Raw genomic sequence first — 72,089 nt, 5'->3', positions numbered from 1 at the left:
TATCAAGACAATAACATTTTTGTTGTTTCTGCTAGTTGTTCCTTTTTCCTGTATTAGTTGGAAAAATTGGATGTAAATCAGCATGTCATCCTCAATAACTATTAGAGCATATTGGCAGATTTGTCACATTATCAGTCGTTCTCCATCTCATATTTACGGAGCTAAGTATTTTTATCTAGAAGCAGTATATTTTGACATAATAATGCTCCCAGGTTTCCACCTTGCTCCTTACATGCCCCTTTAAATTTTAAAGACTATGTGTATTAGTGAATAATATTGAGCTGAATCTACTGTTGTTAGGCTGAGAAGAATTTGTTCCCACAGACATAAGTTTTCTAGAAATACAAATAAATGTGTATTTTGTGTTCACACGTGTTAACGTGGGTTGAACAGAGTACTTGAGCACATGGAAACCGTGTTTCTGAATCAGTACTAACATTTGTATATCATGATGCATGTCACAACTCGGTTTTCATACCATTCCACTAATAGGGATCAGAGCATTCCTTAGTCTTTCCAGTAACTATTAGCCTTTTTTAAGAGAACAACACAGCTATATGCCTCTGAAAATGAAGAGAAAAGAATGAAAAGAAAGCCTAAACTAGTAAGAAAACTTTTACTCTCTGCAGTTCTCTGAAGGTAGAATACGTTTTCTGTTTAACACGATTAATTTACAAAATATTGTTTTCAAATGGCTTTTTACAAAAATAGAGATAGTAAGGGTGGTCAAAATTGGCAGAAGGTAGTTTTAGTTTGGTAAATTATTCCTCCTGGATTTCATTGTACTGCACAAAGGATATTAGAATGTTTCAGATCTGAGTCTGATTTTACAGGAACTTTGAGAGACTGGTTATCTGAAAGGTAATAAACACACCAGGAAGATGTAATCCTTGAAAAAGAGCAAGCTATCTTCTTCAACTCTCATGTGGTTTTAGAAGTATGGTAAAATATGGGGAAATATATCAGTGAGTTCTAGAGAACTTCAGAGACTACAAATACACATACATACATACATACATACATACATATATATATATATATACACACACACACACACACATACATACATGCATACACACCCCTGTGGCCTACAGACTTTTAACAGAGAACAAGATACTGCTTGTTGTTCAGCTTTGATTGAATAAAGCAGTCCAAAAAAATACCAGAAAATAGTCTTGACAAGTTACTCTCTGTTTAACTGGAATGCAACCCAATGTGTTTCATCACGCATATTAATATATTTGAAGAATAGTTGGTAGGACTATTTCTCAGTTCACTTCATTACTATCAATGCTATCAAGATCTGTTTCAATAAAATCAGCAGTATTATACAGATATAAAAAGGTGAAACCAGGCCCACTGTGTTCACAGTTGCTTACAGATGGTGCCATTAAGTAGTGGTTCTCTATTACATCTTTCCTTGCAGTCATTTATAAAGTGAGAAGTAGCAATTATATATTTCATACTTCAAGTCTTTATAACTTTACTTGTTTTTTGCACACTTTCCATGGCCAAAAATGACTGCATAAGCTAGAGTTCTCCATTTTAAAGGACACTGATTGAGTAAGAACTGTATGTCGCAGCTGGCTGTCCATCAAAACATTTCTGAAAATTGAAAATGAAGTTAAATTGTTTTGGAAGCATCTTCCTTTTTTACTGTTCAAAGCATTTCCTGTATGAAACACTATTATGGGCAATGGCATACAATGTGATCATGCTTATAAAGTAGGTGTGAACAACAGTGCTCTTGGCTGGCTCAGCCAAAATTGTTTGACAGGCATTAAGCCAGCCAACTGCACTAAAGTAAGGACAAAAATAGCTAATATTTCCTCAGGTGGAATGTGTTACTGATATTTCAAATGTAATTTACCCTTTTCCAGGAGTCATTTTAAAAATAAAGATAAAAAATCTTCTTTGACTATAAACAGAGTTAAATGAAGTATTATAATAAACCTTTTAAACAGTATATTATTTCCTAAGATTAGTTAGGTCTTGCAAAGCTTTAATGTTTGTGCCATCAGCCATTTCTGGCTTCAACTTGTAGAGAAGATACTGTGACACTTGGAGAATAATGTTTTGATTATTAGTATCACTGGAACTAAAAGAGATGCTATCTTGAGTATCAAAATTGTCCCTTGAGACTGAGTTGAAAAACAACTGTACTTAAAGATGGATGAAAAATGTACAAATAGATAAGCATTGAAATATTATTGGGTAGTAATGAGACAAATAGTAAAATCAGATTTAGACAAATATACTTTATCTTTCAAATATCTGACCGGAAGCAAATATTAGACTTAAAGAGACTGATAGGTTTCCTGCAGTAAATATAGGCTTTACCACTCAATTAAATATTTTAAAGGTTTTGTATACATAGGTTGATCACTGAATCTCTCATAAAACAGAAAAAATGAATTTGAAAAGGTACTATTGATAAGGAGAGAGCTGCTCTAAATGATCAAAGGTTACTGTTACTATACCTTTAAACATCAAGTGAAATAGTGAAAAAAGCTACACAAAACACTTCATTTGTGAGCTCATTTATACATATTAATACCTATTTAAGTTATATATACATTATATATATATATATATATATATTATTTATTTATTACTGGCAGCAAGTTGAAGTCACATTTTGTCTTGGAAGAGGAAAAGCCCAGAGAATTTGATGGTCGCATTAGATCTATCAGGAAAAAGCACCCTTATAAATGACATATACAAGGCAAAACTCCACAAAGAATCACCCTACTTTGTTTGTAGAAATGCTGTAATTTCATATGCTGCCTGAATGACTGTCATCATGTTCCTGTACAAAATAACCAGGCTTCGAAAACAGTGAAATGCTTTGATTATTATTCATATGAATTTTAATTTTTGCCAGAGTTGATGTATTACTGACAAGAGAAGACATCCTGTCTCCTCAGTATGTTTCACCAAGTGCTCTGTTTTTTTTTCTACCTGTTGCTCCAGAAGAGCTGACACTGTATATTGTACGTGGAGTTTTAGTTGTCATAGAACTAATAAAACCATGAGGTCACAGAGCAGGTAAGATGCTTTAAATATTGCTGTCTGCACCTCTGTTGGGTTGCCAGAAGCCATATGTGAAAACCGTGTACTTCTTTAGTGAAAACACAAAGATTGTGCCTACCCTGGGGAATGAAGTGGAAGGAGCGTTAGTAGATATTCTGCTTACATTATCAGTTGCAACAAAATGATATTAACAGCAAAGACCTTTAATTTGCTTGATTACCTAGAAATACTTCCAGAAGAAATGATTCTTGTTCAGTAATAAAAGCAGCAGTTTTATGATAGTCGTGTGATTACCAGTGCAAGAGTCAAAAAATAAATTTTCAGACAAACCAAAGATATTTCTTATTTCAATTCACTTAGAACAGTACATTGTTATTATCTGAAGGTTATATCACATAAGGAAAGAAAACATTGTATGAACTTAATATCCTTCATCTCAGGCATGCTTAATCTGTTTTTAATACCACATAGGTGTAATGTGAGCCTCCTGTGAATGGTAAGAAGCCTGCATCTTGAGCACAGCCTGCAAATCATCTAACCTGTTTAAAAAACTGATCTTAACATTAAGCAAAGAAAAAAAAATGTAAAGAACAGCTGTGAAGTGTAATCTAATTAACCACAGCAAATTATGAGCAATCACATTTCTTTAAAGTGAATCTTATTTCAAATCTTAGGGGCAGACAGACAAACCAGCTGTGACAAAGACAGTTTAACCAGTTCTATTTTATTTGGAATGAAAAGTAAAATTTACATTGAAATATTAAAGCATAATCTTCTTTTGCTGTGTTTTCTCAATCCTGCTGTGCATTCCAATGTTTGATAGTTCTATAATTGCAATAATCCAATACTAAAATAAATGACAAGCCATTCAAAAAAGATAGCACTAGAAATGTCTGCCACACCTTTTTGCTGGTCATTGCCTCCACATAGCCAGGCCACACAAGTGAATGGGAACCAGTTCCTCAACCCCTGCCATTCAGAGCCCAGCATATTAACTTAAACCAAAATCGCTGTTGATTTAAGCTAATGCACCCAGCTGTGAATTATGGTAGCTGAATGCTGGTCTAATTTTGCTGACTCTATGGGAAATCTGAGGGGGAAGAAATTCTTACGTGGTCTGTTGTTTTGTTCCTGTGTTTTGATTAGAGAAGTTTCTCACCTTTTCCTATTATTTATTTTATTTTTATTTTTTGCTGACAGCCATCCTCATTCTTAGGCCAGTAAAGAACTGTGAGCTGTGTTTTGTTCAGAGTTCATGTCAGAGAGTGTGATCTTTCTAAAGCACAACTTCACAGGCTGGAGGTTTAGCAGAGCAGGGCAAAGGAGGAAGAAAGAAAAAAAGTTGTGATTCACGAGCATGCAAGTGAAAAATTAATCGCAGACCTACACCTTTTAAAAACCATAGCTGACAAACAGGGAAGCTCACTGTACTCACAGAAGTTTAAGGGGAAATAAGGCTAATTAGACTAACTAGCTACACTAGCTCTATGCTATATAATGACGTATTACTCAGGCCTCTGATTCTGTTGCCACCAATGCAGTTAACAAAATTTTAGAGTGCTTGAATATATCAGTCCCAAAATAAAAAGCTAACTGAAGTGGATTTTAACACTCTAAAAGCTTACCAGAAGTATTTTGCATAGGTTTAAAAAAGAATTGATATACTGAGCTTAGCATGAAAGACAGCATGTAGCCAGACACAAACTGCATTCTCCTACTTTTCAAGACTCCTAAAAAATTCATATTTTATAATAATAAACAAATAAACATTTGTTTTCTCAGTTTTCAGGGGAAACCACAGTTCTGTAAACATTGATGGTGAAAAATACTATATGAAGTTCTGACAAAAGCTTCACTCAGGTGTGAGATTCAGCAGACTTTCTTGGAGAACCAGCTGTGAGTTTGATCATAAAAAATATATGCCCAGAGAATGAGAGAATAAAAGTATCAGGCTGCAGGAGCTGTAAAACTGCATAGGTTCAATCTTTCTAACCTAGTGATGTGGATTCTCCCACACTTTTATCTTCTGCCCAATAAAACAGGTGAATAAAACAATTAGACTGTACTTCACTAAACATCATGGCCTAAATCAGTTCAGATCTGAGCTCAAGCTTGAGGTCTTGGACATTCAGCCAGGTGCAGAAGAGAAGTCACCAATTTCTCACCTGCAGCATGTAGGGCCTCTGTAATTAGCCTTGGGGTAAAAAGGAGCCAGTTCAGCCTTCAGGCAGAGGGAAGTTCTTTCAGTAGGAGTGCTTCAGGTTCAGGAGGCTGCAATAAGAACAATTCACAACTTTTTGTGTTTTGAAAATAGAGAAAGACTTGAAAACAGGGAAATTCAGAACCTCTCTACTTCCATGGGATCAGAAGATCAGTTTCATCCTTAGAAATGTGCTTTCTTTTTTTGAAATACAAATAGATAAAACAATTGAGTTCCCTTAAAAATAATCTAGTAAATAAAATTGAAACTTAACAAGTTAAAGGAGCGTTATCTTGTGATCCCTTTTCAGACGTCTAGTCCAGGCCTAAAATGGAATTTCCTAGAGCTGACATCAGAGAATAAAACAAGTTTTGTTTCTGATATGGCTTCATAGAAGCTGGAGTAAAGATATACATATAGACATATTAATGTTTTTTATATGTATTTTATGTGCGTGTATATGTATAAATATGAGTATATGACTCTAATTATGCTTGTAAGAAAAAATAGATTGCTATTTTTATCAAATGCTTTATAATATGGTCATTATAAAATGCTCCAGAAATGCAGCTGAAAAGCTGTTTCTAGTTACTTATAAAGCATTTGTTTTGCTAAAACTTCTGAATAATATAGAAGGGTAGTGATTTTTTTTATCCTAAATTATTCTAACTCTTATGTATTTTAGCTTTAAAATAATAAAATAATTATTTGATTTCAAAAATGTGTCAGAATGTAAAAAGTCTTGTTCTTTGAATATGCCAATATTCAAAGCAAAATGAGATAAAAATGTCCTCTTGAATTTCTCTTTAGGTATGAAAGAAAGCCTGATTCCTTCAACACCCTAAAAAAAATGGAAGAATTATAGTTCATAGATATTTGGCTACTGATTTAAGCACTAATGACATGGTAACTTCTTATTGATATCAACTGCATCAGTTCAATAAATCTGAACATTCATGTGAGGAGTATGACTGAAGCAGATTCAACAGCCCACAGTGACATACAGATATATACATTGACATTACTGAAGATCTATAGATGGTAACATTTTAGCACTAGGGATGATATATCCACAGAAATGGGCCTATTTTGTTAGCTCAATGCTCGGTGGTCTGGTTCTATGGGCAAGGAGACCTGGTTTCTAATAATTTTGTACGATGTGCAGAACAATTTCTCTAATTGTTCTAGAGTTTTAGTAGATAGTTAATATGTAATTCTTCTTATTTTAAAATAGCAGAAGTAATTATTGCTACACAGAACGGAAGAAGCAAAGTCTTTTATTCTTGATCATTTTCTTAACAACATGGGCATATCCAAAATGTATTTGTGGAACCTAATGATGCAAGAGGTTTACTGCTACATTAAATATGAGAATAGACACAAGTTTGAAGAAACTAGATTTGATTTTCTCTAAATTCCATAACCACAACTTTATTCAGTTAAGGTATTACACTGGTGTAAACAAGAATCAAGCTAATAATCTTCAAAATGACAAATACATAACCAATTAATTCTACGTTATTATAATTCTTCTTGTATGTATAAGAGAGACAGAGAAGTTTAGGCATTTGCCCAAGGCCACAAATTGAGCTGGAAATGCCTCAAGAATTAAAACACAGGAGAAACTGATTGTCACTCAGTTCACATTTCCTATGAACTGTTGGGTGAAGACCACATGTGGCCATATTAGATACATGAGACTACTTGACCCTTTCACTTATTTAGTAAGACCTATCTAAAAAGATATAATGTACAAAAATCAAATCACTCTACAAATGTTGTAAATAGTGAATTAACTTTTACTACTTTTTACAGTCTTTGATAAAAGTGTACCTGCTAAATAGGTCAAGTAAAGAATTTGCATTGTCAGCACACTGATTATTGTACATATTGTTCTTATAACTGATGCTATCAAGAAAGAATGTGTCACTGAGTTTCATCTTTCAGATGGAACATGGAGAAATTAACAGACCAAAGAACTGATTAAACCACACTAAAATGAACAATGGGGAAACATTACAATTTCAACATAATTAAATGGTTAATTTAAACGTATATTGTTAACAAATATATATTTTATATATATATAGTATATATATATGCATACACACATATGTTTGCAGCAGTATGTATGCAATAGTAATGATTTTATCACCTGCAACATCAGGATAATTAATGAAGTCTATAACGCAGTTCTAGCTGTATAAAGACAGATCAAAGATTCAAACCAGGTGTGGCTCTGGGAGTTTCATTGCTCAAGGCTAATTATTCACAAAAAGTCCCCACCTTAGAAAGTCGTCTAACAGGTTTACCTTTTGACTGTAGACATTTTGCAGAAGACACTACCTAAGCTCAGCTATTTTGCATGACACACAGAATCACAGAATGGTTGAGATTGGAAGGCACGTTTGGAAAATATCTGGTCCAACCCTTCTGCTCAAGTAGGGTCACCGAGAGCACATTGCACAGGATCGCATCCAGGTGGATTTTGAATATCTCCAGAGAAGGAGACTTCACAGCCTCGCTGGGCAATCTGCTTGAGTGCTCTGTCACTCTCACAGTAATGAAGTTTCTCCTGATATTCAGATGGAGCTTTCTGTGTTTCGTTTTGTGCCCATTGCCTCGTGTCCTGTTGCTAGGCACCACTCAAAAGAGTTTAGCCCCATCCCCTTGACACCCTCCCTTCAGATACTTGTACACATTGATAAGATCCCCCCTCAGTCTTCTCTTCCCCAGGCTGAAGAGGCCCAGCTCTCGCAGCCGTTCCTCACAGTGCAGGTGTTCCAGCCCTCGGATCATCTTTGTAACCCTGTGCTGGACTCTCTCCAATAGCTCCATGTCTCTGTTGTACTGGGGAGTCCGGAACTGGACCCAGTACTTGAGACGAGGCCTCCCCAGGGCTGAGGAGAGGGGCAGGATCACCTCCCTCGACCTGCTGGCAACGCTCTTCCTAATGCACCCCAGGAGACCATTGGCCTTCCTGGCAACAAGGGCACATTGCTGGCTCATGGTCAACTTGTCATCCACTACAGCATCTGAAATAATTTCACAGTATTTATGAGATATTTGAACCGATTACATATGAACATAATTTTCTTTCCCAGAAGTGGATAGAAGTTTCCATGAATGTTAACCCACATTGAGCTCTTATTAAAACTAATTTCTGCGAATAGACAAGAAACACAATAGTATAGAGCCTACTGAAACTCCTGCTTTTTAGCAGACTTACTAAATGACATATGCCTAAACATCACCAAGATATGTGAAACATTACGCTACATACAACAGTAACAGAAGTCCTTTCAGAATGCATCAACTGTCATTATAGTTTAAAAGATATATCTCTTAGAGGCCTTTTTTAAAGAGAGGCTATATCTTTATTTGCTTATGACTCATCAACTGTGATCAAGGCTGCTCCAGTGTCTCATTAAAAAAAAAAAAAAAGAAAGAGAGAGAGAGAGAGAGAGAAGATTTATTGCAATCATCTATCTTTGTCATACCTAAAAGGAGGATTAGCAAGGAAAACAATGGTACTTTTATAGAGACAAAAACTCTGTGTCATAGGCAGTAAATTAAGGCTAAAGTAGAAAAGACAGCCCTGCATCCTGGTGAAGTGTTCTGGATCTGTTCAATATTTTGTTCCAGATTTTTTTTTAATTGGACCATTCAGGAGCCATGCTCAATTATTTGAGCAATAATTCTATATAAAACACTAACCTTATTTTTCAGTAGTATCAGCTAATTTATTAAAATAGTTTCCAGTAGTTTATTTAAGTAGATTTTTTTTTTCTAGCAGTAGAGATTGTGGGAATACTGGTTCTGCCTGACTCTTCTCATTTGAAGCACTGATTTTTTCCTCCTCACTGCACAGGTCCTTCTATGTTTAGCTCTTAGAAAAGGCTTGGTAGTGTTGAAAAGTACTAGCATCTGTCATATACAGAGTTTTCAAGAGATAATTGAACTAAACAGTCAAATTGCATGGATATTTGAATTTAACAGTAAAGGACGTTCTTCTTACTCAGTAAGAATTGTCCGGGAAGATAATACAGTTTCCACTTGACTCAGAAATGAGTAGCAATTTTACACATCTGAAGAACTTTTCATCTTTAAATAATATTACAAACAGCAGCTAATTAATAAAACACTCTTGTGATGAAGGTATTATTGTGCTTATTTCAGGGTGCAGATACTTTATTACAGGAAAGAGAAATATATACGAGCGATTATGACCAGGAAGGCTGGGTTTTTAATACTGTATTCAGTCCACTGACTACACCTGCCATAAAATAACACACCCACTTCTTAAGGGCTATCCCTGCACATAGACAGACTGACTGGGTCACTGGACACTCTGCTATGGCCACAGGCCACCAAAGCCTGGCTTCCTCTTTAAGACAGGCAGGCAAGTATTTCTTTCCCTCTGCAAAAACTTTATTTTAGCCACTTAACTTTAGTAGGTGGTTATAACACCCATGAAGAGGAAAACAGAAACCATTTCTGTGTCATGTGGCTTTACAGAATTCAGCCCTTTGAGATGACAGAAACTGTGTTGAAATATCAATGCATCACTGAGAAAGCTTTGTATTTTTTTAATAGATTAACAATAATGCTGTAATAAATAAAGTTACACTTTTTAAGGTCATTCTGAATTAGGATTTGATTTGTATTTGTGTTGTATCAGATTAGAAGACCAGAAAGATCCCTTTCTACCTACTGATGAATTTATTTCTTCCCAGATTTCCAAAGTTAGAGATCTATTCATTGTACAGTTTGAAAGATATAATATAACTAAACTTTGGATGGCATTTTCTGAGAAAACCAATGTATCTTTATTTTTTTTTTAATTTAATCCTATTATATAGAAGAATTCAAATAATAATAACAGATGTAACTCAATCTCCCTCCCATTTTTACATGTTTATGTACACACTCCTTCACCATGCTAGAGTATTATTTTGTTGAAGCTCTCTGAAAAAACTGTTCAAAAGGATTCCTCATGATTTTGTCAAAACTTTTATTATTATTATTATTATTATTATTTTCTTAAGTGACAATGGCTTGGACAATGAAGTTACATGGGATTTTAAGAAAAGGTGCATGAGACTGGCTTGGTTCATCAGATCAGATTCATCACTGGTTACACAAATAATATTGCTTAAAAAAACCCAAGAATTTTGAGTACATGATTGTGATATCAGCAACTTGTTTTTAACTATTTGGGTCTTGTTAGTGATGTGAGACTTATCAGTGGTGGATGCTTAGGATAGATTTAATCACTGCTGTCAGGAAGTCTCATAGCAATATTGTAGGTTGTTACTATGGATTTTGATGACCACCTGCAATCCTCAATTCTTGTAAAGAATTCATATGGATGGTGATCTGAAATTTGATTACAGACTATTAGTTATTTTACATTAATTAATAGTATTTTTTTATTCAATAAAACTTTCTCACTTAAAAATGTCATAGAAGGAGTTTCTGTCGCTTGATATATTGTCAGTGAAGGCTTTTATTGCCATTATCTAGTAGCATAAGGCTTGACTGATTTGTAGTGCATGCTAAGTAAGTAAGGAAGTTAGATATGAACTACCTGACCTTGGGCTCACATGCATGTGGAATACTGCAAATTGCATCCTGGTAACTCCACTGAGATGAGCGTGGATTAAGTAAACACTAAATAAATAGTGCTTATAATAGTGCTGTATATTATACATTATTTAGTGTAAATAACTCTAAATAAACAACATATAAAACAACATAACAGTATGACACAATTTGCTATTGGTGTTGTCCACAGCACATATGTCACTTCTTCCTCTAGGATAAGGGAAAGGAGAGAGGAGAAGAGGCAGCAGAGAGCTCTCTCTAGGACACAATGCCTCCTGAGAGTACCTTCAGGTGAGCTGTAGCTCACTGACCATCCTTTGCTCAGAGATCTGACCTGAAATGTTTGTCAAACTAGTATGGAAATTCTAACAAGGAGCCACTGGTGTGATGCATAAGCACGTGAGCATGTATAGCTCACTTGTGCATACATGACATTAGGGACAGAAAATCAAACTGTGAGGATTTTTTAGCACTGAAGTCTTCAAATGTGACTAAAGATTTCTAATTTCTTTTAAAATTATGTATTTTGCAGAGAACTAATGCAGAAAGAAAAACTGTGGGCTGTATGAATACAAACAGGGTTTTCAGGAACTTTGCAAATATTTCAGAAGTTAAAGCTGGTAAATAAGAACAAGAATGTTAATTTTTCATGAGCTTCTGCAGATGACACACCTTATTTTACCTGATTATTATACAAATCATGAACCATGAAGATAATTGCTTTCCTGGCCAAATGACAAAGGAATTCTTATTTCCAGTATTTGTCTTGATGACTGCCAAAGGCATTGTACATGCTAAGGCTAATGCTTTATTGTATAATAGACATCTACTGATTAGTAGTTCTCAGGCTTAATTTGGTTATGGTATGATAAATTAGGGAGTGTCTTTCTTAGTAAAACTGACATAATCCCCCCCCCCACACACACACACTGGAACTAAAATAAATCTGAATTTCCAATACACAATCTCCAGAAAATGTAATTAGATTGAAATTAAATCACTTCTTGCATTCCATATACCTGACAATTTTTTAAACGGTTCTGATGTTCTCATGTTTCAATGCTGCTGCCATCTGACTGTATTCCAAAGTTACATTAAGCAACATGGCTATCAGGCTCATGTGTGGCTCCTTTGTCTACACTTTTCCTGAGGCTAAAGCATACGTTTTTCTTTACATTCCGCTAATGTTTTTATTTGCCCTTAATTATTTGGCTTCTGTATGGGATACATTTCTATAGTTTGAACCTTAGCAAGGGGGAGAAAACTAAACAATGCATTTGCTTGAGGGAGGTTTGAGAAGGCTGAGGTAGGAGCGGAGCATTGAGGGTGGAAGGTGGTTATATTCATGGTGTCTCACTGGCAACTGAGGATGAGAGGGAGTGCAATGTTTGCTACTAGAGTGAGACAGGACTCTGTGTTTCCAGAGAAAGATCATAACAGAGGGAGGAAAGAGCTTTACATCACCTCGGACCTCAGTCCAGCAGCTGCCCAGCAATTAATGGAGAGAGGCACTTGCAGGTGGCTGTTGTTTCATCTGGGTATGTCTGTCATTCTTATGCTTGATAAAATAAAGATAGATGAGTTTTTAATCCTATGCCTGTCTAAGGTACCTGTTTTCTCCAAATCAAGTCTTCCCTTTGAAAGGACAACAATTCAGCCTTAAAGCCTTTATGATTAAAGCTCTGAGAACAAGCAAGTATTTGGGAACTGGGTCAGCTTAATCTGGCTGGGCTAGGAAGTCCCATATCCATAAATCTGTACCAGTCAGGAGTCTGTGATGAAGAGGAGATTGCAAAAAGGTCCTGAGGTCTGCTCAGCCAAGTGGATGCTGAGGAACCTGGTGCACCCCCATGACTACACACAGTGACTTAGCATGAATAGTTTTGAGATTAGTGGTTTGATACGTAACTGCATCTATCAGTTACCCCTGAACAGGTGTAACCGACCACTAACCCCTGTAATAAAAGAAGGCTCAGACGAGGTGGACATGGGCAAGATGTCTTTGAAGCTCAGGAAGATGCAACTATTGAACAGAGAACTGTCTTTATCTTAGCCCAAAGGGAGCCAGAGAGTGACCCTTGTTTTAGATAAGTAACCATAAATTTGGTGAAAATGTTTCTCTCTGAGTTGAACAAGGAATGCGAATGTCTTCCTGAGATTAGCCAGACCAGCATGGGGGAATTGTATAGGTGGCTCAGCCCAATACAAAGTATAAAACTTGAGCAACTAACAAAGGAATTTTTGAAGAGAGCAATGGGCTGGGGCTGGTTTTAACCCACATATTCTTTCTCGGCAACTGGGGACTCCCAGTGTTGTGATGGTGAGCATATTATAGAGATCTGCAATAACAATTACACTTGTGTTGTGATTTCAGTATCACTCTGCTAAATCAAAAATCCCATGTAACATCAAATATCTTTAAATTAAACTTTTATAACCATACTCTCCATAGGCGTGGAATATTTAAAAGAACCTGGTCAAAGAGTAGTGGACTCTGACAACAGGGCTAAATAATTTCAAATGTAATATTCTACGTAGAGGACACTGGACAACTTTCTTAATTAATAAGTGAGATGGCACACTCAGTTGTTACCTGACAGCTCTGTTTTGGTGGATCAAGCCCCAAAGGACCCTATGACTCCATGGCTAGAATTCTGATCTCCTGCCTTGTTTTTGGGTCAGTACAGTAAAGAAAAAACAATATCAGTTTTCACTTGCTGTCATGCTGCTATTTCTCAACCTTGCCCATTCTTCGCTGCCCACTCACCCAGTGGTACATCATATAGAGTCTGCAGTCCCTGTTGTAAAAAGTATAAGGAGCAAAAACCTATTTGTTTCCTTTTCCTTGTGCTAGTGTGTTGGATAGGACACTATCTGAATATCCTTGCTAAAACACAGTTAATGAAGTACAGTCAAATTGCTACAGAAAATATACAAAATATGTGGCAGAAAAATACCTGCAACATGCAAAAAATATTTGTGCAGGCAAATAAGGGGCTTTATAGGCATCAAAGCACTAGGATGGAGAAACTTTACAACACTGACATGTTTGCGCTGTGGTGTCTGTGTGGGATTAGCTATCAAAGATCAAAGGTCACGTTTCAAAAGAGGAAATGGATAGTATATTCACGCACAGCCTTATTATTCCCACTTAGCTAAAAGATAAACATAACTTATTTATATATTTTATGGATTGTGTCTTTATATTTGTGAGCCTCTCACTCAAAACCCACAGGCATTACAAGACAGTCTCCACCTTAAATTTAACAACTTGTGAGGAAAATAAAGTTCTTATAATGGAGAGAAGGTGTTTATTAGGTGTTCCTAACATTGCTGGCATAATATTATAAGCATATTGAAATCTAATTGAGTCAATACTTAAAGTGGTGATATTCCTGTAAAGGAGGTTGTAAATCATATCATAAAGTGTACACATGTGTATATATATCTCAGGCTAGCTTCTACAAAAGACAAACATTGGATCAGAGAAGATATTAAAGAGTTATTTTTTTTTTAAATTATTAGTATATGAATTATTAAAAGTGTGAGTGATTAAGAAGAGAGAAGGAAAGAGACAAGTTTCTAATGCCCAAATGATAAATATATGAAAAGCAGAGTTCTTCTCTAGTCTTATGCTAGTTACTTAATTTTATCAAGGAAACATGTCTTCCCTCTATATTGCATCTATTCAAGCTTTGACTTAATTTCCTGTAAGATTAGAAACTATAGTTGGATATTAGGAAGAATACATCATCTACCCACTCCAAGTACAAACAAAATACCTTCTGTCATTCTTTCAAAATAAACACTTTAAATCCTAAAAGTGCTCAGAGAATTATCCAGATTTACCCATTAAGCAGGAAGTCACAGATTTTACAATTGGATTTATAAAATTGTCACATGGCTGAAAGCCTTGGGACATGTGTAATGAAACCTGAATAGCCAAGAGGCAGAAGTTAGAAGTGTCACTAATAAGTAGGATGTGATGACCATGAGCCACAGCTGTCCACAGTCCCATTTTGGGGGCAGAGCTAGTGTGGGTGTGCAGCTGAGCTGAGAGATCACCAAGAGGCCCCTGCTGACTTGCTTCCACCTAAATCGTCATGCTGAAGCAAGCCTGTTCCTCCTTCACTTTGGAGCCAAAATGTAATGGAAACTATTAAAGGAAGGCAGTCATTTATTAGAGGTTGAAGAAAGAATGGGTAGATCAGGAAAGGCTGCAATGAGGAAGGGCAGGAACAATTTGCTATTTCTAACAGAGAGCTTGCATAGAAAAACAAATCAAAAGAAAACAAAACAACCACAACAAACTTTGCATGTCTATAACAACTGGACACCAAAGGTCTCCAAGTATAAAATAATTATTTATTAACTGAGAAAGACTTGTAATATAATCTGAGTTTGTTAGATTCATCTTTCTTGACAAATACAGAAAGGAAACAGAATCCAAAACCTGGGTGCATTCAATATTTAGACAAACGTGTCAACAAGTGTCTACTATCTTATCAGTATTGCTTTCTTCATAAGTCACAAATAACTGTACAGTTCTTCTACAAGAGCTAATTCTCACTTCTCAGCATTCTCCTTAAGTGGTGAAGATAGCGTCTAAAATGCCCATCACCTGCTCCCAGAAGCAATTACTGATACTATTTGTTTAAAATGCATCTAAGATGCAGAATAATGAATCAATCCTGATAGCAGTGACTATCTGATACTTTGTTTTATGTACCAGAATGTTGCACCAAGTCTATTCAGCACAAAGATACTGCATTGTTTTGTTTAAAAATGTAGAAAATCTCCCAGATAGTACAGATGTGTGACGCAATACAGCACATGTAGTGACACCTGAGCTAGTACATGTGTTCATGTGCACATGACAGCACCGTGAAGAAACGCTAGATAAAGTTTTGAAACCGCATAACTGCTTTTCAGATAATTGGTCTGAATGCAATGTCTCGCTGATACAGTTATCAGGGCTGGCTGAGTCATTACTAGTCCAGATTTCCGCTCTCTTGCACTGCATAGAACTCCCTTAAATGTTGTGCAGCTACAAATAGGTACAAATTTTTCAGTTCTGTATACAGTCTCAATAATATCAAGCAGATTTACTTTGAATAAATGTGAAAATAATCTTTGTGTAAAGAATGTGTGTAGAATAGATAAACAAATTATAGACTTTCTGCTTAGTCTATTTGCAGACACCAAGTTTTCAGATTAAGGTCATAATCCCAGGGCCAAATCAAGAGAAATTTTTGTATCCCTTCTTTGCCCCTTCATTGAATGGAAGATGGAAAGAAACTTCAAGAAGACAGAAATTAAGTTTCTCATTACCTTCCTTCCTTTGACTGTGGTCAGGTTCTGCATGTTCTCTAGAACCAGGACCCTTAGTGTAAGACATTTCCTATCCACTTGGTACTGTTGTTAGAGTTCACTCCAGGGCACTCTCTGTGGTGCTTTTCCTACTCTTCAGGAGGAAAAAAAATAAATAAAAATAATGTTTATTGATGACTGAGACTACATTCAAAGTATTTGACTTTAATTTATCCCTATCCAATATTTTAAAAAAAGATGAGGATTGATGGCTGGACTACGATCCAACTGACCTGACTCTTTTCCTAGATTCTTCCAGCATGTTCTGCCTTGTTGGAGAAGTCCCTTCACAGCTCTGTACTTTGGTTTCCCTCCCTGCAGACCTGGCTACAGATATTTCTACCCTTTATGAGATGATTCAAGGAAGTTTCAGGAGAAGGTTCCTATAAAACAAACAAAGAGACACAAGACAGTAAGTAATTTTGTATTAAGGTTATTAATAGATGTCCATCAAATAATAGTCACAGTTATCAGTGCGATTATATGAAGAAGATCCAGCAGTGTTTGTGACTTTATGACTGATTTCACTCATATTTTATGAAGAATGCATTAACCTGCCATTTTTAACAATTCTTTCTCATTCAAAACAGTTGACCTCTTCATTTTGTCTGTTTGGGTGCAAAAATGAGACAAACAAATAAAAATGATCTAGCAATTATTCATCTGGGGTTTTGGAACAACAGCAGGGAGAAAACAAGTAGTATTTCTTGATGTTTATCACCACTAGGCCCTCTACTTCTTTTCCAGCAAAACAAGTTGTGGTATGTATGTATGTATCTCACTGTATCTGCTCCCTTCTTCATTTGCTTACACTATTCTTATCCATATCTTCCCCTCTTGCGTATACATTATTATATAAACAGCTACGAGTTAGCAACCTTTCTGTGATCTACCCATGTGCTTTAATAGAAAGCTATTAAAGTTCAAAAGTAACTAGCTGATATTAGAAACAACAACAAAATTCTCCCCAAATCACAAGTATTTAGATAGTGGTCTCTGGAAGCAACCTTAAGCACGAACTGTTTTTAGTGTTTACATTCCTTCAGAAAAAGAACACATGCTTCAAAGCCATGAAATCTCTTACAAGGTTACTGGCAAAAATTAGCAAATTTACACAGTTTAATAATTGCAACTGCAAAGAGTTACATGAGAATAGACATTTTAGAGGGAATGATGTAGTACTATCTGTAGTTATTGCCCAGAAAGACATGAGCAAAACAATCAGTAAGTGTATTCTCTGTAAAGAAACAGATGAAGTAAATTTGCACCACTGAACACGATAACCTTCCATGATAATCTTGCAAAGAATGTACTAGTAGTAAATGGAACAGAAAATGTGTAAAAAACAGCTACATGGATTTTTTCAGGATTTAACTCATGGCAATGGAATGAGATTAATTATTTTTGCTCTTTTTAAATGTGATATTGAGAAAGACATATAGTTTTCTCATAAATACATTCACAGGCATATGTAGTTTTGATTATGAAGTAGACCGACCCAAAGGAAACTAATTGCAAGTTGGACTATTATCTGCAATTCAGTCGTACAATTTCTTTAACATTTTTATCTCAACTATTCATTTAAGTCTAATTTATTATAATAATTTATTTGTTTTTTTTCTATTTGAAAAATATATATTTTAAACATCTAGTGAGACCTCATGTTAGATTTTTTTATAGTATTTCTTTAATCTATCCTACTATAAAAGAAACTGCCATCTTTCTGCATAGGAGACAAATGCAAGGTCATTCTTTAATAAAAAAAGAATATTTATTAAACATATTTCCTGATATTAATATCCAAATTATACTTGCTTTTCCCACTTTTTTGCTTGCAGTGTGAATATCTTGAAGGACATCATTCTAATCTTTTCCACAGCTCTGTACAAAGAGAAGTCTTCTAGGAGATTTCATTTACTACTGGGGAAATGCTAAAAAAATCAGTTAATTTTGTAGTATATGTTCTTCTAAATATTTTATATGAAAAGAACATACGTTCAGAAATACATATATTCCAAAGAAAAGGAAATATAAAAAGACAAATGTTCTTTTCTTTAAATTGCTCAGTAATGACAAAATAATGATTTTTGCTAAAAGAAGGGTAGTATTAGGCAAAACTAATTTTTGAAAATGAGCACACTGTTGCTTATTCTATAACAATATATTTTTATTTGTTTAGGGCAATTTTGGGGAGTAAAATTTGTTTAGTGCATGGTAAAAAAAATGATAGGACAAATATATTTAATATCAACTAATTGGAATTTGTAAAAACTTATTTTCTTTTTCAATATATATAGAACACACTAGGTAGAAAATGAACAACATATATAAAATAAGGTATATTATTTGATAATAAGATTGTGGAGGCTGACTTTCTGCTTTCAAGATTTGTGAGAAATTAAAAACAAAGATAGTTTTGGCAGTATATTAACTTCTTTGCTCTACAAACATGAGACATTGGTTGCTTTCCAGCTTACCTCCCCACAAGCCTCCTTCTGTGAAGAACACGTATTATTCAACAATAATCAAAAGCCCTTAGATCTCAGTACTACTTCTGTCGTCTCTCCACGTGACAATGCAATTCAAATGCATAGAAATCATTTCCAGCTGGTCTGTCTTTTGTCATCTCAATCTCATGCTCAGGGTACTATTAGTTGTCCCTTAGATATGAATTAGTATTTCTATCTGCTCCAACTTCTCTACCAACTTATGGTGAAGTTGCCAGGCTCTTGGCCTCCTGTTTGTCTAATAATACAAAAAATGATTCTAAACAATTGGAATCCACACAATGAAAGAACTTTCCTAAAGTTTTCACGTGCATGTTCTTCATCCTGTGAGTTACTTCTAGACTTTCTTCTGCAGTTCGTATTACCATTCTTTTAAAGATCCTTTGCTCATTACTCATATCCTTCATAAATATCACTATTTTCTGACTGATTAATTGCTACCTGACAAGATTTTTCAATGTTTCTGATATACCAGTGACTAGTGTATTTTGGTAGGGTCTTCATGGTGGCTTTATCTCTGTCTTATCAACAGAAAATCTGGGAAAGGATCTTGGAATGCAGAGATGGAAACTCTGTGGCTGCTGAGGAGGAAACAGACAATTGCTCTCTTTCTGAACCAGCCTTCAGTCAGAATAGCAACACAAGGTGCTCCAAGCAAAAAGCAGAGATCAGCTGCTCGAGCTACTGGAAAAGTCAATCTGCTTACTCTCAAGTCCAAGCAAAGTAGTTGCTGGCAGTAGTGTGCCTCCCAGTAGTATGATTACTTAGCAGTCTACTGACCTAGACATTTCCTGTTTTGCCTAAGCCTGAAGCCATCTCTGAATCCAAATTACCAGTTTGGCAGATGATGGGAGGAATAGGTATGACAAAGGCTCAGAGGTATCATAGATAGGCCTAGAGTCAGCCTTTTGGGTGCCTATGAGTCTTTACTAGAAGCAATGTAATGACAGAGGAATGTAGCTACTGACAATATATGCAGCGAGGGAGAGTTTGAGCATTCTGTGTTTATATACACAGCATCAATTATGTCCTACATCCTACTGGGCCACATTAAGCTGTGATAGCTAACAAAACAACAACAGGAACATATTTCTATTGTTATCATTCTTCCCCTTCTCTTCTTTTGGTTATTTAATTTAATTGGGACCGAATGAGCTAACTCTAACAGCAGGAGCAGCATTGCTGTGCTATTGCTTGATTTTACCCTAACTATTTAGCTGTATCATGCTCCAGATTACACTGTACGTGATCCTACTGAGGGTTTGTATTTATTCAGGAGTTTGCGCAGCAGCAGTCCAAGAGCCTTGATATGCACTAGGGACTTGAATTTACTTAGTAAAATAGATCATCATGCATAGGGTTTTAAAGTATTCAGTCTACAGTGTTTCAAATCTAACAATATCTGTGATGAAAAATTATTAGCAGCTCCATCATTGTGATTAGGGATTGATGAAAGATAGTCTGAATGTGGAAAGACATATTTTTAGGACAAGATCCAGCTCTGAGAAAACTGAGTCAGGTCCATGAGGTCCTATCTGAGGTCTCTGTAAGGTATTTCTTGGCACACGAAACATAGATTTGGAAGAGGAATGGGTAGTCTCAATTTAACAGTAAACTTTTAAAGATTTTGTGATGTATTCTTTGAAATGAAAATTCAAAGTTCAGTCTCTCAACTCCCAGTCTAGTGGGTAAAACAACAGTCTCTTGGAAACTCATTCTTAAACTCTCTCTATAGACAGTTAATAATAACACTGAACACTCTCATGAGAAGTGCAGAACTGTGCCAGAAGATGGATTTAAATGCATATTACGCTTGATTAGAGCAAATACTACAGCAGATAGATGGCTGGATTAGACTCTACCTTCACAAGGACTGGTCCTTTCATCAAGTACCAAACTTTAACAGGAGATTCAAATAGCAAATTGATGGCTTCTTAATCTGCTTTAGAACCATGGGTTAATCTGTAAACTTCCCTCCTAAATATTGTTGAGTAGTCAATTTAGGCAGCTCCCTGGATCTAGTGCTGGTGCTTCATGATCCCCACATAAGCTCTAATGCTTTGTCCATACATGTTACAGGAAGCTTAGGCATTAAATTTGAGGATTACATGTTCTATCGCTGATAAATGGCTAAAAAAGAAGACCGCCATGAATGCAAATTCATGCAATTTATGTTACATGAGTACATTTCTTACATTTCTGATAGTTAGGACTTTGCTAAAGTCTGTGACCAAACTGACATTGACTTCAGTGGTGCAAGGTCAAGTCCCAGAGCCACATTTTCTTGAGTTCTCCAGTGAAGCATGTCCTGGGATGCAAAAACTTTCATGGACATTGTGAATAAACGAGCACAACAAACTACTCAGTGTCTACAGAGTCTATGGGGCTTAGTCTACACTTTTACAAAGTAAAGAAAGAGTAAATGAAACTCAATCATCTGGTGCTCCTTTGGAATGAGATGGCTAGTCAAATCTCATTTGACTAAAAGCTTTATTATAGATTGTGTACTATCTGTGTCAACCAGAAGGCCATAAAGCTCTTCTATTTAGTTCGCTGTGATTTTTTACTATAGGAATCTTTGCTGTTACCTACAATGATCCCTTCCTGAGGAAGAAATAGTAGAGTAGGACTGGTAATCAAAGTTAGCTATAGTGTAATAATTAGAGAAAAACAAATAATAACATGATAAAATTAAACGTTTTATGGAGCCATACTCTAATTTTGTAATTAAAATTATCATTTAATAATTTTATCATTTAATCATTAACTCTTGATAAAAAATCAGTTTCCCACAGACCAGCTTCATGGGGTAGAACAGTTCAAAGTCCTGAACACATCTGGTTTAAAAATCCAGCAGTCATAGTACTGCTGTCACCCAAGCTGTGACACAGAACACAGACTGGTAAAACCTGGGTGATCTGCTGCAAACTACACCCTTCTGAAGAAGCTTTTATTTTCCCACATTAGTGTATCTCTTGTTTTTTATGTCATCTTGCTTGCACCACTCACATTCCTACTACTGAGTGACCATAACCGTACTGCAAGAAACACAACTATGGTATTGGGCCATAAGTATAATATCAGTTGTCATATTACTGCTGTGAATCTATAGTATGGATTTAATTGTAGATATTCTTATGTACAGTCATACCATACAGAGCTGTAATTTCAAGACATGATGTCTAGTTATTCACTAGGTAAAACTACAGTGGGGTTAGCACTTTCTTGAGCTGATTATAAGAAAAAAAAATGTGTGATTTCAGTGTGATATCTATAGTTCATTCCTTAACAAGGAAGTTGCAGTTTCAGAGGATTTCACCTACAGCCTGTCCAGACCTGTCATGCCACATGTACTGAGTAAAAGACACACTCACCCTTTTGGCCCCCACCGTGGCCTGTCCTCGTGCGGAGACCGCCTCTGGTTTTGGAGCGCACCCCCTGCATCACGTGTGGCTGACAACTGTTACCAGCTCTTCCCGCGGGGGGCAGCCCGCTGTGCAGGTCCTGCCTTATCAGAAGCTTCTCCAGCACGATTCCAGTATCTTGCAAAATCCCATTGCAACATATTCAACAGCTCCTCTTGTTGCAGTGTTATTTATCTTCCTCCAGATAGACATAACTTGCACAGGAGTTGGGAAGTAAATGCAATCTGCCTCCATTTAGTCAACTTTATGTCTGTCTTGGAAGGCCACTCAGGCTTGAGAGGAGTTTAATGTGATTGTTAAACTCTGTAAAACATCAACCTCATCCTCAAAGCATATGGGGAAATTCAGTAGTTTTTTGCTGATTCAAAGCAGAATGCTTTGCTTTTTTAATTGGTCTCTCTGTGATTCTCTACCCGCAAGCACACTTCACTTAAATGACATATCCTTACTTATTCATTCCTATCTGTATTTTCAACAATTTTTTTTCATTGCTAATCTTTCATATATGCATGGGTGGAGTACTCAAGGCAGCTCAAACCTGTTTAACAAGAAAGACTCTACTGCAAAAAAAGAAGTATATATCTCTATTATCATATTTAAAAGCTATAAATGATAACCTACTCTGGAATTTTAATGAATTTCGATAGGTTTTCAATAAGGCTTTATTAAGCATTTTTATTTAGATAAAATTTGTTCATTGACATCGGATATTTCTGAAGAAGTGTGTCAATTTTCAAAAATTTTGTCAGGCACAGGATATAGTCTCTTATACTGAGATTGCCATGTCAAATTAATTTGCTGATGCAAAATAAAGAAATTCAACCTTTTCTTGTATTGTTTAATTAATTTCTTTCCTGCTAAACATGCAGGTTAGAGGAAATACTGCAGTTGTCACAGTAATGTGATAAAAGAGATAGACAGTCCAAACAGAAATCCATATGATAGAAAATGTAATCTTTAAGATTCTTTACTTTGTGTTGTTCAGATTTTCAGTTATAATGTTAAACTGATAACATTTTTCTCATTGTTTTCCTTTCCTATATAATGTATAGAAATAAATGAAAACTCCTTGAAACATATATTCCTTGTGGACTCCCTGAGTGAATTTTTAAGCTTACTATAGACTACAGCTAAGGAAAAATAGCAAAAGCTACATAGCATAGCTTTAATATTATGGAACAATCCAAAAACACCCCAATAAAAACATACTCGTAAAATATACACAGTATTTGGGTTTATTCAGACAGAATGTGCTTATCTTTGTTGAAAATTCTCTTTATAATTGAGAAGGTCATGCAATATTATGATCTAGAATGAATTGACTAAATTAGCTAAAGCAATCATGGTTAAGACAAGCATATGAAATATTTAATTTAAAAAGAATAGTGTAATTTTCAGGACAAATCTCCTTCAATAAAATCTGAAATAGAATTATGTTAGAATTACAGGACAAAAATAGGATAAACTCTCTCTGCTCATTATAATTAAAATAAAATTATAGAAAACTTAATAAAAAATATAGTGAAATTCTCCTTTCATTCTCTCCACTTGAAGAGCCAGTTTAAGCTAGTTTCTCCCCTATTTCCAATCACAAATGGCCTACCAGATATCTAGGCTGAAACTCCGCTAATAACTTTCTGATTAACTGCCCCAAAATATGGCAAAGGGGCATGGTCAGTGGCCTTTTTCTGAGGGTGTTCTCTCTTTGCATGCCTTGCTCTCCTGCAGCCCAGGCAGCAAGCAAGCTCACCTGAGCCATCACTAGAGCATGGTCTGCTTTAGCATGACACAACTCACTCACTCTGCTTCTTGCAGTTGAACTGCTCTAGTCTGTTAAGATCTATGACTCACTTGTGTCTATTCCCCTGTTTAATATACTTTATAATAAATTGTTTGGTGAGATGGAGCTGAACTGTTCTAGACAGCTTATATTAGCATGACTCACTATTATCTAAACATTCAAAGGTAGAACTGCATCTATGTTGTCTGGTTTCAGTACAGTCAAACTCAACTTGCAAACGTACATTTGTCTGGAGGTGTGTATCTCTTAAAAACAAACCCGAATTTGCTATACCAAAAGTAGTATTTTCTGGTCAATCTTGAATTTCAAATCCTATCTTATAATAATAGGAAATAGAAAATAATTAAATGTTCTATTAAATTTAAACTTTAAATTTATTTGAAAAATATTTGTTCTCATTATCAGAGCTCTGCTTTGTCCCTGCATAATTAATACTGCATGCATTCCTGCTCCTCCCACACCTTGAAAGGGATGTAGTAGAGCTGTAACAGATCCAGAGAAGAGCAATAAAGATGATCAAAGGTATAGAGCAGCTTCCAGGGGAGGAACAATTACATGGGCTAGGAATCTTCAGCTTGGAAAACACACAATTGAGGGGATATATGATAAAGTCCTAAAAAATGGGGAGTGGCATGGGAAGGGTAAATAGCATCAGTCGTGCATCCTTTCATTCAATACAAGATGTAGTGACATCAGAGGAATTTGCAGGTGGTTGGTTCAAAACAAACAAAATGAGGTGCTTCTTCATGCAACATATATTAAAGTTAAGCACCATTTGCCAAAGATTTTTGTGAAAGCTAAAGTTTTACACAGGTTGAAGGACAAACTGGAGAAGTTCATGGAAGAAAAATCCACAGAGTCCCAGAATAAACAGAGCTCATGAAGTGCCTGAAGTGCAAATAATCAGTCTTATAATACTTGGGAGAAGTGTCACTACCTGCTTGCTCTGTTTTTATATTTTTTCACTAGATATCTACTTTTGTTCACTGCCTGGATTTGGTCCAGCACAGCTCTTATGTTCTTTGTTCACTAAGTGACCATAATTAACATATATATAGTACACTTGTACTTTTTGGGTACACTCTCAAAAACTATAAACTCATCTCTCAAGATTTGTTCCAAATAACATTGCAGAAAATTTGATAGATTATAAATAAAATATGGATGAATACAGTATGATCTACATTTAAAACAAAATGGAATGCAAAATATTAGTCAAAAATATTTATAGCTTAAATGTACTCCAATATTTTTAGCGTGTCTTCCATTATAATAAAAAGCATTAAGAGATTTTAATATTGCCATGGAAATACATTATAGGAGTAATGTATGGAGTCATCTTCAATGACATTACATGCTAAAACATTTTAAAAAATTATTATCCGCTATAGCCATGAACGTACCTATTTAAAGCAAAAAGAAAATACACAAGGTGCACAATAAGGAATGAGATGGCAGACAATTATAGACTGAAGAATCTGACCTGTAACAAAGGTAGTATTGTTAATTTCTGTATGGATCTCAATAAGAAACTCTGAGAGGAAATACTTACTTGGTTCCAGTGGATCTACTTAGACTGCAACAGATAGCGCTTTTTAACTCATGGTTAGTTTCAGCTCTGCGGTCAGATGATTTCATATTTTCTTGGGAGATTTAGGATGAAAAGGAGACAGAATATATGGACATTTTCTGAGTAATATAAATGGATTATATGTGTAGACTCACTGTCACGCTAAGCAAGACTCTGCGAACGCGTGTGAATCCAGCCAGTAAAACATGCAGATGTCAAAGGAAAGATTTTGAGGGGTTTACTTTCATAAACGAAAGTAAAGAGCTCATGCCTCTTTTGCACCTTGCTTTCTTTGAAGAAGTAGGAAATATTTATCTCAATAACTGACTAAAATTCAACAGTAGCAAACAGATACAGATAGATTTATGCAAATAAATGTATTCAATACAAATGGAATACTTGAAACAGGATGTTGGCTGTGCTTTTTCTGTACTTTGCTATACAGTCAACGGCAGTTTCTTTTCTGTCACATATTATACCATTAAGCCACATAGCTTTGGACTCCAAATGACACTCTCTGAAGTTTGACTGTACTAATTGGAAAGTCCTGATCACTCTAATAAGAGGGAAAGGAAGGGACAGCGTAGCAACCATTCTGGGAGAAGCTAGAGAAGAACAGCTGTCCACCTCCCAGAGTAACTGCACTGCAGTCCGGAGTCAATTCCCTAACATGGCCTTTCTTTTCTAATATTTTGCTTATAACATGCAACTATAAAGGAAGCATTAGTTGAGATGCAGCTTACTTATTACAGAATAAAATAAATTAACATGAAAAGGAATCAAAAAGTCATAGTTAACTTCTGAGTAGATCTATCTGAAGATACTGCAATACAGGTTGTAACTTACTTCAACTTGTATATAGACTTGTACACTAGTAACTGTCATGATAATACAAAATAGGAAAACATAGCAATGAATTTCTGAGGTACAGGTGGTTTGCTTTGTTTTTATACATATATTAGGAAACATCTTCATGTTACTTCCTGATTTGAGTCCTGGAATGAGTGTCTTGTTCGGCTTAGAAAATAGCCTTTCTTTTAGCCTCATTGATAATATTTTAAAAATGAGGCAGTGTGATGGATTAATGCACAGTTCTAACTGAGGAGGATATTCCCTGCTTGGTGAAAAAAAAAAGAGTTTTTAAAAGTAAATATCTACTTAACAATAAAATTATTTTTACTATATCACTTCACCATTTTCTGTGGGCTTTCATTACATCAAAGTTGAAGGAAATGAAACAATTGACCAGCTGTAATACAGCACACTGCCTCAAACTGGCCAACAGAATGTACTACTGTCATCAAATAGCACATCAACAAAAGGAAGGCATCCTCTATTTTAAATACATTGTTCATCAAAAACAAAGCAAAGCAAAACAAAACAAACAAACAAAAAAAACCTCCATAAACTTTATGACATTAAAACTTTTTTTTTTCATACAAGAAGGATGTTTCGTTATTCTAAGAAACTCATTAGATAGAATAGAAGGGGGAAAAAGAAGGTGAAAGAGAAGTCCAAAGGCCACCTTCTCTTCCAGGAGAAGTTTGGTGAAATAGACATGAGAGTTTTCCAAGAAGAGGCAGCAAGAGAAGATGAAGTGATCAATTAGGAGAGAAGTAATTAGGGGAAGGGAAGTATGAGTGTGGAATGAGTGTGTATGCGTAGAAGGGGGGGATGACACGAAGCGTTCGAATGGATGGTAAGTTACGTGAGCACTGGAGGAAGTTGGAGTTTAATACAATATGGAAATGGGAGCTATAGGAAAGTTTCAAGAGAAGGGAAAATATCAAGAAAGATTTAGGAAGAGGACTTCAAACAGTTGGGAAATAGGTGATCAAACCTGGCTAAAACTTTGAAACAAGGAATAAACATGACTGAATACATATAACATGTAAGATAATACTGGAAGGGTATTCCTTGCTCCCTTCAAATTGAGCTAGAATTGAATAAGGAGAAAAGGAGGGTAAAATACAAAACAAAGTGATATATACTGGGAGACAAGCTAGATCACTGAATTTCTATTTTAGAAGGGCTCCTGCAAGAGCATCAAATCATGGAAGCCAGAAGTGAGAATTTTTTTGCTTTTGTCTCCTTCTGGTCACTTGAGGCACCCCACAGCTGTTATATTTTATGCCCTAACCATCACATAGTAGAAGTCTGCAAGTCTCCTACTCCAGGCAGACTCCTTGGGACATAATACACTTATCTGGGCTGTGTAATTGAAATCAGAACCAACAATTCTTTCCCTTACACTCAGAAAGTACATTTTTAGAGGAAAACAAATGGTCAAAAAAAATGCTTATGTATCCTAAATTTTACTTTTCCCTGATGTGGACCCTAGAGGACTAAAGTTCTTCAAGGATTGCAGTGTATATGTGTGTGGCAGAGATCCTATGAGCAACAACTTCCTCCCACCTGCAAAGGCAGTTCCCCTTTAAATCTGACTACTTTATATCTGGGGTGCAGGGGCATGTTGCTAGATTTTTCTTAAAACAACCCACCATAATTTATGAAAAAGAAAAAAGAAGAAGAACAAAAAGTCATTCTTTTGTCTTCTTGTTTGTATTTCTTTACAAAGGTCTATTACAGTAAGCTGATATGCTATTCCAGTAAATGTTCTAACTGTGGATCATATACTGTACCCACAAATTATAACATAAACCCTACAGCCTATTAACACATATTTTAACTACATCTTCCTAAAGTATGTACAATAATGAAAGGAGAGGGACCTGTGCAGGTCCACCCAAATGTGCACTACTTTTGAATGAATTAAAGCAATGCAAACAAAGAAAGGATCAGTTTTTTACAGTGTCACTGTGGTTATAATTAAAGGACAGTGAGCAACACATCTAATTATCAGAAGATGTAAACCTGATGACTTTGTGGAAGGATATTTTTGACATTTTTGCTTACAACAGTAAGGAGCTGGACTCAGTGACCTTGCCAAGGTCTTTTGTAGCCTTATATTATGAAAGTCAATCCTGAACTGATCATTTTATTGACGATTAGTCAGACTAGAGAGAATGAGGACAATGATTTGCTTGAATGTATAAGCCTCTTGAATGTCAAATAGATACTGAGTGCTTATTAAGTTCCTGGCACTCTTTTGCTCTTTCAAAAAGATTTCTATAGTTTTACTGGGTTATTTAATAATCATTAGTAAAAAAAATACATAGCTGCTACCCTGGATTACTTTAACTTCATTGTAATCTGTTTTTTCCACATTATTGTTCACTTCTAGGTCTACTAATACCATTTCAAAACAAAAATTAGTAGTAAAAATTGTGTAGTCTTAAAACCATGTTTAATGTACATGGAAGCAATACAAAAAATACTCCTTCCTAGTGAGTCAATGGTCTGTAGCTTGTGTAGGGTAGTTTGCAAGACTGAGATTCCCATTTTAAATGTTTTAAATCTGAAAACTTTGAAGCATGATGCAATGTATGTTTCATTCCTAATCTGGATATGTTCCTGAGATAGCATTAACTACATGGTCTTGCAAATTCACAAAATGTTCAAGCCAGTACAGCTGTGGACATCACTCTGTACACAAATCAAGCATACTTGGTTGACACTGGTTAGCAAACATGCTTTTCATGGAGTGAGGCTGACTTTGGGAAGACAGCTTCCCAAACAAAGGCTGACAAAAGGAGTAAAGTGCTGTATGAAGCAATGTTTAACGTAGGCTTCTAAAATCAATTTTGAAAGTCTGTGGAGCTGAAGCATGCTGGTAAAGTGTATATATTTAATGATATATTGACTACATCACCACGTACCTCAGAGACTTATGCCAATAGATGCTGACTGAAGAACTAACATTTGACAAGTGGCATTTGCCTTCTGTAGTTCACTGATGAACAGAATCAATGTAATGAATGGACAGATTTCAGATTCACAGTTTCAGATTTTCATCTTCAATGTGGATAAAACTGCAGGAACACTTTTTTGTTTAATTATCATATATAATTAGGAACTGAGAATTTAAGTATCAAAGGCAACCCTTCTCACTCCAGTAGGTTTTACATATAGTTTTTCACAGAATGGTTGAGGTTGGAAGGGTCCTCTGGAGATCATCTCGTCCAACCTCCCCACTCAGCAGGGTCACCTAGAGCACGTTAGACAGGTTTTTGAATATCTCCAGAGAAGGAGACTCCACAACCTCTCTGGGCAACCTGGTCCAGTGCTCCATCACTCTCACAGGGAAGAAATTCCCCCTCACGTTCAGGTGGAACTTCCTGTGCTTCAATTTCTGCCCATTGCCTCTTGTCCTGTCACACGGGACAACTGAAAAGAGTTTGTCCCTGTCCCCTTGACACCCTCCCTTCAGGTACTTGTACACATTGATAAGATCCCCCCTCAGTCTTCTCTTCCCCAGGCTGAAGAGGCCCAGCTCTCGCAGCCGTTCCTCATAGGGCAGGTGCTCCAGCCCTCTGATCATCTTCACAGCCCTATGCTGGACTCTCTCCAGAAGCTCCATGTCTCTCTTGTGCTGGGGAGCCCAGAACCAGACACAGTACTCGAGATGAGGCCTCCCCAGGTCTGAGTAGAGGGGCAGGATCACCTCCCTCGACCTGCTGGCAACACTCTTCCTAATGCACCCCAGGAGACCATTGGCCTTCTTGGCCACAAGGGCACATTGCTGGCTCATAGTCAACATGTCATCCACCAGCACTCCCAGGTCCTTCTCTGCAGAGCTGCTCTCCAGCAGGTCAGCCCCCAGCCTGTACTGGTGCCTAGGGTTATTTTTCCCCTAGGTGCAGGACTCTGCCCTTGCCCTTGTTGAACCTCAGGAGGTTCCTCTCTGCCCAACTTTACAGCCTGTCCAGGTCTCTCTGAATGACAGCACAGCCTTCAGGTGTATCAGCCACCATTTTTGGTTGTCTAAACCAGACAATCTCTGGTCATTGGCACTGAATTTTATTTGCTGCTATTACCTCTCTGAATTAATTCCTTTATGTTCAAATGGCAAGTTCAGTAAAACTTCTAATTGGGATTTAAACATAAGAGCAATCATTTCCCTCTGGAACAAAAGGATTTTAAGGCTTTGTTGAATGGACCATTTGCCTTTCCCACAGCTTGATTCATCAAAATAAGATATAACCTTTGGAGGAAAAAAAATCCTATGAGAATAATAAAATTACTGTTTGGAATACCAGTTGGAGTATGTCTGCTGATATTTGATTCCCATTAACATTATTGTTTATTTGTATTACCAGAGAGCCAGTAATGATGCATGAGATGCTATAAAAACAAAAATACAGTCCCTCTGCTGAAAAGCTCTGGAGTGTGGTGCTAAACAAAGTAGTAAGGTAGTCAGAGTCAGAAACCAATCTTTGGAGAATTCCTTCGGAGCATGTCTTACATTATTTATAAAATATGTTTTTTATGTTCAAGATGAAGTAAAAGGATGTGAATGATAGTGACAGAAAACATATGAAAAATGTAGGTCTCAGAGGACTTCTGGTTTTTACAACTTGTTGCTTTGAAAAACGAACATGTAAATGCATCAAGTTTCATCTTGTACAGAAGATAAGGCCCTAAAAGCTATCATGAGGAGTAGGAGGTGTTGACGAGTGATATCTACATTGGTGCCACTAGGAGAACTTGTATCCTTATTTGATTTGGACACTGATAGGGAAAAGTAATTTTCCTCATTATTATCCAAACTAATTTGGAATATTAGTATAGACCAAAAGTAATTGCTGCAATTGTTTTAAATAATCAAGCTATGTTTTCTGATTATCCAAAAGAAGTTTTTGTGTTTATTATTATGTGGGGAAGTCAAGAAGGAGGTAACTCAGTATGTCACAATGTAAATGCAAATGCAATACAAATGTACAATGCAAACACACAAGTCAAATTTCAGACTCAATATGTGTAAACGGCAAACATCTAATCTGTATTCACAGTTATCACAATTATTTGCACAAATTGAATAGTGGCACATGCATATGTATAATTAAATATATTCAATAACCAATTTGTTCCCCCATTGAAGCTCATATTTTCCACATAGAAATTCACACCTCAACTATTATTTTCCAAATATTTTTGTGTTTTTGATCTCCAAGATAAGCATTTACCTCTGCACAAAACTCTAAGATGTACATTTTCAAATAGCTGCTGTCTGTACATCACCTAGAAGAAAGTCATCTTTGCAGTGCCTTCTATCTTCTCTCTTAATATAAATTTTTAATTAACATACTTAAAACATGCTAAATCTTCTTTCTTGTGCTCTGCAGTCATCAAATGTGTTTCCTCTTACAGTGGAAACAACATATAATTAGTCTATGCCCAAAGTAATTATTTTAAAATATTTAAACTGATGATGGAAATTAATTTCTTCTGAAACCATCCCATGCAGTGAGGTATGCCAAAGTAAGGCAGTACTACAGAGGACATGAGAGAAACCACAGCAAACAAAGACGAGGCACTAGGTGAAGTTGCAAGCATTCACTGGATGGAAATCCCACTCCTATCTCACAGCAGTACTTTGGCCTTGGCCTGTGATCCTAGGAGAAGGGCAGAACTGAGTGAGCACTTCACAGAGGCCATGCCAGCTCCTAGCGAGTCACCGCGTCTTTCTCAAAGCAGGTGTGACACCTCCTGCAAAATCAGTTTGCCACGCCTTGCCTGAAAGCAACTCTCTGCCCAAGCTAGGAGTATCTTAGTTAACTTCTAAACTCAGAACCAAGCCCATTTTTAATTGGCAAGTTAATCGTGTGAAAATGCTGACTGCACATCATTCATAAGTACTAGCCTTTTAGTTAAGCACATTTGTAGGTGGGGCATATACATAAGCATAAAAACCCCTTAGGACAAGATGAAAATGAAGCTCTGGCAGTCACATTGTCACTAGATTATAGTTTATAGAAGATGTTCACCAAACCTATGTCAAGTGTGCCAGGCTCTGTATAAGGCAGTAAATTCCACGAAATCAAGATTTTACAGCAATAGAGAAATGTGGTTTTCCCTCTGTATTTGCATGTTGCATCTACTTGCTTTGTTTTTTTTTTTCTTTTAATCAGACTTTGTACATCTTTATAGAACTTTAATTAGGTTCCATTAAAATATAAATTGGAAGCAGGAAAAAGAAGCTAAGTTCTGAGTAATTTAAAGTTAAAATATCATGAAGCTAACAAACCAAGTTTGCCTTATCGTCACAATTAGGTTGTAGATAGGTCTTTGAAGTCAACAGAGTTACAGTGCTCTGGAAGAGTGTTATTGGCCCAATTCTATTTTAAAATCCAGTTTCATGACATTCCATTCATTTCAGTAAAGTTTATTCCCCACTTGCAAAATAAGTGAGATGATTAGAATCAAATCAAATGAGGTTTGCTCCAAAAAGTCAGATAAGACTGAAAGAGTATCTCTAGGCTTTTGTCTATGGAAACAAATCTTCAAAAACATGTTGACTCTTGCAAAAATATCAGGAATGATTACTAAACAACAGTTGTATTGCCTTAATTTTACTTGTTTGATCTGCATTTTATAGGATGAACTGAAGTCATCCACAGATACCTAAGGCTGTAAAAGCAACTGCACCAAATCAGACCACAGGTCCAGCTAGCCCAGTTCCCTGACTGATAGTGGCCAATAATGGATTCTAGGGAAGCATACAGGACCAAGGCAGATACACAGTGACACTTCCCCAGTGAACTCATACAGCCTACAGCAATCTCTGGAGCAGGAACTTCCTGAGCAAAAACGTGACATGCTTCTTTCTTAGAACAGAGTACAGGTCAAAAGTAATAGCAGTGAAATTTGTTGCATTATATGAGTACAAAACTAATAGCAGTAGGTGCATATATATATATATATATATAAAAATACATAAATTTTATATATGTGTATAATATATGCATATATAAAATATAGGCTCAAACAAAAGTAATTGATTTTAATATCTTCCATTCCTTCAGAGGTTTAAAATACAGTTTAAAAATACGACTTATTTTTATGGTAATATCTCTTTACTTCTGGGCAGTAGTAATATAACTAAAAAATAAATACTTCTGAAAGAGAAATTTTTACTTGCAATTCTTAAATTTGAATTCCATTTTTTGCTGAAAATAGAAATAACATTTAAATACTTTTAATATCGGTAATATTTATAAGAATAACCCTGAGTCTCAAAAAGCTTTTTTTTCAAAAGAATACACTGAAAAATAATTTTAGACAAATCCAATATTTCACTAAGAAGATTCATGATCATTTACTATTCATACAGTGCCCCAGGTGCAGAGTGTGTGAATGGTGCTTTACAAATACAAATTTAGACAAGGTTCCCGCCCTGAGAAATTTGTAACATATTTTGAACAACCACAACACTAACAATTTAAGGATTAGAATGAATAGGTGCAAAGAGACAGAAGAGGTCAGAAAGGCTAACTGGAAGAAGTGGTATTTAGTAGCAAATTTTTAGATCACTTGCTTCACAAGTAGAGCATTATTCCAAATAGAATAGTATCATCTAAAGTTTCTTCAAAATCTTCCTCTGAAAGAACCTTGAATTCTGAGCATTTGGGAGGATTAGACAGGCCACACCATGACCTTCACAAAATAAGGGAGAGGAGAGTCAGAGGAGTGATATGTATAAGCGTGATTTGTATCTAAATGATGTTTCCTGTGCCCTAAATTTCTTTTTGTGTTTTTGTTCGCAATTGGGCAGGCAATTTATTTCCTGAGTTTGCAGCTTTTCCCACAGTAAAAAATTGATAAGGATTGCATGATCAGGGTTCTAGTTTGTTCCAAACTAAGTATTTTGATTTACAACCTGCAGGTCAAATTGAGGTGATTGCGGAGAAACCACACTTTAACATCCCTTTCTCTCAAAACCAAAAGTCAAAAATCTCAGCACATTTCCAAACCAGCACCTTCATCAACAAACACGCAATGGGACAGCTATGGTCCGTAGGCCCTGTGCGAGACCTCTTTGCTAGGTCAGTTCATTCTTTGTCCTTTCACAGAAGAGGGAAAATCTGTGTGGAGACCTTGTCTTGTGGGTAGCATCATGCAGTAGTGAGCACACAGAACTCACCCTCTTCCCAAGGGCCATGGGATGTTTCAAGCGTCATCAGTTTTTGTTACAGAGGATCTACTGAGCAGCTCTGACGTGGTATTTGGGCAGGCGTTGCAAACTTGCTTGTACTCCCATGGCCACCCAGATACAGGTATGATGGGCACAGCTATGAGTTGTCTGCAGCACCAGCTAGAGTTTCTTCCTAAACATTTAGAGAACTGTTAGCTAATACAGCAACTGTAAACCACCTTTTTGCCTCAAGATATAATGCTAACCACATTTCCTATTTTTCTCTATATGTCACAACACTTACTACTTCAGAGTATTCTTTTAGATCTTTGCTTTATAGCCCACTATAATAAATCCATAAATCTGTCCCTGTGATTTTTTTTCGTGTTATAATTTCCTAAGAATTCAGGACTCGTAATTAGTTTCAACTTTTTTGTTTGTTTGTTTGTTTGTTTGTTTAGATCACCTGCAAGCTATTTGCAGTGGCAGTATCTAGCATGTCAAGTGAGAGAGTGCCAAAAAAGTTTGTGTAACATCAGACCGAAAATATGTAGTTTGCTAGTTTGACAGTATAATTTCACTTCTTAACTTTGTATGACCAAACACTAATTTACATGATGAATCTAGTCATTTAGGTTGATATTAAGGGTATAGACATATGTTGAGAAAGGAAACCCCCTACTTAAGGGACACTGAGCTGTGATAATCAATCTCTTGAAATTTATTTGGTTGGAAACTTATGAGAGATGAAACAAATGAGCTAAGAAGCACATATCTATTATGAGTTATGTCTTCAATTTAAGTGAAGGGTATGCAGTGCTGTACAGTATACTAGATTATAGGACTCACTTGCAATGTTTCCTTTTGATTTTCAGTATTTGATTACTTTCATTAGATACTTTGAATAAAATATATTGTGAAATAACATAACTGTAAATCAGAACTGGCCATTAGTTTAATCCATACAAAGAATGGTCATGACTGACAGGAAAGCAAGCAGAAACCTGTTAAATTATACATTTTAATGCAGTTTCAAAAAGGCACAGATGAAAAGGAAACAAAAATAGTCTGCGAAAATAGAAGAAGAGGAAAAAAAAGAATAAAGTACAAAGAAGCTTTATATACTGTGCTTCTCTGATGCCAGTCAGCCCATAGTTGGGAAGCTGATATTTCAGCTAATAATTAGAGAAGCTTATTCTTTGTTATAGGGAAGAAGTGTGCTGAAGTGAAGAGGTGAAGAAGAATGCTGAAAAAAATACAGGATTCAACTAATGGATCTGGAAATGAGGAAGGCAAGCAATACCCATACTGCTAAATGACAAGCACAGTCTCTTCCTCTAAGCAAAACACAACAAGCCAAGACAGCCTCAGAGCATAATCCTGCAGAGCTACAGACCTGGCAGAGATGATGTTTAAAGGTGGTACTAAGGAGGAGCAAGCACAGCTGCAGCATACACCCCAGTTTTGGCAAGGCGTTTCAGACATCGTTACTGCTCGCTGACTGAGCAGTATCTGGGTCTGCCCCTCAAGAACCAAAGTTGTTTCTGCAAGTCTGTAAGAAAAGAAAGCAACCGCAAACAGACTAATAAATCACTGTCATTGACAAAGTAAACACAAAAGCAGATTCTCAAGCATCACCTATATCTAGTTCAGCCACACAAACTGCATTTAAAATAGAGTTAAATAGTCTCAAACCTATTGCCTGTTTATACAATTAATAAGATCAATAAGAATAAAAGCTAATCATAGAATTGGCAGTGGATGCTCTGAGCTGAGCTCCCACACCAAGTAGTGTAACACTCACCTGCACATTCAATTTATCCCGGAAACATCCTAACCTAGTCTGAAGGGTCCTTCAGAAGGGGGTCCTTCATGGAAATGTGAAAAGATGAACGTGAATAGCTATAATGTGGGGAGAAAGGGGAGGGAGACAGTGACAGTGGCCTATATTCGGTGTTACATGAAAAAAAAAAAAAAAGATTTTTGGTTTGTTTATTTGTTTGTTTATTTGTTTCTCTGTGGAACTCTGGAATGACCTGGAAAAGCTGATTTTAGGTCTGGGGTTTGCATATGCGTGTGTGTGTGAATGTAAAATTGGAGAAGCTACCTATGCCTGCAATATTATGACAATAACACAACATATAATGGAGGATCTTTTTAAGAAGAGTTGTCTTAGTATGTCTCTTAGAGGTATACATGGAATACATTTAATCTGTATCCATATCCAAAGCTAACTTTGATGTTTCCTCACAAAGCAAAGAAATGAAGCCATACTTCAGTGCCAAATACATGTACAACTGGGATTGTAACTGCTAATGTTGAGAATAGTAGGAGACTGGGAGAAAAAAGCCACCAAAACATCTTAAAAAAATAACTACTTTAACATTATAGAGAATACAAAATGTTTAGAAGATATTCCTTCTCCTTCATCATATTTTGAAAATGGTTGGCCATCTGATGTAGAGGAAAACACACCTCTCTCTTACTTTCCAATTATCGCACTTCAAATGTGCATGACTTCAAGATGCTTTAAGGGTCTTGAGCAAGAAAATGTATAATCAAAATACATAACAAAGATTTCTGTATTAAAGAACCAGCATTATGAGAAGGCATCCATGTATTCTGCCTCTGTGGTTGTTTACACAGACTATTTACCAGGTTGTTTATTTCTACTGGTTGGTTGCTAGTGACTTCACAGTTAGCAATTGGGAAATAAGATTACTTTTAAATGGGGATACCATGGTAACTTTTCTAAAGCATAGATGGTCTCCCTTGATCTCATGTATACATTGTAAAAGGTCTGTAGTTGGTCCACGGGGGCATATTAAACAGGAAAATATACCCAATTTGTAGTTTTATGCATGTAGGTCTAGGAAGACCTTACTGATCTGTGACAAAATTGGGTCTATGAGAGTTCATGAAAATAATATAGGAGTCTGCCCTGTCGGTTGTTCCTTTCAGTAGATCTATCTAAGAGTTTGCTGATTTAGTATTTGAAATCATAGAGGAGCTTACTAATTCTTTTGCTGAACCTTGATATGAAACGAGAAGAAAGATCAAAAATTTTAAAGTATTAAATACAATTAGAAAACACCACAACATATGAAATTTCCTCATGAATCTGAAATATCTGATAAAAATATTTCTGGCATATATGTACTACTATTACCATTTCAAAATCTGGTCTTGCAGAAGCGAGAGGCAAAGCAAGCTTCTGTATGGTGACTACACCTATGATGAGTAATCCAGTTGCAAGAACATGTGAGTCATGTTAAGGTTTCATTTGCCTAACTGTTCCCTGGCGTTAGGAGATACCCTGCTAACAGGGAAAAGTGTGGTTGCTGCCTTCATATTTCACAAAATAAAACAGTTATATGATTTGATATAATTCATGTGCCCCATTAGAATTCAGACCTCTGGAACAAATTGCTTTTGGGGAAAACTACTGAATTTTGTTCTGAAGAATTGCTAAAGCACTCATGAATAGCTTTTTGGATCTATAATTATATATGGGAAGATTACTTTGAGCTGATGCACAGCCATGGTTCTGAACTACAGAATATAATTGAGGATAGAAAATCCGCAGAAGTGGTGTTTGAATTTTCTAGGGAAAGAAAAAAAAATCACATCTACTATCATGTGAAAGGAACACATGGATACTCCAAGTGGCCAGACTCTTGTGACTTTGAAGACAATGCCAGCTCCCTTCAGCCAAGACTTGACTGGCTCCCTGCCAGCCTCTGAGAGCCCCGTGCCAGTCTCCTGGGGAAAGAGCAAGCAAACTGATAGACTCTGCAACATGAAGAGTGATCATTTCCTACAGTTCAGAGGCAAAAAGCATTCGCCAAAATATTTCAACCTCAAAATTGCTTTATTGTTCCAGCTACTTTCCATTAACATTTGATTTAATTTATTAAAAAGGAAAATGATTATGAATCTACAACTTACAGACTTGTACCTCAAAGGGGATAGAGCTCAGAGCATGCCAGCCCAGATGTCATGAAATAAGAAAGAGGGAAATTAAGAATGAGAAAAAAGTGGGGGAAGGAAGACACGTACTTCGAAAAATCCTAGATCCAGAGAGTAGATTTGTACACTTATCTACAGCTAACTGTATGACTATAGAAATATATTTGGAAACCTTTTGCTAACAAAAAGGCCAAGAAGCATGGCAAATCCTGAATTTTTAATTTATCTCATAGGCAAAGCTCTTACTGAATATCCATCAGACTTATCTCATAGAACACAAATGAACAATGTCTGTATCTATTATTCTTAAGAATCAAATTTCAAAGGATTATTTCTCTGGTGATCTGAAGTAATTATTATTAAAAAAAAAAAAAAAGAAAAGCATTGTGTATGTCTCATAAGGATTCATATTTCATTAAACTGGTATATACATGCAGATATTCTAATATTTTACAAAAAATGAATATTTAAAAATCCTTGTAGGATGTGTCACAGACTGCATCTGTGTTTTGAAAAGTCCTAGTATACATGTTGATGTATAGCATCTTTAAACCATTCTATTGTATATCTGTGAGTAAGTTTCTGTGTATGTGGTATGCTGATGTGCATATACGTGTGTTGTCAGTGGACTAGTACAAACTACTGTTACAGGCTTGGGTTTTTTTTTACTTCTTAAGATAAATAATTTTAGCGGGAATATTAAAAAATATATATTTTTTTATCAGCATCACAGGTAGAGCTTTCCATCGTCTTGAAGGATCAATGTCATTCTCAAATATAACCTCTATAACTAATGAGATGGACAATTCATCTGACCCTGAACTATAGCTACACAATATGATGACATCTGTTATAAACATTTGATAGGTAACACTGTTTAATAAGAAATGAGAAATAACTTTTTCAACCTTGCTCCATAGAGAAAATGTATATGCAATTGTCCCAGGGGACAGGGTAGATACTCCTGAATGAATAGCTTTATCTCGTGCCCGAGAGTTATATCCCCAAAGCTTTTAGCACATTATGTATAGTCCCCTGATTTTAGTATAGGCATATTTCCTTCCTCCTTTTGAATATCCCAAAAGCCATTTTTAGTTCCTATTATGTGGCAATCGAGGAGCATATGAGACAACTCCTGTGTAAGAATATATGTCCATTTTGAAAAAGAGTTCAAATTTAAATATACTAAAACTGTTTACTGATTTATAACAAGGTATGTAAACAGATACACATTTTAAAGCAAAAGAATAGAATAAACATTAGTCTAACTTAAGTTTCTGGATGCCAGTGCTTCAAGAAAACACCATACCAGTATGGGTTGGCAGCTTAGAAAGAGCTATATTTCCCGTTGCAAACTAATAGAAAATAGAGAAGCTGCTACTCTAGTTAATAGTGTGGATACAGTAGAATACTCAGATGATTTGTCATTCTTTGTTTTTCTAACAAGGAAGCACTGTAAGAAAATTCTTGCTCGTCTGATAACACAACTAGATTATTAATTAAATAGTCCTCTCATTATTACATTGAAAGTGTAACTACTGGCTTTTTTAAAAAAATAAAAGACTATTAACACTTACCACTTCTTGCCTATACTCTAATTTACAGGTGACATGGCAGATATCCATATACTTCTCCACATATTCATAGTCCTGTAACATTGAAAAAAGAAATTCAAAGAGGGAAACACAGTCTAGAGCTGTGTATTTGATTTTAAGGCATCAGCACTTTATAATATTGCTCATTCCTGAACTTTTGTTATCCCCATTCATTCACATATGAAATACAATTATTTTTAAAATTCCTCAGTCCCTCTATGCTCTCCAGGAACTCTGGTTCTGTGTTCAAAAATCATATTTTTTTTCATCACTACTCATGTTTTTATTCAGGATATTATGAGAAAGGGTTCTGTAGGACAGATATTTCTGCATGAATTCTCTCTGTCACTAGGTACAGAAGCTATACAAATATCTTATGCATTTATATATGTTATGCAATTTATGAATCTTTTCTAAACATATGTAAAGAATCTTCTTGAATTTCCTAACCAAAAAACTGTCCTAATCTTGAAAATATTTAATGTATACATAACTTAACTACCAGTAATCTCATTGACTTAGAGTTCAGCATGTGAAGAAATGTTTTCAAGGCTGCAGGAGGAGAATGTGCTTGAATTTAAATTACATGGTCTATAATATATAAAAAGTATAAATTATACAATGGACTATGAATGATCTTGAATGTGTGCAGGCTTGAAGCCTGTTGGAAATACCAATAGCAAACTTATTTCCATACAGCTGAGTAGGTTCTTTGCAACAAAATAACTTCTATCTGCTGATTATTTTAACTATACATCTGGCAATGAAATGAACTTTCATAACAAGCATGTACAGAAAATAATTACAGAATATAGCTCCTTCTTAGCTAATAAAACTCATCATTTTTCATGTTAAGTTTTTTATTTAAAAACTCACTCCTTCATTCTCCCTGATCTATTAGCATACAGAACTAACCCCTGGTGAAATCTCAGTTCTCCAAAATTTTAATAAATTTCTTTTATTCTTTACCAGAAAAATAACTGATTATAAGATTTTCTTACTCTATGGAGTCTTTAAAGACATAAATATTAACTAAAACTGTCTTGCAATGATAAATGAACTAAACTCAGTCACTATGCACATTTCTTCCAAGAAAAGGAATATATTAGAAATAAGGTTTTTTTTTTGACTACAGGTAAAATTTTCTAAAATGCCTTTTCAGTGTCAGTATATTTATAATGTAGTTTTAAAACCCAAATAAGTAAGAAAAAAACAACAGTCTGATCTAAGATCTACTTCAGTCAATTACAGTTTCAACAACATGGTCTGTTAGATTAATATATGAATCGTTACACTACATTTTCACCTCTCATAAAAAAAAAAAGAGATTCTGGGATTTGAGAATATAAGTCTTACTCAAAGCTATCAAAATATTATAGGTTTTAAGGTCAGAAGGGACCATGATCTAACACAGGTCAAGCTTCAATCAGCATGAAGCCTGTAACTACTGTTTGAAATGCAGTAGTATTAAATAATCCTTAAATTAAAAGCACGGAAGGTCTTAGCTATGAGGCCTAGCACGTAGAGCAACCCCAGAATGAACGCTTTAACCGCTAAGCTCCTTCTTGATTCCTGTCCTCTGCCATGCCCAAGCAGGGGGCCCAGCCTCAATAGGAAAAGTGGCTCCACCTCCATTAACCTGGTATTTAGGGCAGTTGCAGAGGAAGTGAAAAAATGTGAGTTCCTGTCTCCGGAGGTGGAGGCAGGCATTGATCTGGAGTCCCTGACCTCAGTTCTAGGTAGTCACATGCCTGTGAGGTGGCATGTGTTCCTTGGTCTGCCGGCATGGTGTGTGGGCAGCCCTGCTCACCTCCTCCAGGGAGCATGGAATGAGTCTGCTCTCAAGTTCAGGTTGGCTTAGTGGGCTTGGGCACACCGACCGGAAAAGAGCAAGCCCAGTGCTCCTCTATCCAATCTACAATGATCTAATTCAGACTTGTAAGGGATGGTAAAAATTGATATTTTCAAAGCCCGTTGCCTTCAGATAGATTGTAGGTCAGCATTAATGGTTCAAAAATGTTTGATGAAGTGATGGCAGTTGAAGAGGCAGTGGTTGTGGTAGATCTGATGTGAATTCGCATAGTCAGTATATTTTCTATTCAGTGTCAGATTTTAATTTTTCCCTTCTAAATTTATGCTAAACTGGATTTGTAATTTGCCGTTTCACTGAGAGAACACCAAACTGTCCAAAGAATGAATATTGTAATGATTCCTAATGGAACATATATACATAACAAACATAGAAAATGTCTTCCAAAAATCTATACTGGAAAGTCTAGCTTTTACATTTAAGTATATAAGTGCCAAGCAATAATCCATAATAGCAGCACTTTAAAATAATGACACACGTAAAAAAAATCATGAAATATAGAGCTATAATTCTTATCTTTAAGCATTTGTGCTCACCTTCTTCCTGAAACTAAACAATACGGAAATAGTCTATTATTTTGAAATGACACTTGAGATTTTTATATATAACTGAAATCTACTAGTTGTGATTCTGTCTGAAACTTGTAATAATAGTATGATAATTGACATTGTTCATGTTGATAAAGCATTAAAATGAACATGTATCTAACACATTCCACATTTCATAGGAATATGATTTATTTAAAATTGTAATGAGTGTTTCTTATTACAAAAATATACTGAATTTATTTTCAGATAGATATATGAGAATATTAGTTGCTGACACAGAGAACAAGAAAGAAAGGATGATGGATATAATTATACAAACAAGTGAAAGTTAGGAGTTTTCCTGTAAATGAGGTAGGCTTTGAAACAGGTTTTCTATTTCTGTCCGCTCTTGATGAACTTAGAAATCAAAATCACAGTTGATTTACTGTTGTTTTCCTCAGTAAAATTACTTGATTACTTTGGTGATGCTGACCTGTAAACCTCTGTTTTATGTACCTATATGATTGCCCTGGCAGAGCACTAGGTGTGCTACAAGTTTGGGGAATTTCCCACAAATATGCTAGCTGCAGCTCAAAGAAGGGACTTAACTGGTCATTGTAGGTAATCGCTGAATTGAAACCATTAATCACTGGAAATGTGGCAGCCCACAAAGATCTGCTCTTGCCACATTACTCTGTTTCCGAGAAGTCTCTTCCAAAAGTCACTTCCAAGTGCTGTAAACAACAGCAGTGAAAGTTTCATCTTTTCTCTGGAAGAAAACTTTACCACTGTACCACATCAGAACAGTATCATTATCAGCTTTAGAAATATAAAAGCTTTGCAGCTCTGCCTTCCTACTGTTTTTTGCAGATTAGCTTTCAAAAAACTGTTAGTAGTGTAGACTGTCTTTATATGCAAGCAGAATCTCCTGAAAGCAGCCAGTGCTGTTCTTGCACAACGCTTGCGTTTGCCTCTAACAGCGCAAGCCCTGCTGGCCCTCCTCCATCTCTCTGGTAGGGCGAGCAAAGCCATGAGCTGCAGCGGGAGTCCAACCTCCATCGCTTTGTATATACTTTTGCAAAGACTGGGCATGTTTCAGGTTCAACATAAATGACATTCACGGAGGAAAAAAAAAAAAAAAACACTTATGCTAACTTTACGTAGATTGTTTTTCATCCATACCAAGTGTTTCGCTGTTTTAGCTATAATCATTGCCCACATTCAAATATAATTACTCATGATGTTTGAAGTTCCAGTCAAAAAGCTCCCAGCTGGGTGAGGTTCAGCTTTCTCACCAAACTGGCATGACTGAGCTTGCTGTGCTGAACTCATCAGAAACGATATCACCTACTGCAACTCCCTTAAACTGGTACAAAACATCTCTGCACCAATCAAATATATTTGTACACAATATATCCTGCAGTTTTAAAATGATGTATTTTAGAATTCATTTAATAGATGGCATCATACACTTTTAGAATTTTGTTAAGACATTAAAAAACAAAATACTGAGATTTAGTAGGCTACTTTCAGAAAAGAATGTATAAGAAGAAAAAAAAGAATACATATTTGTCTGGTTCTGGTAATTCTGAGACACCAGAGTCACTTTTTTTCTGTATACCTAAAAGTATGACACTGACATATGGCAAAAAATATTCACATAAACCTCAAGCAGAAACATGAGAAAATCTATCTAGTACAGTAAATTTCTTTTTATCTAGCTAACCTCATAAACAAATCTGATCATTCCAGCCCAGGGTGCAAGCCAACAAGTCTCTCTCTTGAACTTTGGTTTCCTCAGGATCTACTTGTTGGTTAACAGTTTGGAAACTACTTAGGTCTAAAAGAGGTGGGTTTCTGAAGAACACATTACGTTGTGTTATCCTAATTCTATGGTGCCCCTTCAGCCATCAGAGGAATTAAATTCCCTTGTAATTTACAACCAGGCAAAAGAAAAAAAAAAAAAAAGAAAGAAAAAAGAAAGAAAGCATTCACTGGCACAAGGCCAATGGTTTTATGTCAGCTTAAAACAGTGCAGCTAAGAGAGAATGGGGCCTCCTTGTCGCAGTTATCCCCACGCTCCAGGAGCCTATGTTCAGCTGGCACCAGAAAAAGAGTGCTGAGATGTTTTGGAGTCATATGGAGTCATAACACTGGTTCTCTTTTGTGGGGAACAGGAAAGTGACACCAGCTGTGGTGGTGAAGTGGCCACCCCTGGTCCTTGCACATCTTGGCCAGGCAGTGGGATCCTCCCGGAGCAGTGGCTCCTTCCCAGGTGAGTGAGCACTGCTCCCCAGGTGGCTGCGGTGCTGGCTGTTGGGTGAAGTGAGGCACTCCTGCCTGCCCTGGGGCTGAGGCTGCATTAGCCAAACACTCCCTGTTCAGGGAGAGACAGCTCTTTAGTAGAAAAAGGAGGTGAGAACTAGCATTAGAAAAGCCTAGGCTACTCCTCCTCTACCCTCCATTTTACCTTTTTTTTTTTTTCTTTCTTTCTTTTGGAGGGAAGGTATCTTTTCATTACATCTTTCCTCCTGGTTTTCATATCACGCATTATGTGAATCATGCCCTCTAGCTTGTGCTTTATGACATTTCTGAAAGTAGTATTTATTTCTTCTTCACTACTGAAAAGAACACTAATTTCTGTCAAGCTGCTTTTTCCTGTAGCTTTATTTTCTTTTTCTTTTTGACTCCTAATTATTTTCCTACTTTTATATTCTCTTGTTGTCTTCTTTCTTTCATAATTTTATTTTACCTCATTCTGACACATCATGTTTCTTTATTTCGTCTTCTCACTTATTCCTTCTCTCTCCTCTCTGTTTTTCTTTCCAGTTAGTTCTTCACTCATGTCCCTCCCCAAATTCCCTCTGAGATGTTTTCTGCATAATTTGTAGGTGCTGTCCTGTATGGCTTGCTCAGGCTTTCAAGCCTTTGGTATGGGAAGGGAGAGGACTGGGAGGAGAGAAATTGAGGAAGGAGCCTTGCTTGAATGCATTGTTGTCCTACAGGAAAAAAAATGCTATCTTTGCAAAGTCTGTAAACACAGTGTGACTGACTCACTGTATGCCATACTGAGCAGCAACTTTTTTCCCTAGATAATGAGCGCCTCAGAGGAACGGTGGTTCCCTGAGGAATGAAAACATGAAAGAGGACTTCCCCAAAGCCATTGGGTGGAGCACAAGGGATGTGGAAAGACTGGAGGGCTGGAGAGTAGAGATGATGACAGATACAGGCGAGGAATTCAAGCACCATGAATACCAACAATTGGACAAGTTGACAGTATAAATGTCTTGGCCTCAGCTGGCCATCCCCTGGTAAGGCTGGTGTAGCATGCTGTTTCAGTGAATCTGAATAAGTCAAATGTTGTGAATTCTACCAGGAGTGCAAGTTCCAAAATATTTAATGACATTTAAAATTATTCATGACTTTATTTAACTGAGCAGTTGGAAAGAATTACTTCTCTTTTCAAACATACGACTAGACTTCAATTTCATTTACAGTACTTGTGCCTCAGTAGACGTTATTGAGTCTATTATCACATAGAATACCTAAATCAGTATGAAATAGTCGATCTAAACATATATGTTAAAATCACAGTTCACATAAGCTTAACCAAACAGGAACTTTTTTATCCTTAAATGCGCGAGTCAGAAACATCTTTAATGCAGAATTAATGCTGACTAATTACAGGCGAGTACATGATAAACTGTCTTTTGTATATACTCTATAAAATATATTAGTAATGTTGTTAAGTCACTTCAAGGATCTCTACTGGCAGGTTTGAATGCTACAGTCTGTGCCAGTAGTGTCTGACTCTCATACTTGACATTTTTCTCTCCTTTTCCCTGTTATAATACCAGTTATTTGGATTAGTTTGGAAATCTAGCTATGTATTATAGCTATGTATTCATAGTTTCTTTCATTTCACCCTACATGCATTCTCATTAGCATTATTTTCATAGCAGCTCCCTATTTTGGAAAATTATGAAAAATCGGCCCCCCTGTAAACTGTTACTGATCTTAGCATGAGAACCAAACATGCACAACAGGCTTATATTCTTTGTCAATTGTCTTTCTCTCTGTGTTTTATTTATGCTTCTAAAAAGTGAACAAAAATATGTAAAACAAGATCAAATAATCCAATTTGCACATATTTAAATCACTACAAAGTGTTCTGAGGAACAGAATCAGTCACAAAAATAGGACTGTCATGAGGATATTGTTGGTTGTGAGTTATCCAAAATGGTGACTTATGGTATGACTCTTAGAAATGTGATGGACCAACTATTTGTTGAACCAATAAGTCTAAAGATGGAGGAATGCTCAGGAAGATTTGTCTTGTCATGGACACCAAAAGCCATCAGTTCTGCTGTGCACCCACATACTGCAGGATCTTTGCTTGTTGTGTCTATACAGCTCAATGAAATGTGCTGATGATATTATAGGTAGTATATAATATTCTGATATAATGGGAATTTAAGTCTACTTGATCCATACATAATTAGCTAAAGCTATGTTTTACTCTGTGCTAGTCAACAATAAAAAAATTAGCCAAGGTAAAAGCCTCTTAATGTCATTTACTTACAACAACACAATAGAAAGGGAAATTATTTTTTTCTTTTTAAATAAGATGTTCCTGCTTTTGAATAGCACTCAGAAGTAGAGATCAAATGAGGAAAAAAAAAAACATAAAGCCAAACTGATTACAAGAAAGGGATAAATTAATTAGATTGGGAAGTATTTTAGTTTTGCAGCCATCTTCCTCTATAATCTCAAAAACCATCTAAGTTAATAAATGTTAAACATGTGCCGAAACTTATGTACTTGTATGAACTTGTCTAGGCTTACAAATGGAATAATTTAAAAAGATCATGGCAGGGGGATTAGAAAAATAAAGAAACAACCACACCTATCCTTGTAAAGCACGTAAAACTGGGTAACATGAAAGAAGAGCAGGCAGGAGTGAGGAAAAGAAAACTGTATGTACAACTATAAGCGACTAAAGGTGGTGATATTAAACAAATGTATCACTAACACAGGGAGGACGAAGTGGACTGGTCAGCGTCCTCTCCCCAGGACAAATCAAGATCTGATCAACGCAATGACTTAACAAATGTTTCATTTGTTAATCACTCTATTATTTTCAACTCTATTATTGTTAAACATTTCTTGCAAACATACCCTATAAGACTAAGATTCTATAGGAAAATCTTTATGATATTAAACTGCTAAAAATATGGAATTTTAATGTTAGATGCAGACAGAATTAAGACATTCCAATACTATTTCTGGGGTTATATTTTTATCTAAAATGTACTCTACACATTGTGGCAATCCCAAGGATCTTTCAGCATTTCTAACAGTCATCAAGCCAGAATGAAATTTTATGGAACTTGAAATTGATCTCAATGGGAGCTTTAAGAGAGCTGGTACTGTTCAGCCTGCAAAAACCATATGAACTAAGGTTTGAGATACCTAATTCCAAATCCAAATTTTTGCCCTAGCAAGGTGAGGAAATAGTTCTTTTAAGGTGCAAACATATTTTGAGCATAGTAAAGTAAATGGAAAAGAATGATCACATGTAAAATCTAGAGGGAATAGCAAAGTGAAATACAGGAGATTATTTAGAATCTCCTTCTACTCTCTATTAGTAAGTAAATTCTTTAATTGTAATTTTAAATCAGTTTTTCATAATGTAATTCTACTTTTCAGAAAATCTCTAGAACAATGACAGTGTGATATATACACTAAAGCTATACTGAGACTTGGGAGTGCTCCCAGATCAAGGAGAAAACCCTGACCGTGTCCTAATGGAAATCAAAATGCATCATAAATCACATTCTCACTTTTTTCCTTATGCTCTGATTTCCACTGGAAGGGAAGTTATGTATGTGGACAGCCTTGTATGCAGTAATATGCTGCAACCTATGCTGCAACCTATGCTGCATCCTCTGCTTGGGCAAGCACTGGGTCAGGAGTGCAGGAAGAACTGTGGATACCTTGGCTCAAAGATTAGATGCAGCCATAAATGCTATCAGTTCCTGCAAAATTGCACAGAATTTTATTCAGCAATTTTATTCAGAGTGTGTTGTTATATATTGCTGAAATTCTCCACAGCATAAAAATGTTCCTTCTTCCCTCTGCAATCAAAAAAAATCAATTAGGGTTAGTTTTTTTGTTATTAGGTGTTACAGAAAGTAATAGGTGATCTCCATTTAGTATTCACAGAATTAATATCAGAAAGAACTGTTACAGTATCTGATCTTTTATTTTGTCCTTTTCATAGGTCACTTCTTCTATTGACCAGCCGTAGACCCAGTAATTCAGGCTTGATTTTGGCTTAGTTTTAAGCCTTGATTTGGGCTTTAAGCATCCTTTACATCTGAAGAAGTAAAATTACTCTGGAAAACCTCTGGTCTTGATTTAAGAACCTCAGAGATTTGGGTCTCTCACATGCTGAACTTTTAAAATCTCTTGCAGTACAGAGTGCTTACCACTTCACACAAAAATAAATAAAAAATAAAAGTAACTTTTTGTCCATTTCCTTTAAAGGGTAACTACAAAAATCAGTACTTTATTTAGTATTGTTCTCACTGATATTGGTTACAGAAGTAAATTGTTTACTTTTTCCCAATCTTTATATATCTGAGGGTCATGTTAACTGTACTTTGACTCATTGCATTGGAAACTTGCATTCACTATTCTGGTATAAGTTTTATATCAGAACATGGAAAAGACTGAGATATTCAGCATCTTATCTGGTCTTTACTAGTAGCATCTCCTTGGTCTTTACTAGTAAGACCTACCTTGCACAATCCCAGGGCCCTGAGACCAATAAGAAAGTCTGAAGCACGGAGAGTGTACCATCGGTAGAGGAGGGTCAAGTTCAGGCACATTTAAACAGACTGGACATATAGAAGTCTATGGGAGCTAATGGGATGTACGAGTACTGAACGAGTTGGCTGATGTTATTGCATCAGGTTACTCTTGATTAGCTTTGAAAGGCTGTCGTGAGTGGAGGAGGTTCCCGAGGACTGGAAAGAAGCATGTCACCACTATCTTCAAGAAGGTCAAGAAAGAGGATCTGGGGAACTACAGGCCAGTCAGGCTTACCTTGATTCCTGAGAAGGTGATGGAGCAAATAATCCTGAAAACTATTTCTAAACATATTAAGGACAAGAAGGTGATTGGGAGCAATCAACATAGATTTACAAAGGGGAAATCATGACTGACCAACCTGATAGCCTTCTACAATGAAATGGCTTGATGAGCAAGGGGAAAGAAGTGAACATTGTTTATCTTGATTTTAGCAAGACTTTCAACAGTCTGCCATAACATCCTTACTGACAAACTTAAGGAGTATGAGCTAGATAAATGGACAGTGAGGTGGACTGAACTGCTGAACTCAGAAGGTTGTGATCACTGGCACAAAGACTGTCTGGAGTGGTGTCTCTGAGGGATTGATACTGGGGCCTTTATTGTTAAACCTCTTCATTAATGACCTGGATGATGGGGCAGAGTGCACCCTCAGCAAGTTTACAGGTGAGATAAAACTAGGATGAGTGGCTGGTACACTAGGTGGTTGTGCTGCTATTCAGAAGGACCTCGACAGGCTGGAGAAATGGGTCAAAGGGTCCAGCAAAACGTCTTGAAGACAATCAAAGGACTGGAGTCCTCATATGGACTTTTATACTAGGAGAAACTGAGAGAGCTGGGAGTGTTCAGCCTAGAGAAGAGAAGGCTCAGGAGAATCTTAACAACACATAAATACCTGACCAAGAGGAGTAAAGAAGACAGAAATGGTGCCCAGTGACAGGAGACAAAGGACACAAACACAGAAAATTACACTTAAACATAAAAAAATTAAAAATAAAATAAATCTCACTGTGAAAGCAGTCTGGAAACTGGACTGACCACTAGAAAAGTTTGTCCAGAGAGGTTGCAGAGTCTTCATCCTTGGAGATATTCAAAACCTGACTGGACACTGCCCTGAGCAACATACTCTTGCTGGACCCTGCTTTGAGTCCCTGCTTGGACTAGACAGTCCAAAGGCCCCTTCTAATCTCAATCATTCTGTGAGTCTGTACATCTTCAGAGTCACAACTTGACAAGCTGAAGAAAATTTTAAGTCTCCAAGTGTAATCTAGCTAGCTATTACGAACCAACAATTCCTTTCACAACAGAGAGAAAAAAAAATGTTTTTGAATAATGTGAAGATAGTATTTTAGCCCCGGAGGAAATTTTTACGCAAATGCTAGAAGCAGTACACAAGTGTCAGCATTACTTCATATTAGGATCAGAAGAAATAATAGGACAATGATAAAGACAGAAGTAGAAGCTTGAAAGAGCTTTAAAGCTGGGTACAGGATACTTCCATGTAAATGACAGGACAGTAAGAGTGATAAATTACTAAAAAGCAAATGTGGAAGTCAAAATATCATTTTATGCACTTTATTCTTTTTGGGGGTAGTGGAGGGAATTAGTAAAGACATAGTGGCCTGGCTTTATCCCATCTAACAGTGGGCAACAAGCTAAGAGAGCTAGGCAAGAATGCTGGTAACCTGAAGGAGAGAGGTGCACTCCTAAAAATGAATCTCCTCACCACAGAAACTTTCTGCAGAGGGGTCTGCAGAGATGGAAGGGAGCTAGGGAGACTGTGTGCAACAACTTATGTGAGTTACTTAAATATTTAAAGTGCAGAATCACAGAACCACATACTGATGGAAGTTGGAAGGGACCTCTGGAGATCATCTAATAAAACTCCCCTCCTCAAGCAGAGTCATCTAGGGCATGTCACAGAGAATCGCATCCAATAACTTTTGAACTATTTCCAAGGAAGAAGACTGCACAACCTCTCTGGGCAAACTGTTCCAGGGCTCTGTCACTCTCACAGGAAAGTTGTTTTTGCTTATATTCAGATGGAACTTCCTGTCTTTCAGTTTCTGAACTTGTCCTGTCACTGCGCACCACTAAAAAGAGTCTGGCCCTACCCACTTACACCCTCCATTAAGGTATTTGTAGGCCTTAATAAGATCCCCTCTCAGTCTTCTCCAGGCTAAACAGGCCCAGCTCTTGAGACCTTTCCTCATAGGGGAGACGCTCCAGCGCTTGGATCATCTTTGTAGCCCTATGCTGGACTCTCTCCAGTAGCTCCATGACTCTTCTACTGGGGAGCCCAGAACTGGACACAGGACTCGAGATGAGGCCTCTCCAGGGCTGAGGAGAGGGGCAGGATCACCTCCCTCGACCTGCTGGCAGCACTCTTCCTAATGCACCCCAGGAGACCATTGGCCTTCTTGGCCACAAGGGCACATTGCTGGCTCATGGTCAACTTGTCATCCACCAGCACTCCCAGGTCCTTCTCTGCAGAGCTGCTCTCCAGAACATCAGCCCCCAGCTTGGACTGGTGCCTAGGGTTATTTTTCCCTAGGTGCAGGACTCTGCACTTGCCCTTGTTGAACCTCAGGAGGTTCCTCTTCGCTCAACTCTCCAGCCTGTCCAGGTCTCTCTGAATGGCAGCACAGCCTTCAGGTGTATCAGCCACTCCTCCCAGCTTGGTATCATCAGCAAAGTTGCTGAGAAGGCACTCTGTATTTTCGTCCAAGTCACTGATGAAGAGGCTGAACAAGACTGGATCCAGTATTGACCCCCAGGGTACACCACCAGCTGCAGGCTGCCAACTAGGCTTTGTACCGCTGATCACAAACCTCTGAGTTCTGCCTTTCAGCCAGTTCTCAAGCCACCTCACTGTCCACTCATCTAACCCACACTTCCTGAGCTTGCCTAGGAGGATGTTATGGGAGACTGTTGCTGAAGTCAAGGTACACAACATCCACTGCTCTTCCCTCATCTACCCATCCAATCATTCCATCACAGAAGGATATCAGATAGAATAATTTCCCCTTTGTGAATCCATTCTGACTACTCCTGATTACCTCCTTAGCCTTCACATGCTTAAGGATAGCATCTAGGATGAGCTGCTCCATCACCTTTCCAGGGATGGTGAGGCTCTCTGGCCTGTTGTTCCCTGTGTCCTCAGTCTTGCCCTTCTTGAAGACTGGAGTGACAAATGCTTTCTTCCAATCCTCAGGTACCTCTCCTGTTCTCCATGACCTTTCAAAGATGATTGAGAATGGCCTAACGATGACATCCGCCAGCTCCCTCAGTACTCATGGGTGCATCCCATCAAGGCCTACAAATCTGTGGATATCAAGTTTGCCTAAATAATTTCTAACTCAATCCTCCTCCACCAAGGGCAGACTTTCCTTTCGCTAGACCTTCTCCTTGGTCTCCAGGATCTGGGATTCCTGAGGGCTGGCCTTAGCAGTAAAGACTGAGGCAAAGAAGTCATTCAGTAACTCTGCCTTCTCTGTATCCTTCATCACCAGAGCCCCCGGTCCATTCAGTAGTGGGGCCACATTTTTCCAAGTCTTTCTTTAGTTACTGATGTGTTTAAAAAGGTCCTTCTTGCTGTTCTTGACATTCCAGAAGAATGATTCTTGACCAGTCTTTCAAACTAACATATATTAAAGTTAAACACTGCTAGTAGCTTTCAGATGACAGAGTTCTATGAATGCTGCTTTGAGAGAATGATTTAGCTCTGAATTATGGTGGGAGAAAGATTCGGTATTAACATAGTTCAGAGCACGGAAATATCTCAGAACTAATCTCAGCACTGGCTTGAGGCATCTGAAGCAGCCAACCTATCCTTCTCTACTAGGTGCTGCAATGCAAGTAGGATAGGGCTGCTCCCACCAAGGCAAAGAGGAAAGGCTGGCCTGGAGACCAGAGGCAGAACTGGGCTGCTGACCTTTGAGCAAAGCCTGAAAGGTAAGAGCGGGTGCTGCTATTACAGGGACGAAGTAAAAACAATTACCACCCCACTGATTTGGACCAGTTCACTGGAGGCAACAATAGGGACAGTAAGCTCAGCCATTTTGCTATCCCACAAGTTTGCCATTCTAAATACCTGCTTATTTGCTCTTCCCTAAGCCAGCCATGCAATAAGCATTTGTAAAACATAGGAATAGATGCATAAATAATAAGAAGAAACCCAGCAACTTGGTAAAAATATCACACTGCTGTCTCTATGTCTAACAAAATTTGGTAAGAGATCAAGATGTCCTGAAAAGCAATGAAATTGCACATATGATTACATATGCATCAGTTAGGACATTATATGGTCTTCAATGCAATGTTTTACAGTAAATCTTCAGATACATCACTAAGGATGTCTGCACTTTTGAAGACTTGTTTTGAATGACTCCAAATGTCTAAGCCATCATTGCCTTAGCTTCTGAATTATTTCTTGTCCTTAAATCATTTTTCAGATATGCATGAGAATAAAGAATTTTACACTGCAATGTAATTCAACTAAGCAATTTTACTTTCATCTTGATCACCTTGATCATGGATGGGATATAGAATCACAGAATCACAAAATAATCGAGGTTGGAAGGGACCTCTGGAGACCACCTAGTCCACCCCCCCTGCTCAAGCAGAGTCACCTAGAGCGCATTGGACAGGATTGCATTCAGGAGGCTTTTGACTACCTCCAAGAAAGAAAACTCTACAACCTCTCTGGCAACCTGTTCCAGTGCTCCTGTCACTCTCACAGTAACGAAGCTTTTCCTCTTATTCAGATGGAGCTTCCTGTGTTTCAGTTTGTGCCCATTGCCTCTTATCCTGTCACTGGGCACCACTGAAAAGAGTCCTGCCCCATCCTCTTGAAACCCTCCCTTACGGCATTTGTAGACCCCGCTCAGGGTCAGGCTAAACAGGCCCAGCTTTTGCAGCCTCTCCTCATAGGAGAGATGCTCCATTTTCTCTATCATCTTCGTAGCCCTACGCCAGCAAGGACTACAGCTTATATTTGCAGATTCTACCTTTTGTAGGACTAAGGCTGATCACATATAAATAATCTATATTATTTGGGGAAATTTCAAATTCATAGTGCTGAAGCCAACTAAAGATTCAGATAATGCTAGAGAGAAATAATCTTATGCTCTTGTACTAGTTCCATAACTACAAAGCTCACTGGTTATACTCAGCCTCAAACTACTCAAATCAAGATTAAGGATATATTATATAGCTGTTTCCCTTAAATCAACAATGCAAACAGTTTTTATTGTTTGAAATGAAGTCACCTCTCTAATATTCTAATTGTTTTTATTTCTGCTGACCACAAAAAAACCTGGGAGGAATACAAATGCAAACAACGCTAGATAGGAAGATTTCCTTTAGAAGTATTAGCTGATCAGGTCTATAGTTTTCTGTGTGTGCTGTAGAGAGTATACAAGTCCTAGAGAACTCACAGAGAACGATTCCTTTCTTAAAATGTTCATTTCAGAATAAGAAATTAATTTTTACACTGTATGGATGCAAACATCCTTTTTATTTAATGGAATTAAATCTAGAAAATATAAAAATATAAAAATAGAACTTTCTGAAACATCTTCTTTAAAACTTGATACATTGATACATAATAGTTCGTTTGCTCACCTATGCATACGTTCAATGGAAATAAATTGAGAGTTCATCTCGGTCATCGTAAGATAATCTAAAAAAAATCTAATCTCTTCACATCTAAAAAAGTTCTAATCTCTTCACACTATTTTACTGTGAGAAACATGTTATTTTTCAAATCTTTTTGATATTTGTTGTAACAATTCTAAATGCAAACAGAAGACTAATAGTGAGAGAGTCAATGTACTGGCAGTATTTCAAACTACCACCTGCATTACAACTCTTATGTTACTTAATTGTACTCAAAGATGCTTGATTAAAACACATTTCCAGTTGGCATCTTGCTTATAATCCTATTTATGCCAGTTGAATTGGCCTAATGATAGTAATAGTCATATGTTTATGGAAGTTGATAATAGCTAAAAGAAAAAAAAAGATATAAAGCAAGGAATATTTTGTCTCATGTCAAAATTTTATTTGTGAAATGAAAAGTGTGCCTGGAATTTTATTTTAAATATTTCAATGCACTAACAGTTTACGAGCTAAAGAATATGTGCAACCCTCAGCTACAGATGGCAAGAAACTGAATACTGCCCTGCACTTTTTTCAGTAGCAGAATAACAAAATTTGCATTTCAGAGTAGTTCTGTTCCCTTTTTTTTTCTTTTTGTTGACATCAACAGTGTTCCACCTCCTTACCCACCAGAAACAATGCTGCCCTTTCACAAATCCCAATCCCTTGCTCAGAGACTTTTCCAAGTGTATACTTCTCAGAAATCCTTTATATATCTGTATTCTACTACTTGTTGTGGGGTGGAGAGGGGAACTATGTAAGTCCTTGAGGTCCTTGACAACTATGTTGTCCTCAATAGGAGGTCAAATTCAAGGGCACTTTGGAGACATCCTTGGAACCTTGGAAACTCTCTCAAATGCAAATATTTATGTTAGGGGAAAAGGAAGAAGCTTGTCAGAATTGTACAGATTTTCAAGGATAAGTCAAGAGAAGCCAGAGAAATCCCTTTCTTTCTTTGTTTTTTTTTTTTTTTTTCCTTTTTTTAATACAATGAAAATACCCTGTAATACAATGTACTTCTAAAGCAGGACTGCATGCATCACAATTAACTGTCTTTGCACATGGTGTGAAAACAAGATTCAAACTACTTAGAATGAAAATGTCTGTATACAGTTTTCAGTGGAAATGCCTTTTTTGTAACCAATGCAGACAATTATTTTCAGACTCTCAGTGTTAACGCATGTACTACATTAGCTGGAACTTTACACTATTGTAACACCCACTACATTTTCTTTATATAACTTTCCTCTCACTCTTTAGGATACCTATAGATACCCTTCCCTATGATAGTTGTATCTGGTAGAGTGAGGAAACAGAATAGATGTACTAGTCCTACATGCAGTAATATAATTACAAAATAATATAGTTTAAAAAAATAGTACTAAATACTACTAAATATAGTAATAGTTTCAAAACATGTATCTTTCTTACATCTGTTATACTATTTCATTTTTTCTGACATGTCATAGTATGGAAATCTCTCCAAATGATTATTTTCTCTATAGAATTAAATGGTTTTCCTCTTTGATTATAAGAAAATTAAGATTCTTAAAACATATTTTCATTTGATAAATTTTATGTTTTCATTTGTTAAATTAACTCTGAGATTTTGTTAAAATAAACACATGATTTAGATAATCCACTCACGTAGGGGAAAAAAAAAAGAGTGAGAAAGAGAGAGAGAGAGAGAGAGATTCTTGGGCAATTTGTGTTTCCCATGGGATTTCCAAGTGGTTATTACTACTTTTCACTCTAAGCTTTATTTGTAATTGCTGAGGTTTTTTCATGATATTGCTGACCTATATGCAAAATCCTGAAATTTCTCTTAGAGAGCTCACCTTCTAAGAAACTTCACCTTACAGGAAAGCACTTTTCATCTGATGGTCTACCGGAAAGAAAACTGGGGCATATGTCTATAGTTCAATGATATACGCATAGATTGCAGCTATTTTTTCCCCACAAACCAACTGAAAGATAGACTAATGTAGTAGGAACTGAGCCAAGTTTTTTTACTAGAAAAATAATAGCATGCAACTTTGAACTAGATTCCCTTATTTGCCTGAACAAATTGAGTTTGATTCATTAACTGGAGTTAAACAATAGTTGTTTTGGCAAGTTTTCAATGTCAGACTGCCATTTTAGCTTTGTGCTGTGTTCCAGCAGGGTTCTTTCATTATGCTTTTATGCTTTTGTTTTGAGTCTTCTCATATATCCTGATCTTAACTCTATATCACTGCAAGAAATAGTTTGAATTAGGTGCTTGATATTAAATCCTCTTAACCTTTGTTCTACCCTGTCTGCATCATAATGTTGCTATTCTATTATCTACCTTTTATCATGGTACTATACTAGTTAGTATGTTACTATATACAATACAATCAAAGCAAAATTGTTATAATAGAAATTTGTTAGTGAATGAAAATTTCCTGCTAAAAATGATACCCTAATATTTGCTATCATAGTTCAACTGGAAATTATTCTATGGAAATCCATATTCTAAAAGCATGCTTAATGACACATTATTAATTATATATTCTATATCCAAATAATTATCTAATATTTGTTAAGCTTAAAGGGATTTTATATATATATATATATATATATGTATGTATGTATGTATGTATGTAAATATGTCTCTATGCAGTTTTGTATAAATAGCATCATTCATAAAAGCACTTCTAACATTATTTTTTCAGAGCTGACAACTAAAGAAAGCTTATGCCAAATTATTTTCTTGATTGCATGAGTTTTCACCCGTGCAAAAATATAAGTCTAGGAAATTGCACCAGGCTAAATGATAGAAGAACAAAGCCCTTAGTCTTTTATTCCAAGGAATTTAATGAAGTTTTAAATGAAGTCCAAAATACATGTAGTGTCATGAATACACGACTCTCAAATGCTAATTATGAAAATGTCAGCAAATCATAGCTTATTAGTAGATTGAGGGGACACACTGCCTGATGTGGTACTTTCAACAAATCAGCAAAAATATAAAGGGAAAATGGAAGAGGAGGGAGTTAGGGGGAAATAAAGAACAGTAGGAAAAAGTAAGGCTTAGTTAGCATGGAGTATTTTTTAATAACAAGCAACAGGTTAATTTCACAGAATAGCATAATAATACTTTTACTACAGCAACAGCATTACATTCACAGGGCTCTAGTCCCCTGTTTTAATTATCTCATGATTTATCCTGTTAGGTCTTGACTTTTGTGGCTTTGGGAGTTTGGAAGCTCTCAAATTTGCTCCACTGTATGCAATGAAATGCAAGCTCTAGTTAAAATTCTGGAAAAAAATCCTGGGGTTTTGCAAGGCTTCAATGGGGACACGTTTTCATACCTGAAGCTGAATCCTAACCATGGAGACCTGTACAGCTGGACTTCAAAGTGCAGCAAGTTTAGGGAACAATTCCTTCGCCTTCTGACCCTAAATCTGAAGATTGACACTGTTAAGAAATATGATGATGCTGATAACTTACCTTTAACTGTTGAGAGTCTTTGGTATCTTCCAACCTTCAAAGGAAAGCAATAAAAAACCCCAGGAATCTAAACTGTACAACAAATCTTGTAAAAAATCCTTCCTGATCTATATACTCATTGGTAAATCCACGATCCTTGAAATTAATTAAATTTAATAAATATACAGTGCAACAAATATTGTCAACATACTAAAAGCACATGAGAATCTGTAAAACACTTCATAAGCTTCATGAGCATCATATTCAAATATTAAAGGTTTCTTGCCTATTTTACTCTATTTTTTATTTACTCTAAAAAGCATCTACAAAATTTTATTCCTAATATTTGGGACCTTGTTATCCAATGTCTTTTATAAGAATATTATGCTTAAAAATTTCTTCTCCAACTCTGACGTTTATTCATAAATATTTATTAAAAAAATATACCTCCTCTAAAACTTTGCTATCTTAAACAGATTTTTTCACCTTCTGAAATATGTTCCATTCTATTATTATATTAGCCTTTCTCTAAATTCATTCCAATTTATATTACTTTTTAAGCATGGATGATTAGAACTTGAACCAACATTTTAAGCAAGATCTTTCTTATTTACCATAATACAAAATTTCTCTGTCTTCATTGAAAATATTTTTGTGCTATATTTTAAATTGGCTATATCACACTGACGGTTGTCCTATGATCAGCCAGTGTATCCTATTCCCTCTGTTGAAGTCTCACTTTAGGTTGCTAAGCAATTTAGAGCAAACATTCTGGATTTAGTCCCTATAAGTATTATTTTATACTGTGATATTTTATCCAAGTTCTATTATTTTCGTTCACAGTATGTGACCCACCTATTCCTGTCATTAGCAGTAGTTTTCAAATGTTGCATTATCCACATGGATTATTAATATAAATATTAATCTAGATTTTTTAAAGAAATATCATGAATAGCAATATTAAGCAAAGTTGTTTCTAAGACTGGTTCTTGGAAAGTATTACTGCTAGCCTCTGTTCACCTTGATAACACTCTTTTCAGTCTATCCTATTGTAATAATCCATTTAGCCATTATGACTTGCATTCCATAGTCCTTGTTTTAATTCCAATTTTCATTTCCTTTAAATTTTAATACCTGTAAATTAGTGCTTTACTTAAATCCAGCTTAAGTTCACTGCATTGATGCTGTCTAAAGGATATCAAAGGAAGATACACTATAATATGATCCCATCTATTCTTTTCAAAAACATACTGAATTTATCCTATTGAATCTCTACACTCTTGGTTACTCTTCCTTTCAAAGTCTGTTCTAGTATCTTGTAGAGTATTAAGGATAAATGAGGAAATTTTTTGACTATCCCATTTTCCCTTTTGAGATACATTTACTACACTTATTATTGCCTAATGTGATTAAAGTATCACTCCCAAAATTGTTTAAAATCACTTCTACCGGAAATTGTCCAGGCTGTTTAGATTTCACACAATAGATGTCTTTGTATCCACTATGGATGTGGTCATTTCCATTACTTATTCTTCTTGAATAATCTTTCATCAATCATGTACAGCATGATTACATTCCCCTATTAAGACTGGAGCAAAGTACTAATTTAGGATTTGGGACATATATAGTTTAATCTCCACCCCACCCTCAGGATATGGCCCCACTTATCACTTCATATTAGCTCTATAGTACTATGGCTAGAAATCTTTTTACGTTTTTCTTTAGTTTCTTTGAAAGCTCTGGTTCTTGTAGATATATTGTCATTCTCACTACATTTTTTGTATTTTTTTGATTTCAGAAAATTGCAGATCACTAACCTTCTCATTTCAGCAAATTCTATGATTACTTCTAGTATTCTGCTTTAGGATTTTATTAGTCCAGGCAGGTCCACAGTTCTTCCCTAACAATATATTTCTTCTGCTTGTAACTCAGAGCATTGACATTTTAACCTCATGTGATCCACCTCTCTTTCACATTTCAATCCATGGATGCCTCTTAGTTGCTTTACAATCTCAAAATTTGGCCTTCTGAAATCTGAAACATTAATTATCCTTCTCTAGCCTACAGTTGAACCTATTATGATGGTTTTGAATCTGTTTGTGATCACCAATTCCAACATTACTTTTTTGAACAACTTTTCTGCTCAGTGCTCCCTCGCTGCTCTTAAATTAAGACTTACAGCTTTTAAAGTAAGTATAACATGGCAGTACTTAGAGTTGAGTGATAGCTTAGTAAAGAAATCTGTCAGGTATTATCTCTAAGAATACTTAAGTTGCTCTTATTGTATTATTGATTACTACGGTAAGCTATTAGCAACTATTTTCAAAACTGCATCTAGGAAATTTAATTTTTTCCTGTAATTCTAACCACTACACAATTTTCTCATAGTTTTAAAGAGATGTCTGTCCTTCTTCAGCTCTGACTTAGCAGTCATAAGATCTCTCCAATATTATTAGAGAAGTGATCTTACTCTTTTAAAGTAAGTTCTCAGAGTGATTTCTATCTAATCATTTTCTTACATGCAAAGAATGTAGATGAAAAAAGTTTCAGTAGTGATATATGACATGAGTAAAAAGGAGTCATAGGATTAGTCAATGTAGTGCATAAAGAAAATGTTTGGTGAATAATACTCAAACAACTCCCATATCGGCCCCTCCTACACAATTTTATTACATGTCTTTGATGTAAGACAAAATAAAGCTTAAGCAGAACAAGTACTTCCGCTTTACAAAATATTTAATGAAGTATTTTCATACTCTTAAAATTTAATTTTAATTTGCTTATTCATTTATATATACTATTTCATAAATAATTTTCTCAGTACATAACTAAGTACAAAACAAAAGCACACTAGAGAACTAAATCAAAAGTTTTTTTGTATTTTTTTTTAAAAAAGCAAGAAATCACATTTGTCTGATACCACTTAACATCCTTATCCATGCCATATCTCTAGTAAAGTTCAGCAGGTAGGCATTTTAAGAAGAGGAGAAAAATAAATTATTCAAACAGATCCTATCTAAGGTCTGTAAAATTCATCCTATTTGCAGCAGCAGATAGTAACTGATGCTTAGGGAGAAAATGTAAGAAGCCAAGCATGTGTGGAGTGGTCTTTGCCCAGTATACTTCCCAACTCCGCCAATCAGTATTGAGCAATATCCAAAGTCAAAGGTTCAGAGCAGTGACGCTAACATTTACTGGTGAGCACACCCTGTGCTAGCTTTTATTACCCTTTTTCTGGTGTATTTATACTTTTGGTGTTCATAATATCTCACAGTACTGATTACAAAAAAAAAAAAAAAAATGGGTTTGTTTATTTTATCACTATTCCCTGATCGTTTCATTTGATGCCTTCTAAATTCTCAGCTTAGGAGCAACTGTGAATAAACACTCCCTATTTTTCTCATATGTCATTTGTTATTTTGCATATGTCCAGCACAGTCCTTTTCCTCACATCTCTGGCACTCCACCCACCTTCTCATTGCCGCTACTACATTTAGTTTTGTTATATGAAAACCATTAATTTTTACTGTTGTTCTTGATAACTTCTCTGCCTCCAGCAGATTTTTTTTTTTTTTTTTTTTGAGATGGATTGACCAGCATACACTATTCAAAGTAGAGAAAATACATGGATGTTTACCAGTGACGCAGTTGTGTTTTCTATTTGTTTTTTTCTCTTCCTTTCTTAATAATGTTTAAGATTCTGTTTGGTTTTGACATGCCCCAAGAACTGAGATAACACTTCCTGAGAAACAACAAAAACAGCTTTTAAAGCAAGGTATTTCTGCTTTAAAAGCTGTTTTGGTTTTTCCCCATAAATCAGTACACAATATGATTCTAGGAGAAAGAAAAAAATGTATACCTTAGAAATAGCGAAGATTAGTTGATTATAAGTACCCTTATTTCTTGTCATAAGTATCTCAGTCTTTGTCTGCCCATCGTCCATTGTCCAGTTAGTCTCTGACTGTCCATATTGTATCACCTAAATTAATCTTTCTCTCTGTCATTTCTTGTATCTGGAAAAAGAGGAAGGTGAGTGGTGACTTGTTAACCACACAAAAAGATGCACTAGATTTCTTATTTACAAGATAAATTTTGACTCTCAGAATCATAGAATCATAGAATCAGTAAGGTTGGAAGGGATCTCTGGAGATCATCTCGTCCAAACTCCCTGCTCAGCAGGGTCACCTAGAATATGGTAGACAGTGTTGCATCCAGGAGGGCCTTGAAGATCTCCAGAGAAGGAGACTCCACAACCTCTCTGGGCAACCTGGTCCAGTGCTCCATCACTCTCACAGGGAAGAAATTCCCCCTCATGGTCAGGCGGAACTTCCTGTGGTTCAGTTTGTGCCCATTGCCTCTTGTCCTGTCACACGGGACAACTGAAAAGAGTTTGTCCCTGTCCCCTTGACACCCTCCCTTCAGGTACTTGTACACATTGATAAGATCCCCCCTCAGTCTTCTCTTCCCCAGGCTGAAGAGGCCCAGCTCTCACAGCCGTTCCTCATAGGGCAGATGCTTCAGCCCTCTGATCATCTTTGTAGCCCTGTGCTGGACTCTCTCCAGTAGCTCCATGTCTCTCTTGGACTGGCCAGCCCAGAACTGGACACAGGGCTGAGTAGAGGGGCAGGATCACCTCCCTCAACCTGCTGGCAACACTCTTCCTAATGCACCCCAGGAGACCATTTGCTTTCTTGGCCACAAGGGCACATTGCTGGCTCATGGTCAACTAGTCATCCACCAGCACTACCAGGTCTTTCTCTGCAGAGCTGCTCTCCAGAACATCAGCTCCCAGCCTGTACTGGTGCCTAGGGTTATTTTTCCCTAGGTGCAGGACTCTGCACTTGCCCTTGTTGAACCTCAGGAAGTTCCTCTTCGCTCAACTCTCCAGCCTGTCCAGGTCTCTCTGAAGGGCAGCACAGCCCTCTGGTGTGTCAGCCACTCCTCCCAGCTTGGTATCATCAGCACACTTGCTGAGCAGGCACTCTGTCCCCTCATCCAGATCACTGATGAAGAGGTTGAACAGGATGGGACCCAGTACTGAGCCCTGGGGGACGCCACTAGCCACAGGCCTCCAACTAGACTCCATGCCACTGATGACGACCCTCTGAGCTCTGCCTTCCAGCCAGTTCTCAATCCACCTCACTGTCCACTCATCTAACTCACACTTCCTGAGCTTGCCTAGGAGGATGTTATGGGAGAGAGTGTCAAAAGCCTTGCTGAAGTCAAGGTACATAACGTCCACTGCTCTCTCTTCATCTACCCATCCAGTCATTCCCTCATAGAAGGCTATCAGGTTGGTTAAGCAGGATTTCCCCTTGGTGAATCCATGCTGGCTACTCCTGATCACGTTCTTTTCCTCCACAAGTCTGGAGATGGCTCTTACTACAACTGTTGTGTAAACAAAGTATATTTTTTCTCTTCTACTAGAATATTTTATAAATCTAACAAGGTGTTGTTTCAAGAAACAGTTGGGCTGGTAAAACTGCTATGTTTGTTTCTCATTCTGAGGAATTTTTATTTGATTATCTGAAAAAAATATTTGAGTTTGGATCAAACTTTCCAATGTCGTCCTAGAATATTGCAATGAAAAAACCTGTTGGCTTAGATCTGGGTTCAATTTCATTCAAGTAAAACTCTAGCAGTGTTTGCAGTTTAGTAAGACTTTCAAAATGGATTTCTTTTTCATGCCTAGGAAAAGCAATCAGGGAATCTCAGGTGAATTTAGGTACAACTACGCCTGTCAAATTCCAAAATCATCTATTATCTGCATTAAGTTAGTTCATGACACTTCATCACCAACCACCTTCTTTTTATTTCTTTTGTTTTAGATCAAGTTTTTGATATAATTGCAAAGAAGCTACTTTTAGCAGAAGCTCCTTGCTTCCTTTTATTCTTGGTTTTGGCCTAAGCATAGCAAAAAAAAAAAAAAAATCCTTTGTTTATTATTACTTTTATTGTCACTGGGAGGTAGAAAATTTTCATTCCTCATTTTCAAATCAACTGACCTTTAAAACATGTCAATCACTATTTTTTTTGGCATTTCACCTGAAGGGATTTTTTTTATCTGTGTCTTAGACATGCCTATGCAATTTTAAATAAATTATTTCAACTTAAATTAAATATACATTATATTTTCAATCTTATTTTTATTAAAACTAAAATTATTGAATAAAATTTATCTGTTTATATAAAGACCTTTCTATATAAAGATCTTTAAGTACATATATTTAAATGGCAATAACAGAAATTGTCTAGCATTTATACGAAATAGAATAATGATATATCCAAGATATATCTTGTTAAAAAAAAAAAAAAAAAAAAAAAGCAGGTGAAAAATCAAGATTTGCTATCACAACAGGTTTACTCATATCATGAAAAGTGCACCTTTTGTTAGGCAAATAGTGGTTTTCATATACGAATAATGACGGGAATTACTAAGTGAAACAAAAGTTAGTTTAAGTACAGGTGGTGTATTTTGTTTTATTGAGATGTACAACTGATATAACTTAAAATTTAGGCTAACACTTAAATGAAAACAATTTCAAAACAGGAGATTTCATCTAAACTTTCAGAGTATGCTTGTATTTTCTTATGAGAAAAAGAAAAGTGAAAAGGCATTGGACTATATTCCACAGTCTTGTTCAATCCAAGCCTTATGTGGGAATGAGCAATGTGCAAAGTGTTAGACCACTGATAGTAATTATTTCCTAAATTAAAGATGAGCTTTACACCATCTTCTTTGATGATTAAGAAAGCCAGTGTTTGGAGGGTAATTAGTTTCTTAGTTAGGGTCATTGTTCATTGTTCAGGCACTCTTAAGGTAATTAGCATACTTGACCTAAATTAAGAATATTTATCACATTTTATTAATTATTGACAACAACAGAAGCACTTGACCAAAACAAGTGCCAGATTTCTATCTTCTGAGGCTTCTGGTGGCCCACTGAGGAAGCAAATTTCCCATCAGGGATACTTCTAACATGAACATCTGGCTGCTGGTCCTTACTTATTTTGCTAGCAAAATACATCAATCAGCAGAGAAAGGCAAAGTGGCCTTTTCCCAGTCTTTCATCAGTGTTATATTGCTCTGAGGATCTGGAGGAGCCTGACAGTCAGTGGAAAATATTCTAAGCTGCATAAGAGAAGAATTAGTTCATTTTTCCAGTTCAACAGTTTGCCAACTTCAGCAACAGAAAATGGCCAATACTCTGGGAAGGAGAGCAGGAAACAGAACATATGGACTGACTCTTCCTGTCGTATGCCCTCCCAGCTTCCAACAAAAAGCATTTTAAAATTCTCTGAACCAAAGGCGTCACTGTTTTCAATAGCTACAGTCTCATTGACTTACTACTTGGGCTGTGCAAAATGGTTAGTAGTCCTTCCCAATTCATCTTCTCTATGTTGTCACCTATTTCATAAACCACTATCATATCACTCCTACCTCTCTTTTCCAAGCTGAAGAATCCTGTTCTATTTAGTCTTCATTAACTGGTTTCAATATATGAAGGCACATGTGGTTACAGAGAATATATACAAGTATCTAAAGATGTTTCTGTTGTGTTCTTTAAATCTTTCCAAACATTTGCTGCTATTTTATTTCCCTTTGATTGCCATCAGACACTAAGGTCACGATGTCTTCAGAGAACTACTCAAAATCTATTCTGAGAGACTTAGTGGCCAGGCTAGAGCCTGTCATTCTGAATGCTTTAGTTAATTTTTTCAATGATTTTCTTAATTTGAAATGTCAATTTTCAATTTATCATCCATTAGTTCTATATTGTAATATTGTTTTGTAATATTATGCAGTCAGCCTTAGATTTTGCTGTCATTAATATAACTAATTTTCTACTGTTATCATGACACTATTAATCTCCTTTTCCAAGTCATTTATGAACATATGAAACAGCTCAAGTTCTAGCATAAACTGGAATCTGCTAACAGATTCTAGTTCCTATTCCTCCTCCTATTTCAGGAACTTCCTTAGCTCTATTTTTTCACCATTAAAAAAAAAGAAGAAGAAGAAGAAGAAAAATAAGATTTTAATAAGACCTTTCCTGCTATTCTGTTTCCCCCAGAACTTTTTTGATGATAGACTTTATCAAACTTTTTAAAATATCTAGATCTAGCAATGGTGAGGTAAAACTTAGTAATAGACTAATTGAATTCCAGTAGATTTATGAGGCATAACTTTAATCTACAAAAGTCACGCTAATTATTCTCCAGTATTTCTTATGTATCCATATGCCCACTAAATGTACCCTTTAACAACCCTCATACGCTAAGGGGCCTCTGAGATAACCACAGTACAAGTCTCATCCTTTTTTTCCAAGTCTGTGATGCATTATGCCATCAAAGAGGTAAAGTCTGGTTTAACACTGTTGGAGTGTTAAATAATAACACATCCCGCAGTAATGTGATCCTGTTGCAGAGATTTGAGGGGCCTCTGTGCCCAAAGTAGCCTAAACCAGAGGATTACTTTCCCCCTTCACATTCTTGTCCTTTGCTTCTAGTCCTGGAATACACTTACAGGAACTTTCTAAGCATTTCTATGCATATCCACAGTCAAAAATGTTGCAGTGTAAGAAAGAAAATTCAGAACTCCAACTCTGTAAGATTTCTTATGTTAAAACAAAAGCCTTGCAATATGTCCATAAGTTCGTGGATACATAGCAAATGGGACAGGGATTTACTGTAGTTACACAATACAGCTCTGCTTACAGACAGATCAACCCAATTTCATATAATCTCTCTTTTGTGGAAATGCTTTCTTGAAATGAAAAAGGTGTGAATGACTCCAGAAAGCACTGAAAAAAAAGGCATTTCCTCATTCAAACACGATTTCCAATTGGACTTTTGAACAGTAGGGCAATTTTATTATGTTATTAACTTGAAGCAAGGTTCCTGATCTAGGAGAAACTCATGAAAGCACTGGAATATAAGAATGACCATGTTGTTTCAGATCCAAAGGCCTACCTCTGGTCATCCAACTTTAGGTATCTGTTCCGATAGAAACGGGTTTGTTCAAATATACTGACACTAAACAAAGAATTCAAAATTAATTTCTGGTTAGGTGAGTATTCTGGATTATTACACTTGGAAATGCAGGTTCAGACAAATTCATTCTTTTTTATTATGTTCACAATTAATTGAATGGAATATAATGAATTAAAACGCTTTGCAGTTTTGATGGACCAGTGATTCCTACCTATCTTCAAAAGCCACTACAGAAAAGACCAGAATTGGATACAGCTCTCATTTGATCAGCAGGCATCTTTGCAACTCTCAGAGTGTGCTTGTGTGAAGCAACTGAGGACAAACAGACTGGGTGAAGCTAACTGAAGGCCACAGACAGAAGACCGCTTGTTCAGACAAATCAGGCCCTATCAATTCTACCAAAAAATAAAACATCACAACCATATTTCATCTGATCCAGCACAATTCGTATAGTAGAGAGCAGTGCAACGTTGTATGTATATGCTACAACCACCAGCAGAGCCAGCCTGCAGTATAAGCACACTGCATGGTACTGTGGCACAGACTGGTGTAAGCGCACGGGAGACTGCCATGAATGTGTCAAGTAGGTTATCATTGTGCTCTTATACCCACTTATAGGTTATCACAGTGCTCTAATACCCACCTTTTGCAATCCACCTCTCACTTTCCGCATGTTCCTGGGGAGATACACTCTTACTTGTAACCAGGTCAGTACAGAATCCACAGTACAAGAACAGGGGAACACAGTTTCATCCACCTGTGCACTGTTTCTAATGTCAGCTTACTGACCAAACGTGCACATGTCCCACCATAATAGCTTGATGGTTACTTCCCTTCCCACCTTCTTGCCACATACAGTTCAGGTGACATCAAGGAACGAGTGACGGCTCCCAAATGACATGGAGCTGGCAACCAGGCTGCTGATCTGACTCCTCATTTAGCTTAAAGGTGAGAATCTGTAAGATGTCTGCAAAACTCATTTTGAATTTTTGCTTAATTGTACACTGGAACATAAACAATTATTAAAACATATCTATCAATTTGCCTGATCTCCTTCTTGCAGTGCTTTACAACTGGCAGATAAAAAAGTTACATGTAAACATCAGTGTAATTCCCTTGCTTGAAGGAAAAAGAGAGAAAAAAACGTATCTACTAGCTTGCAATATAAACACACAGTCCAGCTTAGGCCCCGGAGCCTTGAAGCGCAGGGTACTTCCCCTGAATGCACAGCTCGCTTGTTTGCGGGACCCCACTTCTGGGGACGTTTTCATCAAAAGCCACTTTGAAACACGCAGCGACGAGGCCACGCCTGGAGAAGGCGAGTGCGGGCGCTCCGAAAAAAAAATAAAAAAGAAAGAAAAGAAAAAAAAAACACACAGAGCCCAACCCAGAAATCTGTCTGGAAAGCAGAAGGTTTCGCCCTTTTATCGCCGCCTTGTAATCCTCAAACCGGTCCGGCGCATTCTCCCGTCCCGCCTCGCAGTCGGCAGGGCGCGGGGACTTGCGCGCTCGCCGCCCCGCCGCGAAGGGCGCCCGGTGCGCGCCGCGCAGCGCCGCGCGCAGTGCGGAAAGGCAGCGCGCCGCGGAGGAGGGAGGGCGCCGAGCCCGGGCGCTGCTCGCCGGAGCAGGCCGGGCGCGGGGCGCGCAAAGCAGCGCCTTTAGGGGCGCGTCTCCGCGCCCCGTCGCGCACACCCGGCGCCGCGCTGCCGGCGCGGCGCGGGGCGGGACAGGACGGGACGGGACGGGACGGGACGGGACGGGGTGAGGGAGCCGCGCAGCACCGAGGGGAGGGGAATAAAAGCGCCTCGGCCGCACCGGGAAGGTGGGAGGAGAGGGTGGGCGGGGTGTCCCAGCGCCGCTCCCGGGACAATCATTGCCCCCCCCCCCCCCCCCAAAAAAAAAAAAAAAAAAAAAAAAAAAAGAGTAATTAACCTCCCGCTGCTGCGCCCGGTCCCACCCTCGCTACCGGCCGCCTCCCTGGCAGGCGGGAGGGGACACAGGGAGACGGAGTTAAGCGGAGACACGCAACCTCCGCCTCTTTCGGCACCGCCGCCGCGCACTCGCTCGCCGCGGCAGCACCGACGGCGGCTCCCCCCCCTCCCGCGCAGCCCCGCGCAGCCCCGCGCAGCCCCGCGCGCCATGGCCCCCGCAGCCCCCCGCGGCCCGCGCCTCTTCCTCGGCCTCCTGGTGAGTGAGCGAGCGGTGAGGGGGCTCCGCGGCGCGGCGCGGCGCGGGGAGCCGGGGCGGCCGTGCGCGGAGCAGCGCGGAGCCGGCTGCCGGCTGCCGGCGGTGCGCGGCCGCGGAGCGCGCTCGGCGTGGCCCGCCGCCGGGAGGGCAGCGAGGGGTGCGGGCTCCGCCGCGGCGTTTCTCCTACGCGCTGTGATTTTGTTGTTAACCGCGGTGCTCAGCCCGGAGGAGAAGGGTTTTTGCTGTTGTTGTATATTTGTTCTATTTTTTTATTTTGTTGGGGGGGGGGGGATAGGGTTGACGACGACCTCGTTATTCTCCCTCACGCGTGCCGCTGCCAGCGCAGCGAGGGGTGCTCTCCTGCGTGCTCAGCCCGGGGCCGCGTTTGGGCTGCTCCGACGTGAAAGTGCAGGAGTGGCTGAAAGACGGGGTAACAGTAACAGAAACTGAAATTAGTGCCTAGTGCCTGCATGTGAAGAAGAGCACGTCCTTGGCGCGGAAATGCGATTAACCCTGTTTCAGAATACAGCAACTGTTACGCCCTGGAGATGGCTCAGGCGAAAGAACCAAGTTGGTTTTTAGGTTAGCTTGCTTTGGAGGACTAATTTTAGGTTAGTTTTTGGACTCTACTGTGAGATTAAGTACGGGTGGGTGTGTGCTATCGTTGTAAATGCCGTTTCTGGTTATTCATTTTTAAAAATGAAATGCACTTTGCCTCATTTTTGTCCCCGCGATTGGCCCTTTTCCATGAGAAGGGTTGTGTGCGTGGAGTGGAGCGTGGTAAGCTCCTCTGTGAATGTTGAAAGTAATTTTTCTTTTGTTTATTACCCCCTTTCTTACCCGTAATCATTGCATTCACAGAAAGAGGGTATATGATAGTTTATGCCTGGAAGAAAAATACTCAGTAGCGTTGAAGCATGAATTTATTATTTTTATATTCATTAGTTATGTACATTTTAATGAGAATGTTACTATTCCAGACATGCTATGCCTGCCTCCCTTTGCCAGGATATTCATAATAGATCTCAAAGAAACCCAAGCTGAGTTTACACATTCACTTAATTAAAAAAGAAAAAGAATTTCACCTTTCTAGTAACACACACACACACAAAATGCTCAAGTGTCTTCTTTACGTAAAGTGAAAGGACGTAGTAAATAATTTTTGTGTGACATATCTTTACATTTGCTTAACTCTTCAGTAGCTCGTCATATATCAGACTAATATGGTATCAATATTTCAAAATGTCATTCATTCTGAAAATGTCTTAGAAGAGTGTAATAAGATTATACAATTTCAATAATTTAGAAATTAATATACCATCTTTCAAGAGAGAGTGTTTTATTAAATATCTTTTAATAAGAGATATGTCAATTATATTAAGACATAAGAAAGGATATTAAAATGGTGTTTTATGTATACATATTTTCATATCTGTATGCATGTAAGAAATAAAACAGCTTTTATGATGAGGACATGACACTTTAATTGTTTTAATGCAGTGATTGAAATTCACATTTCAAATTATTTTTTTAGGTGATTGTAGGTTTTCTAAAGGTTACTAACTTCTTAAATATTTTAAAGTATATTTATTTAAATATTTTCTTAATTTGTACATCACACATCACTTTCAGCATTGCCATTAACTATTTACTTCCTTATATCTTTGGTCCTAAAGATATGTGCAAAATGAAGATGACTTTCTTTTTTGCTACACTTTCATCCTGAAAGAATAAATGTATTTAAAAGAATTAATACATTTATTTAAATTTCTTTATCTGTTGGTTTAATTGGCTGTGAAATGTTTGGATTACAATTTTAAACCTATGGTAAGATGTATACAGTGTGAGGTCAGGACTAAACTACTTTATGCTGAAGAATGTCCTTGTATCTCCAGATGCTTGTTTTTCTAAAATAAATAAATAAAGAGAGATCTGGTTATCTACTACTCAGTTAATGAATTATTTGAATTTTCAGGAGGACCCCATTTTGTAACTAGTTATACGGGAGTGGACTGCTGTCATACACAGCATTTTATTTTAGTCATATCTAATTGCTTAAGCTCGATTTAACTAGTTTGTTGAGAATATATTTTGAAGATGCAAAGTGATATGCAAGTGGGAGTGTCATCATGTGGTCTAATGAGACACTTCTTTTAATGTTTCACATCACCACAATTCCATCAAACTGAGTTATGGAGAGCTGAATCTTAATACTTAGAATCCAATACCCTTGTACTTCGAACCACCAAGAGTGGTATTAGAGAAGGTCTGCGGTGAAACTTTTTTTTGTATTTCCAAGTACAGAAAAGTAGGTGAAATCTTCTAGTTGAAAGGAACTCCTGATGTTGATGTCAATACCATGAGCTTAGAAAAACTCATAAGCCATAGAAGCCAAGGGCAGATCCAGGACAG

The sequence above is a fragment of the Rhea pennata genome, chromosome 2 (assembly GCF_028389875.1).
Source record: "Rhea pennata isolate bPtePen1 chromosome 2, bPtePen1.pri, whole genome shotgun sequence".
Taxonomy (NCBI): domain Eukaryota; kingdom Metazoa; phylum Chordata; class Aves; order Rheiformes; family Rheidae; genus Rhea; species Rhea pennata.
Note: the sequence above shows the minus strand (reverse complement) of the source record.